The 71,549-nt window shown below is 43.1% G+C and overlaps 2 protein-coding genes across 7 annotated transcripts; one reads left to right on the top strand and one right to left on the bottom strand.

The window, feature by feature from the left end:
- Window positions 1-3,366: 3,366 nt before the first annotated feature.
- Window positions 3,367-10,911, top strand: TMEM243 (transmembrane protein 243). Its single transcript, XM_035336757.1, has 4 exons — window positions 3,367-3,636; window positions 7,698-7,748; window positions 8,593-8,697; window positions 10,397-10,911. Exons 1-4 carry the CDS (start codon window positions 3,559-3,561, stop codon window positions 10,517-10,519), a joined length of 357 nt encoding a protein of 118 aa, XP_035192648.1. The 5' UTR covers window positions 3,367-3,558; the 3' UTR covers window positions 10,520-10,911.
- On the bottom strand, window positions 10,904-39,626 carry DMTF1 (cyclin D binding myb like transcription factor 1). Of its 6 annotated transcripts, none has more exons than XR_004753807.1 (18): window positions 39,453-39,626; window positions 33,118-33,234; window positions 32,481-32,600; window positions 31,407-31,501; window positions 30,548-30,662; window positions 27,536-27,612; window positions 26,147-26,304; window positions 25,348-25,380; window positions 24,485-24,594; window positions 23,557-23,785; window positions 21,675-21,826; window positions 20,210-20,425; window positions 17,875-17,960; window positions 17,059-17,217; window positions 15,956-16,342; window positions 13,043-13,190; window positions 11,461-12,238; window positions 10,904-11,354 (listed from the first exon to the last, which is right to left on the bottom strand). XR_004753807.1 is itself a non-coding variant. In XM_035336718.1 (18 exons), the coding sequence occupies exons 3-18, from the start codon at window positions 33,224-33,226 to the stop codon at window positions 12,129-12,131; spliced, it is 2,304 nt and encodes a 767-aa protein (XP_035192609.1). In that variant the 5' UTR covers window positions 33,227-33,234; window positions 34,694-34,765; window positions 39,453-39,626; the 3' UTR covers window positions 10,904-12,128. The 6 variants fall into 6 exon arrangements, 5 of the variants coding, with proteins under 5 accessions (XP_035192609.1, XP_035192603.1, XP_035192621.1 ...); XM_035336718.1 differs by adding an exon at window positions 34,694-34,765 and having other exon boundaries at window positions 10,904-12,238; XM_035336712.1 differs by having other exon boundaries at window positions 10,904-12,238.
- Window positions 39,627-71,549: the final 31,923 nt, after the last annotated feature.

Genomic DNA, 71,549 nt, shown 5'->3' on the forward strand with positions numbered 1-71,549 from the left:
CTACAGCATCCTGGAGGTCAACCTAGTGGATATTATCTACTGGCATTTGGTAAGAAAAAATATTGTTCTAGAGATCTAAGGATGAAGTCCAGTCTTCTTACTCCTGATCAGTCTAAGAGATAACCTCCATACCAAAATCTTAGAGCTTCACATGCTGGAGGCCCTGATGATGGGTAAGGAAGGAAACAATAGAAAGGGAGTTTTTGATTATTTTTGTCCTAGAGGGACATAAATCAGTTTGGGTGAGGGGCCCAAACCTGAACACAGTATTTGAGGTGTGGTACTCAAGTGAAACCAACGGTGAACACCAGATAAATGGTTTTGTTGGTCTTATGAGAACCAGCTATTGTAGGGTGTGTTTGAGTGCCATTGGTTGGTGTCTTCATCTCATCTATTAATGCTTTACATGTTCAAGTAATAGTTTGTGTTTTCATCAGGTTATGGTTATATTTTGCATCTGTGCTTAATTTTGGTGAATAGTCAATAGCTGTTGAAGACAGTTGTGTCCATTTTGAGCCCTAACTCCAAGCATAAATGCAGTATGTGATGCAGGAGACTTCCATGCTCCCTCTTCTCCAGCCAGACCTGACACAAACCTTGGTATTTATCTGGGCGGAGATAGAGGGTGCTTGGGAATACATGCAGGTGCTGAAAAATCAGTGAGAACCCAACTGCGACATTTCCGTAGGTCAAGTACACCTGCATGTCGGTAGGAAACACCTCTCACCCCGTGGGATTTTTTTTTTTCTGAGTGGATCAAGATGACATGAAGAGTCTCTCCATGAATCCTGGAGACCCTCCGTCACCAAACAGCAAGCGTGGGAGCAAACGCCGGAGGGTTACAGGAGGTGTTTCCAACTTTCCATCCAACACTTCAGCTCGGGGCAAAGTCAAGCTCAGGACAAAGTGAAGGAGGAAGCTTGGTAATTTTCTGGCTTTGCTTGAATTCAGTATCATTCAGCTTTGAAGTTGCGGTGCTTTGGTCTTCAAGTGCATTGACCACGAGAGGCTGAGTGGCGATCAAGTGGCGCCAGGCCCCTGTGTACACAGCACGAGCCCCGGGGCCAAGCAGCGCTGGCACCACTTTCACCTCCGTGGCTGAAATGTTTCGCAAGAAAAGTGACTGCTTTCATGGCTCACTTGCCCAAGAGCTCCTCCAAGCAGTCGCCAGTGGTTAAAGGGAGACCTTGGATGGAGGGGTGAGCGGCTACAGGGCCCCCAACCAAACGGTATTTGTGGCTTTGTTGTTTTTTTTTTTCCTGGTCTTTTATTTAGTGGGGTTTGTCTTTCAAAGCCCCTGAGAGGTCTTGGAGATGACAGCAGGTAGTAGTGGGGAAGCAAGGTCAGGAGGAAACAAAAGAGCCAATTTCAATGAAAAAGTTAAATCTGTCCTGGGAGCCTCAATATTTACTGCATCTTAATTGCTTTATTTTCATCCTAAGATGCACTTGGAGAAATGTGGCCATGATGGTCTGGGGATATCCAAGAGGAGACTTGTCTTGTGAGACCAACTGATGTAGTTACAAAAAAATAAGTAATAAAAATAATCAGGCTTTCATGCACACAAACCCATCTTCAGCTGTGAAAAAGCAGCTACCAGCTACCAGCTAAGTGGAGGCCCGGAAAGTCTGCACCGGGTGTCACTTGGCAAGCACGGGCAAAACCTTGGCTAAGGGATAGAGCAAAAATATTCCCTTGTCACGAATCTCAGCTCCAGGAGTAATCACCGCATTTATCTACTTCATGTGCTTAACACAGGCAAATTGAGAGACCCTGCAAGCTCATTTTTGAGCTCTGCCAGCATTAGATGTCTGAAAAAAAAAAAAAAAAAAAAAAAAAAAAAAACAACAAACACAATAGCAATAATAAAAAATGAATCTGTTGAAGTCATGGTATCTGCTTCAATAATGAGATTTGCTAAAATAACGTGACTTTTTTAAAGAGCCAGCTCAGTGACCTTCACCTGCCTCCTACTGCTGAGCCGCACAAGTTTTCCTCTGCATCACAAGCCAGAAACTTTCAGGAAAAAAAAATAAATGGAATAAAAGTAGAAGAGAGTGAAATAGAATAGAATAGAGTGAAATAGAATCTAATTGAGTTGAGTTGAATCAAATCGAATTGAATCAGATAGAACAGAACAGAATAGAATAGGAGTAAAATAGAATAGCATAAAATTAATAAAGTAAAATAGAATAGAGTGAAATGAATGAAAATAAAACCACAGAATCCCAGAATGGCCAAGGCTGGAAGGGACCTCCAAAGATCACCCAGCCCAACCCCCGGCCAAGCAGGATCACCTAGAGCACACTGTGAAGGATGACATCCAGGCAGGTTTTGAATATCTCCAGAGAAGGAGACTCCACAACCTCTCTGGGCAGCCTGTCCCAGTGCTCCGTCACCCTCACAGTAGAGAAGCGCCCCCTCATATTGAGCCAGAACCTCCTGTGCCTCAGTTTGTGCCCGTTGTCTCTCCTCCTGTCGCTGGGCATCACTGAAAAGAGACCGGCCCCATCCTCTCGACACCCTCCCCTCAGATATTTACACACATTGATGAGGTCTCCCGTCAGGCTTCTCTTTTCCAGGCTAACCAGGCCCAGCTCTCTCAGCCTGTCCTCCTACAACAGGTGCTCCCATCCTCTGATCAGCTTCGTAGCCCTCCTCTGGACTCGCCCCTGGAGCTCCATGTCCCTCTGGTACTGGGGAGCCCAACTGGGCACAGTGCTCTCGGTAAAAATGAAACGAAATGGAATAAAATAACGGAATCAGAATATCCTGAGTTGGAAAGGACCCACGAGGATCATCGAGTCCAGCTCCTGGCACCACAGAGGTCTACCCAAAAGTTCAGACCTATGATTAAGAGCACAGTCCAAATGCTTCTTGGACTCCGACAGGCTTGGTGCCGTGACTGCGTCCCTGGGGGGCCTGTCCCAGTGCGCGACATTTTCATAAAATGAAATAATGAAATGAAAAGAAATAATGAAATGAAATGGAGTAGAATGAAATGGAATGAATGAATAAATAAACAAATGAAATGAAGTAAAATAAAAGGGAATAAAATAAAATAAAAATAAATAAATAAAATGAAATAAAATGGAATAAAATGAAATAATGAAATAATGAAATGAAAAACAATAGAATGAAATAAAATAAAATGAAATAAAGTGGAATTTAGAATTTTGGAATATTGGAACACAATAAAATAAAGAAAGAAATAATGAAATAAAATGAATTAAAATAGAATGAAATAAAATGAAATAAAATGGAATAAAATAAAATAAAACCAACCAAAGCACAACCAAAGCAGCGGCACAAGCTCCCCTCCCTCCCCCGCGGTGCCCCCCCCGTGTGCGCACAGCGGCCGGGCGGGGCCGGGCGGCGCAGCCCCCTGCAGAGGGGCCGTACCGTCCCGAGCCGCTCCGTCCCGAGCCGTCCCGAGCCTCTCCGCTCCGCTCCGTCCCGAGCCGTCCCGAGCCGAGCCGGGAGCCGCGGGCCCGCCGGTGGCGGTGGCGGCGCGGTGCGGAGCGGGGCGCAGCATGAGGCCGCGGCCCCCCCCGCACCATGGAGGGCTTCGCCGCCCGCACCTACGGCACCGGCGGGCCGGACAGCCGGCCGCTCTTCGGGGAGACCTCGGCCAGGGTAAGGGGGTGTGCTGGGGGGGGCCCCCCGAAAACGGAGGAGGGACCCCCCCGAGGTGGGAAGCAGCCCCCCCGGGGGGAAGGGCAGAGGGAGGGGTCCCCAGCGGTGTCCCCCCTTGCTCTATCCGGGGGTCTGCGAGAGCAGAAAGCCCCGGAGCAGCCTCCCCCCAGGTCCCCACCTGATGGAAAGAGGCTGCCCGAGACCTGGGAGAGAAATAAAGCAGGGGAACAAACAGAAAAATCCGCAAAATAAGAAAGAATCGACCCCCGCCCCCTCTCCCCCCCCTTCCGCCCGGGGCAACCGCCGAGGGGGCGCCAAGGGGGGAGAAAAAAAAAAAAAAAGAAAAAAGAAAAAACCAAAAAGAAAAACGACCCAACCCCCCCAAAAACAAACCTAAGGCATCCCAAAATCCTAAGAGAAAAATCACCCTTTGAATGACCAGTATTATAAATGAAAAAATAATTAAACCCCACAGCCCCCCTCCTAATTAGTCCCTGAAATCAAAAATACAAAAATGTCCTGCCCAATATCCCACCCCCCAAAAAATAAAGCAAAAACCACAGCTCCAAAATAATCTCCCAAAGCCCTCCTCCAAATAAGAGAAGCTCCCCAACTCCCCCCCTCCAAAAAAAAAACACCAAACTTCCAGATAACGCCCCCAAAGCACCCTCTGGTCCCCCAGCCCCGATGGGGAGCAGTGGGTTCAGGTGCAGGGAGCCCCAAGGTTTGGGGAAGGGGTTTGTCCCCCCCCTCCCTGGGGCTTTGACCCCGTTGAGCTGCATTTTACCGATTTTCGGGGTTTTTGCTGGGGGGCTCCCTTTGGTGCCCCCCTGCTGATCCGGGGTGCACTGTGGTGGGTGACGTGCGGCGGCACCGGCTCCGCAGGTGTCAATCCCCTGTAATCCCCCAAAGCCGCCCGGCTTTGGGGTGGGGGCCGGGAGCTGTGACGCGGGGGTGTTTATGGGGTCAGACTCCCTCCTAAACCCCGATAACCGGGGGTGCAGGTGGTTCCCGGATCGGGTTCGAGCCCTGTTAGGAGAGAGCAGCCAGCGATGTGCGTGTGTCCGGGGGAATGCAGGCTGAAATGATACGGGGTTGTTCCTGGGGGGTGCAAAATGGGACCCCTGCTGTGGGCTCGGGACCTGCAAGGGGCTGGATGGGGGGTGAGGGGACCTGTGTGGGGTGGTTGGTTCACAGCTGGGGGGATTTGGGGAAGCCACAAATGGGGTTTGGGGGAGCTGCCATAACCGGGCAGGTCCTGGGGTCTCGGTGGTGCCACCGGAGCCTGGCAGTGGGACTGGCCATGCAGGTGTTCTGCCAAACCCCCATATCTCCGTCCCCGGTCCAGCCTTTGATCCTGGACTTCTGTGGTTCCCCTTCTTTGATCCCTTTTCTCCCCTTTGATCCCCTTCTCTCTGTGGTTGCGGCTCTGCTTGCAACGGGTAGAGGAAAATAGGAAATACTGCACATCGGTTCATGTGCTCGGATGTGGATCCAGCACCCCATACCCATCCAATGGGGCCCCACTGATTTTTATTTTTTATTTTTTATTATTTTTATTTTTTGGGGGGGGGGGGAAACCTGTTGTAGGGGGCAGGCAGCGAGTGGTCTCTCGGTGGCAGAGGCACAAAGGCTCCCTGTGCTGCGCTGAATGGTTCCTTCGGGAATTCCCGGGGGTTGCTTAGGAACAAACGCTGGAGAGGTCCGGAGCTGGCAATGTTCTGTCTCAAAACCGGTGAACTTTGCCTCAAAATGGGAGCAGGTCTGGAGGAAGCGCACGGGCATGCTGCTGTTGGAGGCGGCGGGACATCAATCTGCTTTTTGGCACGGGCAGGGAGCGGCCTTGGCCATGGGATGGGGCTGGGGGCTTCTCAGCCAGCTGGTGGGGTGGGAAGGACCACAGAGATGTGCAGAAAGGGGTTTGGGACCTTTAGGCATCCCAATGGTGTCCAAATTAATGAAGCAGCTTCAGAAGGGAGACAAAGCCCTTCTCTCTGCCCTGCTTTTCTCCCCTAGCTGCCTCCTCGTCTCACCTTCTCGCTCTCCTGGTCCCCAAGCCAGTGGTTTGGGGCTGAAGCCAGCCTGTGGGGTCAGGATGGAGCACGGGAGGAGGACCGCAGCGAGGTGGTGTTACCCCGGTGTTATCCTGCCGAGAGACGTAAATTCAGCTGCAGTTACCATGGCTGCAGCCATAGTAGGAGGCAGAGCGACACGATGGCACCAGCGGTAAAGTGGCAAAGGGACAGAGCATCCCAGCTGTGGGATTTCTTGAGGAAGAAGTTAAAAGCAGAAGCTGCTTGGGTTCCTCCGTGACGGGAACGTTTAAATACAGCCGGGTGGATGCTCTCAGGGAGGCTGAGAGGCACAAAACAGAAGCGAGGAGCTAGTGAGGATGTCTCCGAGTCCTGCCGTGCTCAGTGGGGCCGTGAGCTTGGCCCCTGTTGAGTGTGGAGTTGCTGATGTAAGGCACAAAATGCGAGGTGTCACCCTCCGGGGACCCAAGCCCGTTCCCCCATCCTGCCCGAGGCCGCAGCCAGGAGCTTGTTCCCTGTAGTGATGAACCCTGGCGGGTCCTTGCCGAGGGGGTCCCTGCGGCACCTGTCATAATAAGGTGATGCTGAGCCTGGAAAAATAACTCCCTGGGCTGGCTGTGTGGTGGTGTGTGGTCCTGCTCGTAGGGCACCACGCATCGCGGCCCCTGTGTGAGCATCTCCCGGGCAGGACCACGCTCCAGGACACGGCCCGGAGGTGAAAGGCTCCGTCAGCCCCAATCCCCTTAACCGTCTCGGCCTCTGCTTGTGTATTTTTAACCTTTTTGCTGCGCTAAGCCGCCCGGAGCTGAAGTGTCAGCGGGGAACGCAGCCTCTCGCTGCTTTGCCGAGCCTGGGATTGCGGGATCAGGGGCTCTAATCTCCAGATCCTGAAATACCTCGCTCTGCCGGCGGCGTGTTTGGAAAAAATTTAGCACCCCCGGGTTTTACTGTGGGGAAAGCCTGACCCACGGGGACCTGCAAAAGTGCTGCAAAGCGGCTCCACCACCGGCATCCAGCCCCCGCTTGTCTGCTGCCTAATTTGTCCCCTGCCAAGTCTGGGGTTAATTCAGAGAAATGTAACCCTGAAATTTAATACCATTTCTGTACGGTATCTCCTGTCCCCAGGTGTGTCCCCACGGCCTCTCCGCAGTGGTTTTACACTCGTTAGGTTGGTTACATGGGATGGCCACTTGTTCCTGCTCCACAGGCAGCACCTCGGCTCCATCTCCTCTTTCTCTGCTGTGGCAAAGCTCTCTCCCCGTGGCAGAATGATCCAGCTGCCGACCTCCTGCCGCCTCTTTTGTCAGCAGGGAGCTGAGCCCAAGTGCAGACTCTGCCCCCTCTCTGTAAAATCAGCTTTGTGGGCTCAGCAGAGCAAGAGCAGAGCGAAACCATCATCCTCTCCTAGACCAGAGCTACCTCTGGGGCTAGGGACCCCTCTGGCTTCAGTTAGGTCAGGAACTCAGAACTAACTTCGTTCGGACTCGCTCAGGTGGAAGAGCCCAGCTGCAGAAGTCACAGTGTGCTCGCAGGGAGGTGGTGATGCTGCATTTCGTCCTGTTCATTGCTTCTGTTAACCTGGTCTGGATTCATTTATCAGAGCTCCTGTTTTGGACTCTGTGGTGGTTTTCTTGATGGTCTTCCGAGGTGTAGGAGCACAAATGGTCTGGTTTTACGTGGAGGAACAAACCCCTTGGAGGGCTCCATTCCCAGGCTAAGTTCAGCTCTCACCCAGTGCTTCCCCTCCCATGGACTGCTCCTACCTCCCTCCCACGTCCTGCTCCGCTGGGAGCTCACTGCCGTGTCTGTTGGTGATGGTGGGGACACTGGGGAGGGGGAGATGCTGCTCCTTGCCAGCAGCCCGCAGGTTCCCACCTAAGACAGCATCAGGCTGGTCCCCCTGAGGCACTGAGGCTAAACCAGGCTGTTTTTTGGTAACAGTGGTCCTCGGTGATTCAGTTCTCTAGGTGCCGTAGGTTACTGCATGTTTTTTCTCACGTGTGTGTAATTCTCCTCTCTCCTCCTCAGGACAGAATCATCAATCTAGTTGTCGGCGGCTTGACGTCCTTGCTGCTCGTAGTAAGTATCTCACGTCCCTGCCCATGTTTCGTGCCTCCTGTAGGCGGCGAGGTGGAACCCAGAGCTCCTGGTGGAAACCACAGTTCCTCCCAGCAGTGGAGAGCAGAACTTCACTGACTGAAGTAGTTTGGGGTCCAGGTGGTAACTTCGGGGCCTGTCTTTTGAAAGAGGGGCAGGGGAATGCCTTCCCTCAAGCCGTTTGATCTGCTGCCATGGTTTAAGATCTGGCTGTTACCTGTGCAACAAAAGCCCCGTGTGGGTGGGCAGGTTGTGTTTCCTGGCACACTGTGAGGCTGGCTGCGGTGCCTCCATTTGGCCAGGGCTGGCTGCGCTCCCAGAAAACCCATCCTTGAGTTTTCGAGTGAAAGTGTCCATCAGAGGCTCGGTCACAACACAGCTTGTTGAACTTGTGCCAGCGTGACATTGTAGGGCTGGTTATACTGAGCAACCCTAAGCGACGAGGACGGGAGCTTATATCCACGCTGTGCTAACGTACTGAGGGTGGACGAAGTGCTTAGCCCAGGAGATTTGCTTTGCTTCTCTTTACGTCCCTCTATTTACGTATAGATTTATAGAGGCTTTTCCAAAGAAGTTGCTTGCCACTTGCTCTCGAGCTCTGCCTTCCCCACGCTTTCCAAACGAGCCAAAGACCACTACAGATGAAAGATCAGCTCTGTGGTCTGAAGCTCCCACTGAAGTTGATGGTCAACTAGATTTCAAGGGTCAGATGAGAAACTGGCAGGCGGCTGTGGTGCTCCAGCAGTCACAGAGAGCCTCCCATCTCCACAGACCTGAAGGATGGAGAGAGCCAAACGTTCACCAAAACGTGTTTTCCCCCATACAGGTCACTCTCATCAGTGCTTTTGTCTTCCCGCAACTACCTCCAAAACCCGTGAACGTATTTTTCGCTTTCTGCATCTCCCTGTGTTGCATTTCTGTCGGCATACTTGTAAGTACCACCGTGCCGACCGTTGGTGCTTTTGAGTGCATGGCTGGATGAAACGTGGATAAAATCTGACTTACAGGGTGCCTTTTTTACACTCCCCTAGAGAAGCCTGCCAGCCCATTAAAATTCCAGCTCCAGGTCCCCCTGCACAACAACCTGACGTGTTTGCAGGTGGCTGTTTCCTCAGTGCTGGATTTCTCCTCTCAGAAAGGGAAGAGGAGCTGCAGTGAGCAGAGCAGGGGCAGGCACTTTCAGGCTTTACCTTTCCTCTCAAATTTTAAGCTCTTTGAATGGGTCAGAAACTTCAGTAGGCCTCATTTTTTTGTAGCTGTACGACTAGTTATCCTTTTACAATCAGCTTATTGTCGGGTTTAATTTAGTGTTTGCACAACAAGCTTACTGCTGCTAATTAGCAGCTGCTCGAGGAAGAGTGCAGGCACAATCTGTAATTAATATTGGGAAACTTTGGTGGTGGTTGTCTTTGTGAGACTTTAGGAGTGTCATTGCAACACCAGGAATCATTTATACTCCGTGCATTTGTGGTATTTACCTTCAACCACACGTTACTTGGCCCTTAATGACCAGCTGTATTTATTTGGCCTTGAGACCAGCTTGCGGTTGTTGTAGAGGAGTCTCACTGTGACTCATTTGGTTGGCAAATCCCTAACAGTTCGTACTGTGTAAGGCCACTGCAGGGGAAAGAGGGGAAGGACGCAGAAATACTTAACCATGTCAATGACAGAGAGGTGAGCAGTTTTGGCACTTCATGCAGCACACTAAGCCAACTGCTGCTGAGCAGCACGGCTGATGCACGGCTCGTGACCTTTGCGACAGCCACCTGCAGCCCCCTGCGGAGACGAGCTAGGCCTGGAGAGCAGAGTCGTGAGATGGGGAACGCAGACATGGGCTGCACTGCAGAGGTGCTGGAACAAAAGGCTCGAAGTGGTGGGGCCAGGCAGGCGCCTGCAGAAGTCACTGACCTTTGAGGTTCAGGGGATGAGACGTGGTGCTAGGGAGCTACAGCAGGCGGGTTTTCATCTGGGTTAACAGCTTGAGGCTGAGAGAGAAAGCAATCAAATAGTACCAGAGCAGAGGATTGGTTCTGAACAGCTGCAGCATCCTGAGTTGGTCCCAAGTGTTGGAAAAAGGAAGAGGCAGGTCACAGTACCAAGTGTATACTCTCTCTGCTGTAGCTTCTCCTACTCAGAGCTCCTTCTGCAGGAGGTTTCTGCACTGAGGCCCTGTCCCTCGCTGCTGGGTTAGCTGGGAAGCTGCTCTGCAATGCCTGGTCAGTGCCTGTCTCTGGTTCCATGGCTGGTTGTCACTGCAAGACAGATGGCGTAGGGTGAAATGCTGCATTTGTCCCATTTGTCCTCAAAGAGCTGGCTGTAGCCAGGTTTGAGTGTCAAAAAACCAAACACTTCAAGAAAGCTGACGACCCGTGTCTTCTTAGCCAACCTGGCGCTCTGATTTCACTGACAGCCTTGTCTGGGGTGAACCACCTTGCCAAATTCTTGTTGGTATATTGCACAAGTATGCTAAGAATACACAGATGATATTTCTTAACTGTTAGAGAGCTAGGTTGTTCAAAAAAATAATAAAACCAGAAATCCCAACTCTAGAAGTTGCCAGTTCAGTTACTGTAGAGTTTCCTAAGAAGTATCTGGCATTTTAAGTAATACAAACTCATTATTTCTTCTAGATCTACTGGTATCGACAAGGAGACCTGGAACCTAAATTCAGGAACCTGATTTACTATATATTATTTTCTATCGTCATGCTATGTATATGTGCCAACCTGTACTTCCATGAAGTGGGTAAATGACGGACATGGGGAATGCCCAGCACTGACACTACTGGACCGGACTGCTTTCAGCTCAGCTCTCAGCTCTACCTGAGCCATTGAAGTGAAGACAATCAGCCTGAGAGGAAAGAAGTGGGTTGTGCAAGGCTCAATCAGTACATGATTTTCATGTAAATGTATATGTAATGTCCCTCTTGTCGGGGAGAATTATTGCCATAAGATGTGACATTCTGCTTTTTTCTGAAGAGCTACTGTTGCACTTAATGAACATTCCAGTTGTACTGACGTTTCAGAATGGCACAAGCTTTTTCATTTTGGAAAAAAAACCTGCATTTTTTATTACTGTACAAATAAACTGCAGCATTGCAAGGGTCTGTAGCAGTATAAATAAATAGCATCTTACAGTTACATAAGACAAATACTCTTTATTTTGTTTAAACTGAATATACAATTATTTCTGTTCCCTAGGCAACCATTTGAAACTACAACTTGTTTTTCACATTAACAAAACCACAGACTGGAAAAGACCAACTCTTGATTATGAAGAGCTAATTACAGAAATAAATAAAATAATTTATACACGAGTCTTTAATTTCTATAGCTTCTTCTTTCAATCCCTAGCTAGCAGGCTGCTGCTCAGCCTAGTGTCTGTTTCAGTCCTTGAATGTAGGAATTAATCGGCTTCCTCTGCCTCCAGGCCCTATGCCCAAATTCCCACAGAGCTCTTTCTCCAAGACTTTGCCACCTCCTCACCACCCCCCATCCTGTAACTTGCTGCATAAATCACCTCCAGAGAGGTGGCTGGTAGTGTCATGTAAACAGCGAGAGACAAACGTTCCAGCCCGCTCACAACAGCCTTCAAAAGAGTTTAGGGAGAAGCTGGTGGGTTCCAGCAGCTTCCTTTTTCTACAGGCCTTCCCTTTTTATTCAGCTTGCTGTAGTGATGAAGGGAAAAAAAATACATTTTCCAAAAGTGATCTTTCTGAGCTCTACCCGTTGCCAGCAACGGACTGCTCAGGAACAAGCAGACCGGTAAGCATCTGTCTCGTGTCCTATGCCGTAGACGTACTGATAAACCAGATGAGATGGGAACGCAGACCATCGCTTTATGCTGCTGCCCACGCTCCCTGAAGTCTTTGATGGGATACATTTCTTCCCGAAATGTAACAGTCTTGCTCCATGTATTACAGAAGTCAGTAAGTGCAGAAATTCTCACCCATTCTTCATGAAACGTGTGCAAACTAGTTCTTGCTGTGGCACTAAGAGGCTACGGTCCACAATCCTTGACTTCTGTCCAGTTTTCAGGGTGTGCAGTTGAGCACACTAGTAAAAAGTCAAATCAGAACTGACCACGTGGATAATAGCGATGAGCATTGCAACAGGTCTTCTTTCAAACACTGAAATACCCTGGCTGAAACGTCGCACATCAGGCTTCGGCTGGCTGCTCTGTAACCCTTTACAAATGAGGTAAATAGCCTGAGCAGGAAAAGTGCACTGTAGTCATCTCAAACTGTAAGGTTCTGTTTAAAGACATGGACTGACTGCTTTCTTTGGAAACGTGGCACAGGGTTGCAACTAATTTCACAACGTGAACGTGGTCGATACAAAATGGACATGATTGCTGCTTCTCTCAGTGGCAGCTCACTAAGTCTTCAACATCCTTTGAATCTTCCGAGTCAGGACTGCCCAGTGAGGAGCCAATGATGTGCGACCCATCTCCATGATGCTGTAGGATAGGATCTGTCAGGGGACACAGTACATCAAAACTCATTATTTACCGTTCCATTATAACAAGATACAAAATACACAGGACAGAAGTGCAATCTGAGCTTTGAAACAATTTTAAGGAATGTTACTCCATTAAACTAGTTAGTTCTCAATTTTGAGTTTCAAGGGAAGCCACGACTAACACGGATGCAACCAGTGAGGCTCATGTTTGGATTCCCCAGGTATTTACTCTATCAGGCCCAAGGCTGATTCTCAGATAGCTCTGCTTGACATCCTTCCTCCAGAAAGGAGGATTTGTTAGGTGCAGCACTGGGAGAATACATCTATGCTGCTTCCAAGCCGAAGATGACTCTTGCAATGGGGAAGCGTGGCAAAGCTAGCAAGCCCCTCCAGGTGAGTGCTGTGCAAACACCTCGAAGTGCCCAGCCTCTCACCACGAGAGCTTATCGAGTGGTTAACTGCGTTTCTGATGCCTCTGGTTTTCTCCCAAATGAGAAACCAATTTCATTCCAGCACAGGTATGAAGAAACACACACTGAACAGAGTTACTCATTAGCCTATGTGTACTAATTCAAGGCTCAAGGGCAACGGAAACAGCTCAGTGAAGTCATGAAACAGCTGCTGTTTGGCTTTTCCCACGAGGCTGATTTTCTTCAACTTCTACTGAAGTAAGTGGGGTAATCAACGTGGTTAAAGTTTCACAGCAGTGATATGGAAAATAATTCAAGAGAAAGCAAGGATCATTGTTTAAAAGAACTCAAAAGTGCTATACTGATTTAGTGAACACTAGCTCCAGCATCAAATAAACATATGTACCTGTTAGGGTTGTTAGGGGCAACACCGATTCACTGTCTATATCATCTGATGTCTGGATAAAACCATGGGAAGAAGGAACAATAAGCACAGTTTCATCATCTATTGTAGGCTGGTCAACTTGTTCTTCTATCGTTGGAGAACCCAGGTCCTGCACAACACAGAAGGACAGGACATGGGAGTGCATTTTTGGTAGCATGAACAGAAAAAACTGCTTTAGCCAGCCATACTCCGTAATAAAAATCATCCAGGGAATCTACTTATCTCATTAAATTGAAATGTCAACATCTGAGCTAATTACTTCACACTAGATAGATTTCATCCTAGTGTGGGCATTTAAATCAGGTAAGAGGAATTCTACCCTGTGAGCAGCATAAAGACAGGAGAAAAGAAAATGAGAGATTGCATGGTGGTGATAAAAATGTTTCCATGTAAGTCAAATATTCTGCCTATAAGCAGGAATAATCTTTTCCACTACCTGCTGCCTAGATGCTCTGAGAGACTGAAGCAATACTTTTACAGTGTCTGCCAGCTCCACAAATGTGCTAACTTTACCTGAACTTAATAACTTGGTTTCACAACTCCTGCTTCTGTGACAAGTTTTTACAGCTAGAAGACCAATTTTAATTGCTGTGCCTTGTCCTGTAGATTGCTGGCAGTAGGGTAGCTCCAGACTTTCTTGGTCAAACCATCAAAAAATTGGCAACATACAAAAAAATGGCTTCCATGTTCAAGTTGTCAATACTCCTACTCTCTCCTAAATCCCACAGCTGCTGCCTATTCCCCGGCTCTTGTAGTGTGAGCACTGGTAAGGAATAAACCTGGCTTAGTCAGTGCCACAGCACGCTCAGGTGGGCTCCTGGTTCTGCATGTGCAGTGAAAAGACATCCTGGTTATCACTACCAGGATAACCGCAGATATTTGGATCCCAGTTCTTGTGTTTAACATGTGTAAGGTTCATTCAGGCTTCAGGAATTCCTAATGCAGAATGATAGCAAATGGAGTTAGTGGAGTGAAGGTACAGGGATTTATCCCTGTTTTCAGAGGGAGCAAGAAATGTTTGAGAAAGGTAACACCCCCCCCGTTCACAAAAAGCTTGAAGTTTTAGTTAGTTTTAAGAAAATCTGTTTCCCTACATAGTTTCCGCAATGTTTTTGCAAAAGCACCTTGCAGAAAACCCTTTCCTTGGTGCAGCTGAAGAGGAGTTGACTACCTGTGCTGCTGCTTAGCGATTTAAACTCACTCTAAATGTGTACCTGTTCATGCAAGGCACAGCACGCCTGACCTGCAAAAGCAGCTTTGTGCAGAGAACACAGCTGAACCTGCCCACAATCAGCAGCATGGCTTAGAACTGAGAAAAGGAGGTGTGAAAAAACTAAACACGCCATTGTGACAAAATGGGCACCTTTCCCAGTCAGAAATAACAAAACTCTGCAGCACAGCTGCTTACTTCCCACCACCCATACCCACACTGACAATATAATACTTGCAAGTGCATAAAAATAACACTGGCTTAGAGAAAGCAACATTTAGGCACGTCTTTCTAGATTAACTTTTCATTTAGAAACTCACAGACAGTCTCTATTTCCTGGAATTTAAGCACACACATCAAACTTGAATGTGACTAGAAGGAGAAAGCAAATTAGAATTACAAACTCAGTTTACTCTTCTGTACAGGAAGATCAGTACTTCTTGATACCCTGCTAGCCATAAATGATTCCTACGAAGTTCAATTAGGAACGCTGCTTTTTGCAGAAGTTTACCAATTCCAACTTGAGAAGCTGCATTTTTAAACTGAGAGTAGAAAGCTGATGCGTTGCCTCAACTGCTGAGAATTTTTATCACAACCATTTCAACTATGAGATAAAAAAGAAAATCCCCAGCTTTGGATGTATTCAGGAGCCAAACACTTGAGCAGTAGCACACTGTGATCCTCCTCTTAAGTAAGAGCATAATGGATAGGCAGCATCTGTTTTACTTTTGCAAAGAGGAAGCCTAACGAAGTCCAAACGTATAAACAATGGATTTTTCAACATAAAGCAGAATTACAGCAACAGTAAAGCATGCTGGTTTTGGAGAACAGGAGGTGGTAGTCAAATCTAATTCATCTCTTTCCACAGTCTAACCTAATCAAACTTCTAAATAAAGGCACTTTCCACCCACTACGTAGAGTTACATTCATTTTAATATCTCTGTTTGCCTTGCCTTATTCATTACGATAGTTTCGGCAAATGAAAAATGGGGAGGAATTTAGCATGAACACTCCAAATGCACAAAATCATTTGGATAAGTTTGTTTCTGCGTCTGAGGTGCTGAAGCTGAATAAAATTGAGGCCAGGAAGATAGATGACTGAAATGCTTCCAGTCCCATTTAACTGACACTTAACTGGGAGTACACTGTTTAATAGAAGTCCTCCAAGTGGAAACTGTGTGCAACTAGAAATCCATTATTAGATTCACAGAGCAACAGCTGAATATTCTATCTCACCTCTACTGCTCAGCAGACTATCTACCTGTAAAGTACATGCATCATACAGTTAACAGCCTGGCTGAAAATAACAGCATCAAATGGTAAGAAAGACAGCTGTTCTGTGCTACTAACACTACCACTTTCCACTGCCATCACTCAAAAGTACCCTGAGTAGAGAAGCAGCTCCAAAGCTGGGGAGGGATTCAGTGCCCAAGATGAAGTCAAACCTAAGCCTAAGTTGCAAATTAAATCATACTTCTTTCACATCCATAACATAATAGCAAAGCTCAAAGAGAGAGATCTGAAAAAAAAATGCTCTTGGAACTATGATATGCATTAAATCACTGTCATTCATATGAATAGCTTAGCATAAAGGTCAAAGATGCAATAAAATCATTCTCCGTACAGAGACAGGGAAAAGGATCAGGTATCATGCAGTTCCTTACTTCAGTGACGTAGGTGCTGGGTAAATCAGAGTGAGAATCCTCTTCTGGTTTCAGACTGGCATCCGAAATCTCCTCTTCAGTTCTTACCATAACCCCATCCATCAGCTCACTCCTATTCCTGCTGCTGAATTTCGAGGCATCACCTTCACTGTAGGCTGACTGTTCTTCATCGCTGAGCTTGGGCTGATGGATGTCGTCTGGGAAGCTGTTTGTTTCTAGGGTGTCAGGAGGCTCTGTCAGGTCAGCTGGCTGAATGTCTGAATCAACAGTAAGTTCTGCCTGAGTGACAGAGGAGGAGATGTCTTCAGCAGCAACAGTGCGGATTATGACACTTGGTGTGTGGCACTGCACTGTGACATTGTCACTTGTATTTAACAAGTGTTCTGGCTGTAAGCAGTATGTGCAAAAAAAAAGGGAGAAACAAACAACAACAAAAAAACAATTTAGAGACTTTTTTCCTCCAAGCATCTTCACATCTTTCAGCAAACAGAAGCAAAAGAATTCAAAGAAGCAATTACTAAGCATAACTTTGTTTATGTATATAGTGTGCCAACCCAGATAATCTGTTGACCTTGTTTTAAGTGTTCTGTAATTCACAAATGAAGTACATACATATGAAACAGAGGCAACTGTTCAGGTACTGTCCAGGACTGCCCTGGCTTTAGAAAATTATAGTGGTTTTTCCTCTTTCACATCACATTTGTTACTCAGACTTCAGTTTCCCTCCCCTTTCCCACCCCCTAACAAAGACTAGCACTGCACTGTAGGTTTTGTGAACATCAGTATTTGCTCGTGAGAGTAACAGGAAACATCAGGAAATTGGTATTTTGTTTTGCTGGGACAAGCCACTAGATGGAGACATCCTGTTCAGCCACAGTAAGAACTAACCATGCCAAGTTTTCAAGCAACTTGAAAACATTGTTTAGAAACCATATAGAAAAAAGAAATGCTCACATTTCAGCAGCATTTTAAGCGAAATAATGCTGTTATGACTTAATTGGTTTACAAATTCAACATGCAAATAGAGGTGGGCCCCTGCACTATTATATTCCCCTCCCCACCGCTGCCCAAACTTCAGTCATTTCACTGCTCAAAATACATACAGATAAGGCATGAACTATGATCTGCTCTGGGGAGGCTGGAGCAGCAGCAGCTGTGAGGGTCATGGTAGGACTAGTGGTCAGCGTTAAAGGCAGGCCTTGGCTTGAGCTTGTCTGCAGTAAGTAGGTGCCTGGTGTTCCAGTAGGCTGGAGGTGGAAAGACTGCAGAAGACAACACAAGTTTAATACCCACACACACTGCCTTCCTGGGCTGCACTCAGAGCATGCTTATTTACAGCAACTAGCCCAACTGTAATTCCCCTGGAAAAACAAACAAACAAACAAACAGAACCCCAGTGCCTACTGCTCTGATTCCTGTACTGCACTCAAGGAGGAGAAACAAACCTAGCTACAGCTTCAGGCTCCTGAGGCATCTACTAAGGCTAACAGTCACGCAGGACTGTATTATGCTGTGTAACAGGTACAACGGCAAGTATGAAATAAATGCGATTTACTCTTAACATTGAGATGAAAGACAAAATACGCTATGAATTGTAGTACAATGGAACTAAGAGAATCTTTATGTGCTGGGAACTGTCTGTTATTTCAGATTCCAATGGAACACAAGCACAAAAAAAACTTTACAGCACTCAAGCATTGAGACACAGATTTAAAGCATTTAACTGCAATTCACATTTTACTTCACAGCCCTAGCAAGTTACACTTTTGGAAATACACTTTGCTCTGAATGTCTCAGTTTTAGATCTGTTAAATTCTTCCTTTCATTTGATTTTTTTTAATGCCCAGTTCCACAGTCTAAGATGTAGCTGTGCTTAAGACGAAAACCACAGTGACAAATACCAGTTCTCTCTTACTTACTGGAAGAATCTCAAAGGTCTGTAGTGTTCCACTGTTTAATGTTATTGTCTCAGAGTCAACAGTGGCAGCAGGGGAATCTGTTGAGGCTGCAAAAGGAAGAAAAAAGAAAGGTTAAGTGTGTAAACCAAAGTGCTTCAGCCCTGCAGAGAGCACAGCACTGTAATTGCTACACAGCGGGGTTGTGTTAATTCCAGTAATATAAAAAAGAAAACCAACTGCCATCCAAATGACAAGTTATTCTAATTGGTACTTAAGACACAATACTATGGAAAGGCTCCAAAGGAGAAAAAGCAAACAGTAAAGTTACCTGACATCATCTAATTACTTAAGATGTATAATGAAATTTGTACGGGGTTCTGGTGCAGCAATATCCTTTGGATTATTATTATGATTTATTTTTTACATGGTGTCAGGTTTAATATTGCTATAATTCCCATGAATTACTTGTTCTCTCTTTTTTTTTTAAAAAAAAAACAACAAACAACTTTTCTGCCCTCCACAGTATGTCAACCACTGCTGAAACATCAGATGCTCCCTCCCCAAGGTATTTGCTTATCTTCTGTGTTATGGTTGAAGGGTATAAAAGCTGTAAGTATCCAATCATAGGTAATGATTTAGGTAATTATTTCCATTCATGTTAGAAGTAGCTACAAGAACCACTAAAGATAGTTTAGGTATCAGACATTTCAAGATCACCAGGTGCAAAAAGGTCAAACACAAGGCTTAAAAAACCATCAAAACATCAGAACCATAATGATGATTTTTACTTGTTTTTGAAAAAACTCAGAAGCTCCAGAAAGCAGGAGGCAAATTAATATTAGTAATGCCATAAATATTGGAAAGGCAAAAGACCTACATAAAGACAACAAAGCTACAAGCACTTGAAATTTGACCCTCTCAGAATCTGTGGCTTCAAAGCAGACTAATTTTGGTCTCTAAGAGGTCAGGAGCTCCAATTTTGATTAATGTAGTGGCATGTTCAAAGTTTCCTGCTGCAGATTTCCTGACATCCAGTAGCAGAGGGCTGTAAAATGCAGCCTGTCTGTTACCTAGCCAATTATGTTCATAAAGCTTACAGGAATTACCCCTTAGAAATGCTGAGCCTTCTCTCGTATGCAGCTGAAATTGGCTAATTGATAGGTTCAGCTCTCAAGGGACAGAGAAACAGGCAGAAAAGACACAACATTCACTTTGATTAGACAAACAAATTCTTCAGGAAAGCACGCTAACACAGGGAAGAGGCTTGCTAGGCAGATGCAAAGGCAAGTGAGATCACAAAACTCCCACTACAGGATTACAGAAAGGACTAAGGGTTACAGAATACCAGCTGGCTCATCAAAAACCAGTAGCTTTGACCAAGTTTGGCTGAAAGTATGAGACTACAGATGTGTTACTGCAGGTAAAAAGTTCTTGGGTTGGTGCTACATGGAATTCTAATTAAGAAATAAATTAGATAAAATGAAGATGGCACTTTAGTTCATTAAGACAGACTAATCTAATGAAATTATAAACGGAAAGTTAGTTACCAAATGCCTTTCCACTCACATGCTGAAGCCCTATTAGCTAACATTTTAATCAGCAAGACTGATTAAATATTCTTAATAAAATTCACAAATGACACACTTAAGAACAGAAGACAATGGGAAAGACAGGCTGCATATGGGGTGACTGGCCTGGAGTAACTTAATAAGATTAGCTACAAAACCAAACAATAAGCACCACAATCATGGTAGAGCTGGTAACAAATGTTTGCTAATGAGCAAAGCTCATCCTTAAGAGGATGGGAAGCAACAATTTAACAAAATTGGTTAGAGCAGATTGGTTAGAGCAGATCATCAGCTAAACTCATCTGTGTGACACAGCAACTAATGCTTTCCAGACTCTCTGTGCCTAGAAATAACTGCTCAATACAGAACAAGACTGGAAAAAAAAAAGCCTTCTTGCTTCAATGCCCCTCCATCAGAAGTTAGGCACAGAGGTGTCTGTGTTTTATGAAAAGAGATCTTGTACATTACATTTCTTGTTACAGACAAGAGTTACCAGAAGAAACTGGTAGATTACACATATATTCTGCATCTTCATTAAGAGACCAGTATGTTCTCAAGAGGCATATAGAGACATAACCCCTGGGTGCAGGTGCTCCAATTGCAGCTTCCAGGTCCTATTGTCACAGTAGTGCCTAACTTTGCCTAACAAAGTCAGAAACAGGAATGGAATCTAGGAATCCTTATCTGAAGTTGATCGAAGTAGAATTAACTCCTCCTTCACCTTTTTAACAAAAGAATGCTTTAGGTTTCATTAGAGGACATCCGAGTCATGCATTTCAGCTACTTACAGACATGCGTTATCTGGACTGGGATCTGCAAAGCTGTCATTGGGCTTGAAGTGTTGCCTGCATTCTCCTCTAAACGAGCCACTCGAATCTGCACGTGCTGAACCCCCGAACTGGAGTTAGTGTTCGGTAATCCACCTCCAGATTTGTTCTCTGAAAGCTGGTGCCCTGGATTGTTTTTTTGGTTCTCATGCAGTTGCTTAAGGCCCTTTATAAGTACTGAAAGAAAGAATATTCATGCTAAAGTATGTTGAAGAAGGGCATTTGAAATTGTGCATGTGAGATTTATCCAAGATGTGAAAAACAGCAAAATCATTCTGAATTCGGAACCTAAACAATTCAGAGGTATTTCAGCTAGACATTTAGCATATACATACAAGACATTTATATTTAACCACTGAAGTGAACCTGGCTTTCTCAAGGAACCTAAACATTTTAGGATGCTTGGAAAATAAAGAAAAGCTTGTAACATTTTGGATCTCTCCAAAATAAACACAGTATCCTCTATAAATTATAATTAAATGCCATACCACTGTGTAATGCTGCTATCAGAAATGCAACCTCCAACCTCACAAAAGATGGAATTAGATTTGAGAGGTTGACAGAAGTGTCAGTGGAAACGGACCGAGAAACAGAATTCATCTCTCAGCAGCTACATTGCAATTCTTCATCTGCACACACAGTGGCCCACTGCTCAAATAAAAGCACCCACCTACCTTCCCTACTATCACTTTGGTCCCTCTGAGGGAGCAGCTGAAATATAAATGGTAAGAAAAACAGTCCTGTTTTTCTAGTATTCAGTATAAGGGAACTGCTACACATCTAATTTCTGTGTCTCAGATTTTTTTTCTCCTCTCTCCAACACAGAGGAAAGGAGGACTGAATTAAAGTTCACATAGACTGAAATATTCTTTGGCTCAGGCACTAGTTTCTCTAACGAGGAATGAAAGCTACGAGTTATACATATTAAAGGGAGCTTTATAATCTCAATTCTTCCCCTCTTGCTCACCATACAGCTAGAAATAGATCTGCCTTCTGTTACAATTAACATAAAATACAATTTGTGTGAGGTGATTAAACATTTTAAAGGTAACAGATCTAACCTCAGGAGACACTGCTAGACTCTCCCACCCAAGGAGGCCCCTGCCCTCCAAACAAAGTTCATCGCCGTGAGATCTGCCAGCTGAGCTGCTTAGATATGTGCTCTTATTTCAGCCAAAGTGAGGGGAGTTGGCAAAATCTACTGTTTAGATGCATAAATCAGCTTGGCTCGTTTCAACCAAAACACTTAAGGGACTGGAGGTTGGTACAACTTAGCCAAGCAGATCCAAGGGGCCAGTAACTGCCAGCACAGGAGCAATGTGCTCTTTGGCCATCAATGCTGTAAGCAGACAACAAAATGCAGCCCTATTCCTCTGACATTTGTGAAAGGAGCTTTCAGAAGAGAAGTGTGCAACTAGTACGTTACCAGGGAATGAAACATCTTTGTGGTTTGCAATCTGTCTTTTAATCGTCCACCATTTACTCCGAAGCCACTGTGGTGAGCGGACACTACTCCATCCTTCAGCTAGTAAATCCCAATTGATGTCATTTTCATCAGATACTTCGAGTTCCGCTATCCTGACAAGACAGAGAGAAGATTTACCTGTTAGAAACTACCCTCCAGACTGGAAGGGGTGTTGCACATCTCTGGTCTCGTCACATGTAACAGAGGCAAAATGGCATGCTAGTGAACAGTCCGCCAGAGCTCATCAACTGACAGGCTTCCAAGGCTCCGTGCTGCCAGAGGTCAAGCAGAATCATCAACAACAGACGATGGACTAGACCTCTCAGATGATCCAGTCCATCTCCTTGCCATGCAAGGTTATTCTCCTTATTACACATATATTAGGGCTTTGGTAAGATTATTGTTAAGCATTCCAAACGATGGCACTTGCATCTTTTTTCTTTGGAAAAACCACTCCCCAAACACATCTCCAAGGCAGGAAATACTTCCTGAGATTTGCTCTGAGTTTTCAATTAATTAATTTCATGTTATAAGTACTTCTGTATATAATAACTGTATATAATAAAATATAATAAAAACTAAATTACTTCTGTATAAAATAACACTCATCTGTCCTTAACATGAATTTTTGCCTCCCCTCAGATGCTTAGCCAAAGTAGATGAAAATTAAGTTAGCTACAATATTAAACAGTTCCTCATAAATTAATCCCATCAGGCTCTCCAGGTAAGGGACAGTCTTCACATACTTCTGGCAGATGTTATGCACACATTGGATTCTATCAGAATTTGTCTGAATATTATAAATCTCTCTGAATTGCCTACAGCTCATCTGTACCTGGAGCACATGAAAGAGAGGTGTACAGTGAGGGGAAAGGATTTTTGTGAAAATTTAAGAAAAGGTCTCTTTATAAATGAACTAACAGTACTGAATACTCTTACTAGTTAAAGAAAAAAAAAAAAAAGAAGAGGATTAAAAAGCTACCAAAACCAACTCTGAAGGATGAGTTAAGGGTATCTGGACTAAGACTAAACAGATAACATTTGTACAGAAATGTTAAGAATGATAACCAGCACATACTAAAATGCAGAATCAAGGTACTCACTATGAACTCAACTCAAATGTCTTCAGGTAGTTAGTGAATAGTGCTCTGTAAATAATGCTTAGATTCCCTGTATGCCTTGAATTCTTATTCCCACCCCAGACTATCAACCCATAAAAATCCACTGCCTAAAAGCCTGAGTTAAAGGTATTTGAAATGGGAGGAGGACTGGAGAGAGCAAAAGGTTTCCACGGTTACTGAGCTTTTCACTACCAGGTTGCTAGCTCAAGTGTAGTCATCTGAAGTGCTGATCAGCACTGATCCAACCAGTGTTTGGCGGCCTACGTGAAATTATTTTGCAGTCTCGGTTTAGTTCTTTGTAGACGAGATGTCCACATCACAGAAACCACCACCACACTTGACCCTTGTTGGTCATCTCAGCAGAGAGGCCAGGGACTGAACAGGCAGGTAGACTGAACTACCCTCCAGTTAAGGGTTAAAGCGCATCGGTGGGGCAATGTGTGGGAAGCTTGCACGGTCGCTGCCTGTGCTGTACCTGTTCTGTGGAATAAAGAAGACTTCAGTCTCCAGGGCTTTCAATCTGACACCTTTCACGAGCACTAAAATTCACTAAAAAAACAAAAAAAAAACAAAAAATATGTTCAATAATAAATCTGTAAATGCATCAGAGACTTCTGGAGGGTTCTAGATTTTAGAGTTTAAGAAACCAGCAAAAGGGACCCCAATGGAATCCTGCTAGCATAACTTATTCTGAACCTTTAAAAGCAACTAAAACAACAAACCTTAAGATCAGATTTATTTCATCTTCCTTGGTCCACTCAGTTCCCCCGCTTTGTTTCCAGTTGAGATAGTTGAGCCATTTAGAGCGGCACTGCTTTTCAGAGCGCGTTCCGACCCGTTCTGCTACGGCAGCCCACGATACACCTTGTGTGACAATGTCACCTGGTTCTGTGCTGGTTAGCTCGTGAACTACTTCTGCTAGCCTTTTTTCTTCTTCCTCCGTCCACTTTCCTGAAAGAGAGGAAAGCCCTCCAAGTTAGTCAGCAGGAGATACTCTCTGTTCTGGTCTACAACGTGTCAACTGACTTTTATCTTTATTGCCTAACGCCTTATTCCAGACAAGTATTAACAGTCATACATTCTTCACTGACAATTTATAATATATGCATTCTTGATTAAAAGGTACATAATTCCAGTTTTCCATTCTGCTGTAAAGTTTTATTCTCTTCTCCTCTTGTGTATGAACAAAACCCTGCAGAACTGATCAAAAATACTCACCAAAGCGCACTAGTCCAAGCTACCTGAGTTACTTGAGTTGAAGTAAATTAACCACAGAACAGTTTAGTTTACAAGAACTACACAGGGTCTGACTAAGTTTTCCTTCCATTTGAATATATACACTACACATAAACAATACTTTACTCTCTTAGCTGACATCTACACTGCATGTCTATGAACACTCAACACAAGGAAAAGTACTTTTAAATCCACCTCAGTAAAATATGCTCCAGTGGCATAAACACCTGATAATGGACGGATAATGGACTACAAAACTGATTTGTAAGAGAAGCAGCAGGCACCTCTACCAAGCACATTCTAAAAACGTCACCAGATTTCACATTATAAAGTCACTCGTTCCAGAGTTACACATCTCTGAAAGCATCACTGACAAAGACAACACGTTTAATTAGACACTGGTGTTTGCCTTACCTGTGTTGCAAGTATCCTTCATCAGTCTACACCGATCTTTCACGGACGAAGCACTTCTCCCCAGTGCAGCTCCTATCGTGGCCCAATCGTTACCGTGCTTTATTCTCAGCCTGAATAGAAACATGCTCATTACCACAGTATCCTGGTATGAGATTACCAACATTATTCTCTGCAAAAATAGGATAAATGTGCAGTTCACAGGCTTAAAGAGAGAATGGAGAGGCACTTTGATACTGTCGTACAGTATCCTTGATGTATTTTTCTGCCATCACTGTAAATTTTTCTGTGTGTTTCTAGAAGCCTTCTTCTAGAATGCTGGAGCTAAGCCTCAGGACACTTGCTTATAAAACATTTAGCATCTCTCTTACAGGTGTGTTGTGAAGCTTAATTACTGTGTTAAACACAGTATGAATGTTTAGATAGACATACAAAGTAAATTCCATACAAGTTTCTCAAGGAGTTTTAGGTGGTACATAGACCGCTTGAGAAATCTAAGTAATGGCTGATGAAAACCCAGGCATCCTAAAATTTAAATGAGGCAAAACACTGCAGATCATATCCACCATTTTAACTTTAATTTTCCTCCCCCACACAATATAGGGTTGCTTAACATGCTGAGTCACAACGACTTACGGCACAACTGGAGCCACAAGAACCTTGTGAATGACACAAACCAGCTAAATTGATCCAAACAAAGTCATCACAGTGTAATACACTCTCTGTGACCACATTTTTCTGATAGAGTTGGAGCACTCAAATTTACTTGTGACTTTTCAGTTATTTCACACAACAAAATCCAATAAAACTACTCAAGCTACTAAATATAAAAAAGGTAGCATGACCTTTTTAGTAAAAATACTTACTCTTTAAGCTTTTCAATTTCCTCAGGTGTATACCTAGGCAACAGGTAAATAAAAATACATTATTTTAAGTAGAAATCACACAGCACAAATATTTTTACTAACCACACATTTAAATTTTAATTACCATAAGAGATTTAGACTTTCAATGCTAAGAAACAATCTGTCAGGATGCTTGGAAAGAACGTGAAGAACAAATGCCATTTTTCATGCTAGTGCATTTATAAGATTCCTCATTTGCCACTAAAAATCACCATTCTCACTGAACTTACTTCTAGAAACAATTAGAATTTCATGTATTAGTCTCTCAAATAAACAGCTATTTCTTTCCTTCCTCAGTTTACAGCCACCGTTAAGGCAGAATTCCATTAAAAAAAATCACCATTGAGATGATGCTTTCATTTTCAACTGTGTTTAAAAACTAAAACCTAAAGCCCTCTAGTAGCACTTCCAGATCACGCCATACCCACTGCCTTACAGATATGGGAAACTAAGGGCATAGGGATTAGGAGCAATTAGCTCAAGGTCACAGTTCTAGAAGGAAACTATACCTCAGCAGATCCATGTTTGTGTCAAAGTCTTCTAATTGCATCTGAATCCCCTCTGCAGCCTGCTTTTTAAGTTGTGGATACCATCAACTTAACTATTATCAAGGTTGATCAAGCAGAATTCAGCAGAGGTCACATAGGAAGAGCTGGGTCTGTTTGGCTAGTATCTTCTGGCTCGTGTATAACATGTCAAACATTAAATACATGGCCCTACTCATACCAATAAAACCATGCAGCATTAGAGATTTTCATACTTTCCAACATGGTTTCTGTCATCATACATGCGAAGAACTCTTCTATAAACAGCAAAGAGAGGCCGATTCAGACCCCAAGCTATTGTCCTGTAGAAATCTTTTCTTTCATCTTTTGACATTTCAAATATAATTTCAGTGGCATCTTTTATTCCACGGGCCTAGAGGAAAGTATTTAAAAAAAACCTTAGATAAAGGCTCCTAGAGATCAAGAAGCAGAACATTTATGAACTGAAGCTTAGCATGCTATTATGAAACTTTCTATGTATTCCAAATAAGACAGTCCAAAATTGAAAGTATTTATGAAATAGCTACTTTAAAAACAAATCTTTGAACATTAGGTGCTTGGTTTTTTTAAACACTGAAGTTCAAGTAGACATGGAAGATCTTTCATCCACATAAAATCTGTCCAGCGTTATTTTATTATCAAAAGTTGAAGTGTCATTTAGAACATTACAGAAAAGACAATTTGATGGCATTAGCCTGGGGTCATACAAGTGGAAGTTGTTGAACGGTTTTGTATCCATTTATTACCTAATTTTTAATATTCTTCATCTGAAAGCATTTTTTCCAATTAAACTACTCTTCTTGTTCCGATGGAAACTTAAAGCAGATTTTTATACAAAAACACCGGAGTTAAGTATAAAGGCAAAGCTTTAGTTTGATTTCAGCTTAAACTAATACTCCAAAAGACAAGAAACAAGATAAATGGCCAAGTATGAATCAAATGATTTAGCAGGAACTCAAGGAAGTCATCTAGATAGCTTAACAACGCTCACCTAGATTTAGAAAATACTATTATCTTTGAATGATTTTATGGTAGAAAAATACAAGTGTGGGCAGACACATATTTTTGCAACTAATACTGAGGGATTTGTATACCAACAAAGACTGAATTCAGGGCTTTTTTTGATCCACAAATGAAGGATGGTGAACCTGTAATATCCAGGCTATATATTCTCAGCTGCAAGCACTCAGCTCAAATATTCTCAGCTGTAAGCCACCACAAATATGACTTATGGGCAATTATCACTGTCAGCATTTTAACTGCATGCCTACTTCTACACTGAACTCTGACACCGATATATTAATGGCAAGAAAGCAGATACATGCATCCCATTAGCATAGTAAAAGCAAATACAGATATGGCATTGAAGGAATCGGGAAGTTGTATTCAACACTTTGTAAAGAAAATTAGATTTACAATGTCACATTTGGTAGTCTTAAATCCTGTGTACTATTATCTTATGTATTTCAAACAGGTAATGACCATTTTACTATGTACTGATCAGAATTGCGTGTAACACATTCTGGGAAGTGCTGAAGAAAGTTGATTTCTAGCAGGAACAGCATTACTACACCAACTGGCAGGTAGCATACTCTAACACATACCTTTAAATAACGTTCAATGTTACTCATCAAAATGTCAATTTCTTCTTTTGACCACATTCCCTGCTTCCATTTATGGCCTTAAAACAGAAATGAAACTAAAGTGAAAGTCAGCAAAACAATGTATCAGAAATAACATGCTTCATTATTGCAATTAAAGAAGAAAATGGAGTAGTAAGTTTAGCTACTTAACATCTGTTTAATTTTAGTTAGTTTATTTCAGAACTGCTAAAGGATCCTCAGTAATTGTCAACTGCCAAAAAATGTTTAAATAAAGCACGTCACACCCCTCTTTTAAACTATCAATTTTTAAAACACAGAACACAGACTTCTATATGTGCTGTCAAGTCATGTTTTCAGGATCTCTCTGATCAACCACAACTAGAAAATTTCTCTTTAAACTGACAGCTGAAATTTCCATGCACTCAAATGATTCCAGAAGCTGGGACTTAATATGTGATTCACAATACTACTCAAGAAATTAAAAGCATTGTGGGGTTCTCTTATATGCTGTATTGCTTCCCAAGATGTGCGCAGTGCTGCCCACTGGAGTGCTGTCCGTAGAGGTTAAGTGTCTTTTCACAAACTGCATCCTCTTTTTTGCACTGGGAATAGTATCCAGTGGTCACAGACAGAAGAAAGACTCAAGGTGTTTTATTTCCCAAAATAGAAGTGGCAAAGGAATAGAAATAAACCTTTTTTTTTCCTCTATCTATGCCCTTAGTACCTTCAATGCCAGCTAAGCTTTAAAAGTAGAAAATAATTGACATTATACAGAGAAAAATAAATCAAATCTTGGGTTTCTCAATAAAACATTAAAACACTCCTCCCTTGAATTTATGTATAGATTCTAATTTTTTCCCCTCAAGCTTTTAACATACTTAATAGCAACGATCACTTTTAATTAAGATTAGGCTGGTGACCCAGTTTACGTACTGGTGAGTGCTGGCTACTTGCCCATCTCAGCTCAGAAAAATCAGGGTACTTCCTTCTCAGCCTGCTAATTACCAGAGCTGAGAGACAGATCGCACCAGAGAGACTGTTCACTTAAATCCAATTATAATGAAAAGTACAGACGTTATTACTAATTATGTTCTAACTGATCAGAGAAAACTCTTCCCATGTACCTGATGGTTTCAATATCTTCTTCCACAGCTACAGAGGCAGAACAATAGCCTACAGCTACAGCTGAGATTCACACCTCTATCAAAGCACCTGAATTGACCTCTAAAGGGGCACTGCTACTCTTCACATGGAATTCCAGCTATTTTAGGAAAGGAAGTGTATTTTTCACTTCACGTTATTGCATATTCAGAGCCAGGATTATTATGCTCACAGGTCTTGGAGAAAAACGTATTCTTATTAGGTGGAAATTGCTACAAAATGAGAAGCTCAGGCAACACCTGGCAGACTCCTAGGTACTGTAAAAGGGGATGCACAGTGGGATTCCTTCACAGCTTATTTCTGTGACAGAGCATGGAGACCACTCTAAAGGCTCAGCTAGTACAGTTTTGCAAATGTTTTTCTAAGCATATTTTATTGGAAATGTCTTCCCAAAATTACTTCTCTTAATTGCAATCGCTAGATTTAGTGCCCTCATTCACCATTCACAACTGTAAATGGCACTTGATATGCCTATGAAACAGCTACAGAAGGAACAAATGCAGTAACTTTCTAACTGTATAACAGGACACTCATCACACATAAGGTCACACCAAGTCCCATGCAGTCACTTCTCTGCCAAATCGCTAGTACTTGCTCCTTTAGTCACAGGTGAGAATGTGCTGCTCTCAAAGTCCTTCACCACTCGCTACTGAAAAGATGTCAATCTCTGCACTTCCTCTCACCCTCTCTACACAAAAAAAATGTAACACGTTTTCTACCTGGCTGCCTCAGTACTGTGATCTAAAGGGGTATCTTTGCTATCCGACCTCTCCCACAATCCCTGCACAAAACACTGAAAAATTAGAGAAGCTCTACACATCTAATAAATACCAAGGATGGTGAAAACTGTTACAAGCAACTGCACACTTGAGACCAGTTAACGTAATGGACACAGACAGCACTGCTCATCTCCCTTCCTCTGAATTTTCCATATACAACACCCAGATTCTACATGTCTTGCCCAGATTTTTTTTCACTGGCTCAGCAGCCCTCTGGAGTAGAAATCACGGGGTAAGAGATCATTTGATTCAGTAACAGAAAACATTTTTTCCCCTCAAGTTTTCTAATAAAAAAAAAGATCTTGCTTTGGACTGTCCAAAAGAGTTTTTTTTCCTGTGAAGAATTAAGGTCAGGACAATAAAAATAGCAGAGAGACTGAGTAAACTGGAGAGACATGTCTTCATCTGAATATAAAAGTTGTTTCCCGGCCTTTAGAAAGGCATGTCCTCCTGGGGGGAAGAGGCAGAACCCAGAAAAAAAAATCTCTGAAGTTCAGCAACTGCTAAACTACACGATCATTTTGAAAGGGAAGCATGCCAGTGGGGTGGCAGTCTCAGAAGTAGGAAGGGTTGCTTCAGTAGGTCTTGGTCTGCATAATTCCCACTCCATTCCAGAAGTTGTTTAATAACTGAGCAGTCAGACCAATAACCCTTACACAGATGAAGATGTGTTGATCTGAGCACAAACTCATTTTTTCACATTGTACCTCTCCTGTGACTGGAGCTTCCTAACTTCCAAACAGGCCAAAGTACAAATGGAGCAAACATACAACTGTCTGCCCTACCTGTGCTGTGACACTTTACCTACAGCAGTTCTCTATCATGCCCACTACTCAAGCGTGGCCCTTCTTCCTCACGAAGAGTATTTGGGTTGCAGCTTTCTTCTTGCATACAAAGTGCAAGAGGGATGGTGAAGACTTAATGCATTAGATCTCTCTGCAGTTTTAGAATCAGTCTTCTCAAATATCTTCACTAAAAAAGCCAGAGATTACTTCATGCAAACGTTCCTAAGAGGCATTTGGAACAGCTTACCTTCCTACAATGTGGGAGAATTTTATTTTAAATATCCTACCTTTATTTGTTAGGGAATCCTTATCCTCTTTGGTTGTGAACCAGGCTTGACTAACAGCTGACACTTCTTCATTGCCCATTGGGGAGATTTCATCCAGCTGTTCATTCTGAAGAATCTTGAAAAGACAAGTATGGAATCACCCAGTCATATCTTCGGTTCTTTCTATCACCTTACATCTAACATGGAAGCATAACTTAAAGGAAACCATCACACCTAGTTTATCTTGCTGACTGCTCAAGAAGTGCCACTTTTAGATCTACAATTAAAAGTACATTAATCTGTCTTGAAACTCATGAGAAAGATATAGCATCTTAACACACAGATGCTGTGGGAATTAATTAAGTAATAGTCTTCATCCTGTTTAAATTCTACTGAATAGGAGGAATCTCACTGGCTTTGATGGAAAGAGGACTGTGTCCAGTATCTCCAATACAGAACTTTTAAACGTGGTACACCCACAATGAGAACAGAATGCAACTATGAGGACTGTGTGACAAGATTTAGGCCTGTTTTAAAGATTAATTTATAATAGAATAGCAGCAGAAATAATAGATAAACCTGTCCTACTTCTATGCTGACTCCCACAGAGCAAATAATTAGCGTTGGAGGGTTACACCTATCACTGTTTACTGTATCGCTCCTTGGGCAGGAAAGTTAGATTCAAATAATCACTTTTATAAATAAAATGATTAAACTGCATTTTTATGGAACACTTATAAACGAGATCTGTGCTCAAATACACCATTTTCATACTAAAAATAACCTTATTCATTTAATAAGCCTTTTCTGCTCTGTTTCTCTTTTCAATTTACATAACAATGTACATAAAAATTAGGTCAATTGTGAAGTTTTACTGTACCTGAATCTGAGTAACAGTTCCTTCGTTAATCTCATCTTCAGCTACCTCAGTGGTAGCAGTCATGGTCACCTCAAAGCTCTGATCATTTTCTGAAACTTCAGAAGGGACAAGTTAGTTGTATACCTTATTCTTGTAACATTTTTTTTTATGAATGCTGTAGATGTTTTTACAAATTTCTACCTTTGCTCTGAAAATTTTAAAGGGGCCTTATTTAGTATTTTTTGTTGGCATAGTAAAAGCATCAAGATGATTAAAACTGTTCCTCTTCATAAAATTTAAATATGATTTTGAAACCTTCAGTTTTACTTGTGACTATAGCCAAGAGCTAATATGAAACATGTAAATAAAAGATGTCTGATTTGGTGCAAACATCTGGTACTGTATCAGTGCTTTCTTTCCAGTGCTATCTTCAGGATTTTCCATTTACTAAAGGACTTTCAAATCTTTTGGCTGCATTCTTTTCCCCTAGTTTTCCTTCAACTTCAACTTCACAATGCCTTTACATTTAATGAGTTTTTATAAGGATCCACCAAATAAACAGACACTTGAGGTATAAATTGGTATTTTAGCTTGCTACATCTGTTTTTGCTTCCATTTGGAAGATTGTAGTGAACTACATAATATTCAGTAAACCTCTTAGGACTCAAATTCAGCATGCAGCCTACCCTTTGTACATCTACATTCAGGTTACCATATGTTTTGCAACAGGCATGACTTTTCTCAATATTACAAAGCACAGAAATGCTAACTATACTGTCTGACAACTAATAATCTTGCAAACTCTTTGACGGAAAATAGCATTTACTTTGTTGTTCATTCATTTATCCTTGCACTTAATCCAATACACCTGTACCTGCAGTCCTCTATCTATAAGACAGTTTTATTTTGCCAGTACTGTGTAGATACAAGTTGCTGCAAAAACATCCTAGACTCTAAGAGGAAAAGATGGTATGTAAGTGTATTAATAACATTTGTAAATAAAACACACAAAACATTCTGGTATAATCCAAATAATTTTAATTCTTACTAATAGAAACACTTGCTTCAAGAGCACACAAACTTAGAACGACTTACTTGGAACTGCAACAACAGAAATGCACGGAGTGGAGTCATCAAGGCTTTGATCATCCTCTGATAAGCAAAGCCGCTTGTGGGGAGGCTCAGTGCTGTCTTCAGAGTCTACTTCATCAGTTTCTAACAACAAAACAAAGCAGGTCACTTTCTGTTTACAAAGTGGAGCTCCTGAGAAAAACCTGGCAGACAAAGACCAAAACAGAAGTAGAAGCAAATGGGATAGATCGGTTCAGAGCTTTAGTGCTGCCTAGGACCTGAGCATAAATTATAGGCAGTAACAGGTCATATACATTTTCTGTGAGGTTTTCTTTGTGAATTCCATCTACAGCCCATTATCCTTCCTAAATTATCTCTCTGCTGCATAAAGAAAACCTTAAGTCTACAGAAATTTGGGTATGTGCTCGGTTCTAAGATCGCATCTGCACTGAAATAAAGCAGACCAGCTATAAACTTGTCATGCACACATACATACTTTTGGGATTTACAACTCCTGTGACACTTTATCCTGACTTAAACTGAAACAGAAAGCATCTTCAGCAGGGTAAACAGATTGGAAATAGCTTGTATAATTTGGAGGTGGGTAAGTAAGAGTCAGATCAATGAAAAATAAGAAAAATTACGTAATACAATTCCATACCATTTTGAGGGCAATGAAGTATAAGGTTTCCTTCAGTGTCCTGAGTCAGAGTCACGGAGTTCACGGTTTCTACTGTCACTGTGTCAGACTCTTCTTCAACTGTGCTCATACTCAAACCTGAAAGAGCAATACATAGATTACCTTTCTTCAGACTGCCACGTAGTCCATAATGCTGCCTTATTTTCCTCAAATAACCCTTTTATACTCAACAGACAACGACAAATCTCAATCTGTTCTTTCACATGAACAACTCCAGAGTTAGAGATTTACCTGCCCCTGCTTTTTCTGCATACTTATACATCACACAGAGTAACACTGGATAGTTTCAAAGCTACTTGTCTAGTTAAAAATATGTAATACCTAACTTTGCTATTCAGAAACATTTAAAATCTTTTTTTTTTATAATAAATATTTACAAATGAAACAAATACAAAGCTACGACATTACTTTTTCAGCATTTCTAAATTCTCCACAACTTACATTATTTGTCTCTCTCTTACTTGTTCCATTTCTCATTGAATAATTTTACTATTATGTAACCTTGTACAGCCAGTCAGGAGCGAGAAATATTTCTGGAGTCATACTATTCATAGCTGAGCTATTTATAGATTGCTAAGCTGCAAAGTTTTCTTCTCCTTCCACTCATATAAATAACTTGTGAATACTGGTGGTTTTGCTTTACCAGTGAAACAACATAAGCAACAGAAAAGTTGTGTGTATCACCATTATAAAAAAAAATTACTCAGCTAATAAGTTGCCTAGTAATACAGACTGAAGCAAGCAAACCAGGGCAATACTAAATGCTTCTGATAATCTCACTTCCACCATAAAAATACCATGCAGCAACCCAAAGCCTGTAAGAATTTCAATGTGAATTAGTACTGCTACTGATTCTGAAAAAATAAATAACAGTTCTAATCTCTCAAATAGAAAGAAATGTATTTTTTTCTTCCCCCTCCAGAAGCTAAATGAAGTAACTTCTAAAATATCCGTGAGTTTTGCAATGATTTCATCAGTTTGGAGCACCTTGGGATTGGTGAGTGCCTTTGGCAGAGCTTTACAGAAATTAACTATCACCTATTTCTCCTTGAAATCCTTTCAATCCTTTTCACAGGTTTTCTCATATGTTACCAACAAAAATAATTACATTTAATTTTCATGTCAAAGATAAATGTTATCAAGAATTTTAACTTACGTTGCTAGCAATCACCGACTACAGCTTCTACCAATCATAATTACATTACAGAGGTTCCACGTTATCAGCATATCCATACGCATCTGGAATTTACAACGTGGATTTTATGTCACTCATGTAGTTAACGATACTGCTTCAGCAGGAAAGCTTGATGAAAATTTGGCGTATCTTTAAGCTTGTGCAGTGACTGGTGCTAGAATGAAGCGCTATTACCCTTCTGAGCAGGTGAAAAATTTCAGATATTGTTGATGCCTGAAGTCAGAAGGTTCTCAGATTTACTTTCGTGTACCATCAGCAACAGCTCCTTGCCACACGCAGGAGTAGGAAGCAATAACCTCGCTGGGATTCATCTGCTTCTAAGTTTTAAAGCTTTTGCCCTACCCTTACTAGAAGTGATGCTTGCTGCACAGCCAGGGTACTGATTTATAAGAACCAAACGAGGTATCCTTCACTCTAAAAGGTGAAGAAAGAAATCCTAAGTTGTATAGCTTGTTAAGTGGACCGTAACTTTTCAACCCATCTCTGAGTTGTTCATTGATCCGTTCAGTAGGAAAAAATTGGACAGTTTTGGAGGGTAAAAAGAAATCGATTCTCTTTTTCGTGTTCATATGTATTTTCTGGATAACTTTTACTGGGGAGATTGCTGTAGTAAAAATTCCCAGCAAAGTTACTTCAAATGCTACAGAGTACTCTTTAATTATGTATGTGAACAGATAACACTAACAGGCTTTTTTTTTCCTATAATAAGTTGAAGGAATTTATTTTTCTTCTCACCACTATGAAGACTTTGATTTTTTTAAAAAACACAGTCTCCTATCTTTATGTCAATCATGTACTTCAGCTAAAGTTATTTTCACACATCTAGAAGCAGAAGGAACTATGGCACCATGCACAGCAAAAGATTCAGAAGAGCATTCCTTCCTTTTAATTAACAAACACTGCAAGTTGAATACCTAGGCACCAAAGTTGGTGCTATCAACTTTGTGTATATCAAAGTATTCTTTCTTCAGTTATTGAGGACTTGCTGAGAATCAGAATATGCTTAAGGATTAGGTTTCCAAGTCAAAACCACAGAGAAATTAGGGTTGTCCACTTTGCATCCTCTCCCTAACTGGATTGCCACGTAAGAGACACAGCACAGAAGGTGCTGAAATCTCCAAACCTGAGATCTCCATTCAAGTTGGGGAGGCAGATAGACCACAATCAGTAGCTGCTACACTGCCACTTCTGTTCAAACGGAACTTATCGGGGCTCTAGATGGGCAGCGGCTGAGGCACCACATCTAACAGCAGCACCAACTCTTCTGATCTTCATGTTAAGCATCTACACTTGGCTGCCTGAGATCCCAGGTAATCCTCAAAAAGCACCCAAAGCTGTGCACAGCACATTGTCCAAGAAATAGCGGTTTTCTAAGAAAGAAGCACTCCTCAGGGTAACTCCTGGCCTGAGGATGGTTTTTATAACCTTCTGCCAACCTCCCAAGAATAGTTTATCCCAACAGTAGGTGCAAGCTCTCCAAAAACGACTCGTGTTGTGTCAGAAAGTTGAGATTTAGCACATCTCAAGTTATCTGGCTAAAGGTAATAACCATAACCAAGCTGTGATGAAACAGGAGAGCCAAATCCTTCATTGGAGTTGAAGAATTCCCATCAACTTCACTGGAACAAGTGGAATCACAACTGAAAACTGACTTCAAGGAACGTGAAGAGTAAAGTCAAAGCCAAATGGGTATTTTGGACGTTATTTTTTATTAAACTGCACAAATAAAAAAACTCATTCTTTCAAGTTACATTTCCGCCAGGACACAATCGCTACCCTATGAAGACATGAATTGGTAACTGAAAGGTGAGGACAAAAACATCATGGGTCACTGCGGTGGTTCCTCCTGTGTGAATATAAAGTAGTCTGCAAATCTCCAGACCTTACAAAAATCACTACTTTACAGCCAATTAACAACAGAACGAGCATGTATGCTGGAGATCCATCACATGCAACGTACGATGGGACCACTCAAAGCTTATAGGGAGTGCAGTGGAGAAAGTACGCTGCTGCTGCAGGTGCCAACGCCCTCTGATGCAGGCTTCTTTGATGCTGGCTGCAGGGACACTGTACTCGCCCCACGTCCTGATTTATCTCGGGATGACAGCTGAAGCCATTCTATACAATACCCTAACACCGCACAGATCTTTTAGGATGTGCCATACGAATCCCATTTAACAGAATTTGAAACTTTTAATAACTTCACTAGGTGAACACTTTCTTTTGAAAATGCAGCGCTATTTCAAACAAAAAAGCTTGCTCGCATTTTAAATGCACGACCCAAGATATTTTTTAATGCCACATTCCAACACGCTCCTTACAGATAAAAATCTGCCACTTATTTCATGTTCTGAAGGAGGGTGTTAGTCTGTAGGGAAGGGAACAGTCTTGGATGCACACACACACACTGTGTGGATGCATATTATGAAATACAGCAAGACAGAATAATCTCCAATTTCTAAGCTAACAGCAAAAAAAGGAATGTTTTAATACAAAACTCCTGTAATTCTTAATCATCTTCATCAGCCAGATGGGCTGAATTGTTCCGTGGGCTGTAAAAATTAAGCACTTCTAAGAAATAATATTTTCCCCTTACAGACACAATTCTGTCATTGTGCCTAGTTATCAGCTCAATCTTATGCCTAGCCTTCTGTGGACTGTTGTAAATCTTTTAAAATTTCTCAATGTAACTGTAGTAAAGGTTGTGTTCTCTACACTGGGCAAAAGGCATATTTCACTAAACTTGTGAAGCAAAAAAACTAAGTCTGCTAAGGGACTAACAGAGGTTTTAACAGGCACGCTCGCACTGGATGCACTGGGATTTCAATGCATTCATTCGCGAGTAAGGCAACTGAAAAAGTCATTCCAGGTTTAACAAAACCTGACTGTTTAGCGTATTCCATACGATGGCTTTTCTGATGTCAACACTGCTATATACAATGAGGAGTTTTTGCTATTCGACTAATGCCAATTCCCTGATTTGACAAAAAAAAAAATCCCTTTTTTTTCCCCATGCCCAACAGGTTGCACTCGAATCTGCAAACACATCACAGAGGAATTGACTTCAACAGCTGCAGCAGCTCAGGTAAGGAGACCAAACTGGGAAGGTATCAAACAGAAGCTGAAGACCTGAGTTCAACATACACAGATTTATTAAACTGTATCAGCATGAGATTGCAGTCCCATAAAAACAATCACATTCAACTCATCTGTGGTATTTAGAGAAGCTGACCATCACGAGAAGAAATATATGGTAGACAGTGGGACAAACTGTTCTCATTTACATTGATGCACAGTTGGCAGAACTCCAGGAGTCCCAGCCTATCCATTGATATTTACATAAAAAGCACTGAGTACTCTCTAAATGTCACATACGTACACACAGCAAAGTTACGGCTGTTTCAAAAAAAACAAACAACTTTTTTTTTTTCTCTTCTCAGCAATAGAAAATGGCTCAGGCACAAGTACATTAACATGGATAAGAATCTTTATAAGACTGATATGAACTCAAATACATTTTTTCTTTCATGTTAATCCAGTTTCATACGTAGCATTAAGCAGTAACATCTTCACCTTTGTAAGCAGGCAGAAAATTAGCATCCAAAATATGATCGTTATCCTAATTGTAGAAAGCATAGGACTGATAAACAAAACCACAACTCTGTTGCTTTCTGATGGACAGATGAGCACAGAATTAACTCTCATAAATAATGGACTATAAGAAACTGTAAGGTACAGCACAGAAACATGGCAAGTGTTTGGGAGGTGTCTGTCTCTTCTACATTCACCTTTTACAATTTTGAAAGGTGAAGACAAAAATCAGTATTTTTAGAGATGTTATATTTAAGAAGTTCTAATTAATGTTCAGTCTTTTGGGTAAGTCATCCAATGTCATGTAGAAAAAAACATCAAGTGCTCAGAAAGCAAGTATTAAGTTGTTGCCCCTTCTGGACTGATGGAAACCTCCCTGTAAAGACTGTATCTTCTGCTTTTGCAAAGGGATTTTAACCATGCTGTCAAGAAACCAACTTCAACCTACTGCCAGAGCAGTGCTGGCAAACGGAAAGGATTTTCTAGATTACTTCAACACATTTTACAATGGCCAGGTGGGTCTGAACAATGCTAATTCTTCGTGAATGGGGGCGTACAAACACAATCTGTGAGCCAAGGAGTAGAAATACGATACGCTTCACCATGCCCAAGTGCACAACCAAGAATAAAGAAACCTCAAAAAGGGGGGAAAAAAGAAGAAAAAGCACAAGCTTCTCCCAAGCCTTCACTGTGGTAAAAACGGAGTGTTAACTATAATGTCGTGAAGCCTGGTACTGCTCTTAGATGAAACCCCTTGTCTTGCAGTTACACACGGCAGAACCCAGTGAAAAATAAAGCCCCAAGGAAGCTCAAATCACAACCCGGCCTCAATAAATAATAATGAAAAAAAAAAAAAAAAAAAAAAAAAAAACAGATGGAAGCTGCAACTTTTGGACACCACAGCCCCGGAGAGGGGAAATCAGGGGATGTAAACGCATTCACGCAGGTGACCTTTTATTACAGATCTCAAAGTAAGGGAGGAAAGGAGTTTAAAATTAAAGTAATAAGAACAAAAAAGTCAACACCACACAAAAACACGGGTCGCCCTCGCCAAGCGAGTCGCCTTTGGGTAGTTTTTCCATCTTTTCCCCAATTTCGTCCCTCCCCACTCCCTAAATTCCTTTCAGAGAAGGGAAGAAAGGAGAAAACTAGGAGAACAAGGGATCCAGGAACTAGAAAAAGGGAGAAAAATCGTCAGGGAAGCAGCTGATCCGACTCCGCGCCTCAGCTCCCCGCTGCCCCCCGGCCGCCAGCGCCGCCATTTGGTCGCGGGGCGCCGCCGCCATTTTGCCGCCCTCACAGCGAGCGGCGGCAGCGCCGGCCGAGCCCGCCGCCAGCCCGGCCCGGCCCTAACCCAGCCCAGCTCGGTTACTGCTGAGAAGGGGAGCGGCCATGACCGCCTCCCCCCTCCCGGTCCCCTCAGCTCGGCTCGGTTCGGCTCGGCTCAGGCCGGCCCGGCCCCGCCCGGCCGCTGCCGGCCCTGTCAGCCCGCAGGCCCCCGCGCACTTACTTCCTGTTTTGGGTCCGGGCACTTGAGAAACCAGGATGGAGGCTCCGAAGTACCAGGATGGAGGCGCCGAGCGGCGGCGAGGGAGGAGGAGGAGGAGGCGGAGGAGGAGGAGGCAGCGGTGGGGCGAGGCGCAGCCAGCCCGCCGGAAGGGCCCGCCGCCCGACCTGCCGCCGCTTCCGTCAGAGCGAGGCGCGACAAAGCGCACCGTGTGGGGCTAGCGGAGGTGGCAGCGCCAAAAAGCGCACGGAGCCGTTCCTAGCCCCAGGCCAGGCTCCTGTCACAGAATCACAGAATCATTAATGTTGGAAAAGCCCTCCGAGATCATCTGGTCCGACCAATGTCACCCACTAAACCACGTCCCTAAGCACCACGTCCAACCTTTCCTTGACCACCCCCAAGGACGGTGACTCCACCACCTCCCTGGGCATCCCATCCCAACGCCTGACTGCTCTTTTTGAGAGGAAATGTCTCCTCATTTCCAACCTGAACCTCCAGTCCTCTAGTTCCCTTTAGTCCTATCATTAGTTACTGTGAGAAGAGGCCGACCCCCAGCTCCCCACACCTTCCTTTCAGGCAGTTGCAGAGAGCAATAAGGTGTCCTCTGAGCCTCCTCTTCTCCAGACCCGCAGTTCCCTCAGCTGCTCCTCACAGGACTTGTGCTCCAGGCCCTTCACCAGCTTCGTAGCCCTGCTCTGGACACACTCCAGGGCCTCGATGTCCTTCTGGTAGTGAGGGGCCCAAAAGAAATTCATGGGGTGGTGCAGGAGAGGCTGCCCAGGTTGGCCCCGAGTGCTGACAGGAGGAAGCCTTCTGTCCTCCCTCCCTGTTAGAAGCCCCTCTTTCCATTCATGTTGCATTTGTGGCTTTATCTTTCATTTCCCTCCTGCCTAATTATCTGAAAAATTGCATATTATAAAAACAAACAAACACAACAACAACAAACACTAGAAAACTACACACAACCCCCATGCAACCCTAAAACTGGAAATAAACAGGCATCTGGCAGTGTGTGGCTTGTGCTTGCCACCTCATGGGTCAGGTGCATGCAGGTGGCCTGGCCCTGGGTGAAAAGGCACCTTCTGGCTCTCCTCAGAGACCAGGCTGGTAAAGCAAGGTGCAATGGATGTATCCCAGCATTAAAGGGGTGAAAGGTGTCCCCCAGCTTCATTATTCCATGAAATCAGCTCATTGCATTTGTACCACAAAATGTTTTTTTTAGTTGCATTGTCTTATATAGAAGACCTTCAATGGTGTCCTCCCCCAAACCTTCTCAGAAGCTTTAAAAAGTGCCCATGTCATTGACAAACATATACACCTATGCACACCAATGGGCTGCAGAGATCCCAAGGTGGTTTGTCTTTTTTTTTTTTATTTTATTTTTATTTTTTAATCATAACATCCATTTTAATTTGCTAATAATACTTTTACAGGAGTTTGAGCAATAGTTTTCAATGCCAGATTGAATATTGTAGAAATGTTTTGGTGCATATGGTTGACTGATTTTGGTTGCTCAAGAAGAGGCATGGTTTCAGCTGTGGTGAGAAAACGTGTCAGTGCAATGCTGTGGGGACCAAAATGATGAGGAGGCATCACTGGGAAATCCCGCCCAGATTTAGCCAAGGTGGGAGCCTTTGAAAATCACAGCTTACATGCTGTCAGGAGAGTTGTAGGTAGGATTCAGTTTCCATAAATATCTGACACCATTTAATACCTCAAAATCCCAAAACCATGAAGATGCCCTCAGGGAACGAGTGAACATGACCCAGGGACCTGTGTGCTTCTGAACCAGCAACAGGAGGGAAGCCAGGCAGGAGAGAGACTCCATCTAGTCTAGGATGTCTCAAAAGGGACTAGATGTCCATGGTTCAGCAACTGCATCTTTTCCATAAAGTTACAGGTCAGTGTTTGCACTGAATATGCATTGCTCTTCTGTAGAAGGGAACACAACAAAGCTTGGGTCCCCCGTCTCTTATTCTACATTAAAACATAGCCATGGAGAAAAGCTGGGAATTTGTGTCTGTAAAACATAGTTTTGTACTTCGTACATGAAAACAGAGGGGTGAAAACTCAATTCTAATAGGAACTTGAGACTGGGTAGGGAAGAGAGGAGACATTGCACATAATTTTAGGGACATGGTTTAGTGGGTGACAGTGGTAGGGGAATGGTTGGACCAGATGATCTTGGAGGTCTTTTCCAACCTTAATAATTCTGTGACATTATGGTGGTGAAAGACGAAGAAGAAATGCATGGCTGGGACAAGGAGAAGGTAGGTGGAATAAGGAGCTGAAAACAGGAGCTTTTTAGCATCTGTTTTGCTCAAAGCACACTTAACCTGGGGATCTAAAATTCCACACACAGGTGTTGACTTCCAGGTAAAAAATATTTTAAATGCCCAGTGTCGCTAGGTACTCCTCAGCAAAAGCAAATGTAGAATATGTTTTTCTAGGGTTGCATATAGCTGTTTGATTCACCAGCCTGTGATTTCCTGCAGATCCATGAATTTTTCTTATTTCACACCTTCTGATTTCTGCAGGAAATGAAGCAGGGACACTACACTTGCCTACTTGCCTTTTTTTTTCCTTTCTTTTCTTTTTTTTTTTTTTTTTTTCCTTTCTTGCTTTAAAAAATAGCAACATATCAGCAAATTGACCTGTACCAAGATGGATAATCATTTTAATAATCAAGAGGCTGAGTTCAGATTATACAGAAAGCAGTGATGCTGACATCTCTTATATCTCAGTCTCCATCACATGAAAAGTTCTAGAAAGACCTCGTGGTATGCAGCAAACACAGAGGACTTTTTCCATGTTGGGCTTATTTTTCTCATATGTTATCTCCTATATAAAATATAAAGTCTTTATCCTTATTCTCTTTTTTATCTTATTTATCTGGACATATCTTGTAGAAGACAGTATTACAAATGCAAAATCTATACCTGCTTTTATGCAGTGCTGTTTTGGGATGCATCGTAGTGAGATATGATGATGATGAACCTACGCTGTAGGGTCACAGAGCAGCACTTTGTAGACTGGGAACAATACAGCCACACTCAGAAACATTTACTTTATATCGAGTTCAATCCAGACATATGTGGAAAAAGCAATGACTGCAGTTCTCTGGCATTTCATGAACAGGATAAAGTCTCTAACAGACTGTTCTGTGGAGCTAGTGGGATTCATAGATCCTGATTTGTCTTTTTGTCTTTTGTTAAGGAAAAAAATATATGTACTTAATCTGATGAAAGAATCAAACATAGTTTACTATGGACCTAACAATTCCTCTTTTTTTTTTTTTTTTTTTTTTTTTTTTTTTTTTTTTTTTTTTTTCCTTTTACTCATTCATGTTGTTTCTTCCTTAGGGCCTATTTTCCCTAGCCACCAGGTGTCTCCACTGCCGTGTGCTCTGGACCCACCAGTTGCATCCCACAGATGGAACTTTCCTCCTTTTGCTACGATGAAGATAAAGCTAAATTAACATTGCCCTGCAGGTACGGTACTCTCGTTCCTCACTAAGGGAAAGGCATTAGGGGAAATGGGAGACTGTGGCCATGCTATGTTATTATTATGATGATGGCTAGGGCATGAATACTTTGCTTAATATCTTCTGTCTTATGGCTTAGGGAGACAGGCATCCCAGCTGATGTGCAAGCTAAGGAATCAGGGGGATCAAAGACTGCTGGAGCAGTTGCAGGTGGGTAGCAGAGGTGAGCTGATACAGGGATCTCCCTGATGCCAAGTCAGAGCAATCAGCAGTGGTGATGGAGATAGTTTGTACAGCACTTTATTTCTGTCTTTCTCATGTTAACTGTCTGGGATCAGCATGCCTAAATCCTATGTAAATTGATTTAAAGATTGAAGTATGATGTATGAGAGTGGGCAATCCAGTCTGCTTATGCTTGTGATTAAGCTAACCCTTTAGGCACCCCTGTCTGGGAAATTCTTTAATCTCCTACCTTCAGTTTCCCAGGGATACTTGAAGTGTTTTTGTTCTGAGATGTATGACCACATCCTGTTCTGAGCTCCACTGAGATCCACTTTCAGACAGACATGCTGCTCCTTCTCTTTGGTTTTGAGCGTGTTCACATCCCAGTAGGTAGGCCCTCTGCTGCAGTGGTCAGGTATAGGGCAGTCCCCTGGAGCTTCAGAGGACTTAAAAGTTATGGGAAAAACAGTCTCAAATTAAGGGAAATTTCTACTTAATTTAATTTATTGCTAGTTATGACCAACTTCTGATCCCTGATCTGGAGATCAAAAAAAGAACATAATCAAAGAAGCACTTTAGGTAAACACAGTTCCTCGTTCTTCTTCAGGCTCAACTTCCCTTAGGTCCCCTGTGGGTTATGTTCAGGTTCCTTTGTTAAGGTGACAATGCAGGAGGCTTCAGTCAGGTGCGTAATAGTTTATTTCTGCTGCTCTTTCCTTCTTAATGATTCTCCTCTGTTCCAGTGTGGGTCACAGGTGTCCCTGCACGGTGTCCCTGCCCCGGTGTGTTGCCCATGACCTCAGTCCCTTGGGAGTGCCTCTCTTTGCCATGGAGCATCTCCCTTCAACATCATGTCCTCAGCCACTTCTTTCCTGTCACCTGTTCCTTTACCTGCATCTTCTCCTTTTCCTGCTGCTGCTCTTTCTTAAATCTTCCTGGGCAGGGGCTCCCCACACTCGTGGTGTTTTGGCACACAATGGCTCTTTATGGTGGTGTCAGAGCCAGCTGGAGCAGAGGTGACTAGGCAAGCCATGGCCCCCTTCTACACTGGACACCTGCAGACTGTGGCTGCCCAAACCCCGCCAGCTGTGCCTTCCACTTCTGAAGCAAGAGGGCTTTTCACTCCTTGTGCTGCAGAGAAGGATGGAGATCCAAGGGTTTTGACTTCTGGAAGATCACATAGGACGTTAAATGATTAAATGCTGGATGAACTATTAATTTCAGTGGACTGGATCTCACCGTGGAGTTTTTCAGTTGCACACCTGTGTGCTGGTGGCAGAAGGAGCTTCAGTACTCACAGGGTGATGGTCCTTGTGCTCCGCATTGGTACACAAGATGTGCTCTGTTTAATGCAGTCTGTTGTATTGCGCCCATTTCAGACCCTGGACATGATTACCATTCTTGGCCGTGGTTTTCTGGAAAGATGCTGACACAAATCATACCTTTTACCCCAGCTTGTTGCAATCCACAGCTTCAGAGGAGCCTCACTTGGCTGGATGTGTTTTGTGTTTGCCATGTCTGCTTAGTACAAGACATTCCCTCTGTCACTTTGGGCTTGTAGAGCTGAACCACTTATTTAACCCACCAAGCATGCACTACTGTAACCCTGTTCCCGCTGGCAGTGATGGGCAGCAGGGCTGCCATGCAGTGGTTTGGGATTCACATCTAACAATGCGTCTCCGTGTCAGTCATAACAAATTTTGCTCCAGGTAAAACAAGTCCACAGAGAAGAGCAAGACTATCTCCTGCAAATTACCCCCTGTCCAAGCCTTTATATTTGCTTTTTTTCCTGTCCTTCCCTGAGGAACTGCACTTGCTGCCACAGACATGGAGATGTAACCCTCTAGGTCAGGGAATTTATGAGTGGAGGTAGCAGTTGGCACAAGCTGGGGGGAACAAGCTCAGAGGGAAAGAGCTCTCCTCACTGCACCATCCTGCAGTCTGCCTCCTGTTTGCTTATGAGATTATTCTTATTTACATAGATTTCTGTCTGTATGTATATATATATAATTACATGTGGGAATAGCGAATATATTCATTGCTTATTTATAGAAAAATATCTTTATACAGATAAACAATCTAGTATTTCTAAAACACTTGCTCATTTGTGCACTTACAGCTTGGTAGGTGCTGGCTGTGGAGGATTGCTCAGGCTCTGAAGAGATGCCGTGAAAGAGAGAGATGCCAGCGAAAGAATAACAGAGCACAATGTGAACCTGCATGGCTTCCCCACACAGAGTGAATGTCTCCTAAGAAAAATAATTACCTCGGTGCCTGGCCTAGGAAGAATCCCATAGAAAGCTGTGAGTCATCTGGAGATTTCAGACCTTGTCTGTGGCAGCAATCTGAAATGTTTCCTCACTGGAATGGACTGATCTTCCTTGAAGGTCTCTTGTGATATATTTTGAACACCTGCTGTGTCATTTACCCTCTGTCATAGTCCTGGAAAATATTAGAGAATGTGAAAGTATTCAGGAGCCTCCATACACAGTCTGGAGCTGGGAAGGAGGGTAGTTTTTTTCCTTCCTTCCTTCCTTCCTTCCTTCCTTCCTTCCTTCCTTCCTTCCTTCCTTCCTTCCTTCCTTTCTTTCTTTCTTTCTTTCTTTCTTTCTTTCTTTCTTTCTTTCTTTCTTTCTTTCTTTCTTTCTTTCTTTCTTTTTCTTTCTTTCTTTCTTTCTCTCTCTCTCTCTCTTTCTTTCTCTCTTTCTCTCTTTCTTTCCTTCTTTCCTTCTCTCTCTTTCTTTCTCTTTCTTTCTTTCTTTCCTTCTTTCCTTCTTTCCTTCTCTCTCTTTCTTTCTTTCTTTCTTTCTTTCTTTCTTTCTTTCTTTCTTTCTTTCTTTCTTTCTTTCTTTCTTTCTTTCTTTCTTTCTTTCTTTTTCTTTCTTTCTTTCTTCCTCTCTCTCTCTCTCTCTCTCTCTGTCTCTCTCTTTTTTTTTTTTTTTCCAAACCCTTTACTAAGGCAAGTAAATTAGGGTCACAGTTGGCCTTGGTTGCATGGGCAAGCACCCTTACCACCTGGGCTGTCACGCAGAGGTGCCCAGCTCCCCCCACAGACTGGGGCCATAGCAGTGGTAACCCCTCCTAACCTAACAAGCCTAGCAAGGTTTGTGTGAGTATTGATACAGCTGAATGTGAAGACGAAAAAGGAATTGAGCCTCAGGGAAAGTGTGAAGAGGGCAAGCTGCCATCAAGGTCTACATGGGTCTGGGCTGCCAGAGACATCGGAATTGTGCATCCTGCCTGCTAGTGAGTACAGCAGGAAGGGGACTGTGCTATCCCATAAAGGGTTTGGTGGCTGGAGGGGTTTATCTGTGAGAACAGTGAGGAGGAGCCTGTTTCTGTAGCATGGACACAACGGACAGCAGAAGAGGAGAAGGAACGAGGCTTCCCAGAATCGCTGGCAGAAGAGAAGGCAGAGAAAAGGATAGAGCAGATGGGAGGAGCAGATGGATCCCAGTTGGGAAGCGACTTACTGTGTGCCACTGAAATCAGAGGCGCTGGTTGCAGGGGGAGGCAGGGCTTGGCATGAGGAGAGGGTGGCAAAATTTAGGTTTTGCCGTAGGAGGGACAGACAAAAGTTGACATGCCCTTTCTGCACGGTGTCTTACAGAAACAGGGTGTGAGGGCAATGGAGGAGCAAAACTGCAGCTGTGTGGGGACAATATGGGGACAAGAGCTGGTTCCTTGGCCAATGCGACCTGAAAAATTCCTGTAGCTGGAGCTGTATGATCACAATCCTGAACTCTGAGGAGCTGTGGGGAGGATGTATTGCACTGTGGAGAAGCGTGTCCTGTTTTGGAGCTGAAGTCTGATTTAGCTTCCATGTAGTCTCAGCATTTCGGCAGTGTTTGCCAAAAGCTGGTTACCATGAAAGCAATGACAAAGCTCCCATGCATTTGAACGGGACAAGGTGCTTTTTCTAGGCAAAATGTACCATGTAATTTTTACCATGTAATTCTACTCTCTGCTGGCAGATGGTGCTGTGATATGTCCTGGACCTGTGAACCGATCTTTCAGCTCACAGAAGGAATACAAGCAAGCGGCATCTACTTTGTATTTTCATTCTGCTTTGTTCCTAAATTTATTTTATTCACTACCAAATGAATTTATTTGCCTATTTGTTGTTCTGCTTCCAACTTCGAGTATATAAGCGGGCCAGCCAGTTTTATTTTTGTCACTTTGGATTATCACAGAGCTGGCAGGCAGAACTCAACTTCAAACCCAAATCTTTCCATTGGTAGGAAAGTTATTAATGGCATTATTCCCCCTGATGCAGGATTTTATTGTGTTTAAAAAAACAGCATTTGGGGCCCAAGCTGATCTTGCAGCCTCCCTTTAACAGTAGTTAGGAGTTTCTGTTGGTGGACATACCAGATACACAGCATAAGCAACCTCTCAGGGTCACTTCTGTCCCAGTTTTTGTTTCCTTTTATCTCACTTCTTGGCGCACTGGTGATGGTTTGTCTTGCAAAGTACAATGCGATTAAAGGTTTCTCTCAGTGGTTTCTTTCTGAGAAAAAAAAAACGACAATAATTATAATAATGCCCTAAACTTTTTCTACTAAAAAAAAAAATATCCGTGGGGAATTAATAAAGGGTGGAATCAGTCTCTTTAATCTCTAAATTTAAAGGTCTTAAAAGTTGCTGAAAAATCAGTGCTAGAACTCACCTGCTCTCCAGAACCATACTCAAGAAAGTTCTTAAACATTTTACACGTCTCCTTGCTTTGCTTGAGAGGTCCCCTGGATCCCTGCACCCATATTCTTGGAGAGTGGCTGAAAACACTGGAGCTGAAGACTAGAAATGGCAAGAAAAAGAAAGATGCTGTTCTAACAGCCAGTGCACTTGGAGGCAAGCAAGGCCTTCTGTCACTAGTTTCAGGTTTATCTGGTAAGGGTTCAATGTAAAAGCCCTACACGCCCCAGGGTGCTGGGTGTGAGACCCCTGAATTTTCCTACGCAGATAATCATTGGGCTTCGTACACCGGGCTCATCATCTGGTTCCATGTCAGAATGCAACATGACTGAACTGATCAGGGTTGAGAAAAACATCAGGAATATTTTTGTTGGTCTTCCGCCTTGTCCTGAATCTTTTCAGTGAGCCGTTTTTTTGGCACCAGGTAAGCTCTTACAAAGCTACAGGAGAGACTGCAGTACATGGGAACAGAACTGGCTGTGGGAGGGGTACCTCAGGAACGTCTTTGGATGTTTTTGCCACTGAGGAGAACATACCTGTGAACCCATTCCCCATGCTGAGGGGGAGCCTGGACATAGTTCTGCCAACTCCCAGGAGAGGGATTATGCCAAGAGCTCTCATACAAAGAGAAATGAGCACCATGTTCTTTCCTTTTAATACGAAACCAGTCAATTTGGGATGTATTCTAAGGTGATGGCCAGGTGGATGGGTCCTCTTGGGATGTAGACACGTAACACTCCCCCTGGGCGCTTTACAGTCGAGAAGAAACAGAAGCTAACTTCTCCAAAACTCCTCCAGAAATCTCCAGAGGTACTTTTCTCCCTCCTCAGACATTTCAAGAAATGTCTGCATTTACATCAGAAGGACCAAGGCTTCTGAAGTATAAGCATATCTGGGCCTCAGGTAGTAATTTTCAAACACTTCATAAATAACACCAAAAACATCAGTGCAACACTGCGTGACTCCAAGTTCTTCAAATACAGTTCTCTTACTGACTGCAAGACCAGCTGAAGTCACAAACAACTGAAGGGTCTCGGTGCAAGGCTGTCCCCAGTGCTAGTGCCCAGTTTCAGTGGTGATTTGACGTGCCTGTGTTACTCTTCTTGGTCTCTCTGACGTGTTCAGAGCAAGGCTCAGACACACTGAGTGCTGTAGGACAGGTGTCTGTGCCCATATGCTGATGCACTGATATTAGGGATGTTGTACATGGGTCCGAGAAGTTCATCTCCTGGAAAATTCATTGCAGGGTCAGGTTTGAAACTTGAGCCATAATCAAGCTGTCTTTTCCTACCAAGATGTGAAAAAAAAAAAAAAAAAAGGTAAGAATAATCTTCAGAAGCAATCAGAGCAATAAATCAAATTTGGTAATTTACAGGGCAGCGGCCAGGATAACACTATCCATATCCTAACGTGTCAGAGTGATGTTTCTAGACCTTAAGCAGGTCTGCATTTCCATGGGATTTAGAAGAAATATATTTCACATTCTAATCTGATTTCCTAGGCTAGAGAAGAAGTGACTAAATGAGCTGATAATACTACCTGGCAGCTGTCAAATGACTTTTTGCTGTCGAGAGAGAAAACGGAAGAACATATGTTCTGAACTCTTGCTACTTAAGTTAGAGGATGAAAGAAATAGAAGGGGTTTAAACTGGAAATGAGATCATGCATCAGGCCTTTTGGACAGCATGTAATCTGGCTAATGGCATCAAGTAGCTATATGAATAACTTCATTAAAATGAACTTGTTTCAAATGAGCTAAATAAATCAGACTAATTTGTCAAAGAGCTGGGATGAAATAATCAGGTTAATTTAAAGCCGTGTGCTGCGGGGATGATTCCTGAACATCTCGTGGTGAAACTGCCATCGGTAGATCTGACAGAGAGAACTAGTGAACTTTGGCAGCTTCTGTGAAACTCAGAAGGATAAATCAGGTTCTTCAAGCTACAGATGGACTTGCTGCTCCCTGTTCCCAACAACCTTTACCTTTTTGGGTTGATGTAAACCCACTATGCTCCAGTGAAGTCAGCTGAGCTGTGCAAATTTAGACTAGCTAAAGATGTGGGTCCTGGGATAGTGAATGAGTGGGAAAGTTGTCCCATCTTGCTGTGGGCTATCCGTCCATCTGTCCGTACACCCTTATCATATGACCACTTTTCCTCTTTGTTGCATTTTGGATGCTTTTTTATTTATTATTTTTTTCCTATAATCTGGAGGAAAAGAATGAGGATGTGGATTTCACAAAAATGAGTTTACGATTAGCATTTACAGACAGCTGCCCTCCAAACTAAGGAGTGGGAAATTGATCCTTCACTTTTATACTGCCAAGATCAGACTTTGGGGTATGGTACGTTGTGCTCTTATGCAGTGAACCTGCCCTGAAGTGTCTGCAGCTGGCAGCTATGGATTTACCAAATATGAAACTGGACCGTGAATAAAGCTCTCAGTAATAAAAAGCCTTTCAGCTTTTTAATACGTCTCGGTCCTGCCCTTTGGTTGTGCTCCTGCAGTGATCCCTCAGCTCAGGTAAAGGGCTGTGCAAATGACTTGAGGCTACCAGAGGAATTCCTTGTCCCTGGGGCTCTGGTTTATCCAGCTTGGTTGCTGATAGCAACCTCTGGGCTGCTTTAGCCCTGGGAGGGGAGAACAGCTCTGTGGATCTGCTCACCGAAGGCATGGTGGGTGTGCCAACACACTCCCTGCTTTTATCTCTGTCAGCTAGGTGACACGGCCTGAGGACTGTCCTCATCACAGGTTGTCCTCTGGTTCCCAGCCCCATCTGTGCCTGCAGAGGGGTACACAGCTGCTTGCCTTTATCCTCCAGGTTTTTCCCTTGGCTGAGGTTCTCTCTCCCACCTCCAAGCCCGAGTTACAGGGCAGCTGTCCCCTCTGCCAGACATTTCCAAGCACAATGTCTCACCTCAGGCTGACACATCTGCAGCATTCATGCGAGTCCCATTGGCACCAAATAGCAGCCAGATGTGTGGGGCCAGAGGTTCGCCCTGCGGTGAATTTGATGCGGTGTGGGACGACGTGCTAATCCATTAACAAATGTCAGTGTGCTGTCTGCGGTGGAAATAGGATCGTGCCCAAGCAGAAGACTTTGCCTCAAGTATGAAACTGGTTTGTGTTACTACGAGTTTCTTCGTTACAATAATTTTGATAGTGGCAGTTTCTCTCTCTAGGACTGAAACACATTATCCTCCAAATTTAGTGAGCCTGCTAGGGATTTGAATGCACCTGAAAGATCTCGTCATTATGTGTTTAGTTTTTTTCATGCCAGGTCATACCCTCCCTATTTACATAGCTCTAGAGGTGGATTTCTCCCACCTGGCAGACCCTCGTCAGAATCTGTCCAGTGATTTTTAACAGATTTTCAGTCAAAACTGATGGCGTTGGCCAGTAGAACCACTCTTACTAGCGAACTGAGCAGGATTTACACTTCACATATCGTACACAACCCCTTAACTCTCTCATAAAAGCATTCAAACCATCTCAAGCAAACCAGAATTAAGATAAAGCACAAAATACTACTCTCACAAACATATGGTTGCTTTCTTTTATTGTAGCGGCGAGTGCTATACTGCAGCCTGCAGCCTGGTTCCTGATATAATTTATCTTCTCATTTGCTCACTTGTTTTTGAGATGAATTTGTTCTCAAATTAAATCTGCACTCTAAAGAAAGATGTTGTGGGTCAATGGGAAGAATATCTGCTATGGATGGAGTATGGCTTGCCAGCCTGAGCGCTCTGCCCAAAGGCAAGCCTGTGGCTGCTGGCAGGGCACCTTTCAGTGCAACTCACCATCTACAAGGATGCAGGGGAAGGAGGTGCAGAGGTGATTTGGTGATAACAAGGGATTTGGAAGGGATATTTCAGCTAGCAGCCCCTGTATTTCCAGCTCCTTTCATTAAATCCAAAATATTTCTGCAATCTGGAAACAGCCTTTTCAAACACTGATACCAAGGCAAAGCTACCAGCAGACAATGAGTCATTATATCAATAAACAAGCGGTTTTAGCCATCATTCTAATGAGCAGTGAAAGGACATCTGGGCTGCCTCTAACAGGTGATTTTGAGTTATCTGAGTAAGAAATTCTTTTTTGTCTCTGCAGCTGGTGAGGCATGTTAGCAGGGATCAGAAAAATCTATGCTCAAGAAAGGAAGGCATCTCTGCAGTAGGAGTAACAAGAAGAAAAAGGAATAAAAAATAGCATTTTTTTCCCTCAAATGAACGGTAAGCCAATTAAAACGTTCTGTCATCAATCAGATAGTTTGGAAAGAAAGCTGAAAGTAGTCGATGTTAAGATGGCAGGCAGTCTTGAGACCCACTTTCATATTCTTACCTCTACCACAATGTGACCATCCATGTGAAGGATGCACGTGCACTCAGCATCTGCTGGGCCTTCACTTTTTTCAGCACAGTCCTGCTGGGAAATTGAAAATGCCAACTCTCAGGATTCACAGCATGTAAATACGTAAGTGTATTCTTAACTTCAAGCGTGACAGATTATGTGAATTTATGTCAGGAATATACACTTTGGGAGTTGGTGCTATACTTTTTTATTTTTTTAGATAATATTTGAGTATTTAGGACCCTTTTCAGACCCATTGAAATCCAGGGAGTATTTTGCAGAATTTAAAGAGGCTGAATTTCAGGTCCTTCCACAATTACGTCAAATCCCTTTCAGACTTTTCTTTGCAAATCACTGAGGAATATCATTCGTTATGTCTTGGACAGCTATGGCAAACAGCCCTGTGATTAGGAAGCCTAGCAACTCCTAATTCTTTAAGGAAAAAAAAAGTCAGTTCTGGTTACACATATGAAAACGCCTAGAAAAAAAAACACAAACAGAATGTGTGGCTGAAAAGATGTCAGATGTCACATCAGCCTTTTCAGATATTTTAAAGCATCTCAGCCCTCTCAAATAGACAGCTTTCAATAATTCACGTATCGCTGCATTAGATGTCACGTAGTTGTGAGGAGTAAATGGAAAATATGGAAACAAAGCCAATAGAAGTACATTGCAATGTACAGTAAGGACTCAAGTTTTTTATTCAATAAAAGAACAAATAAATATTGCTGATATATATGCAGAGAAGTGGCTGATATTGGTAGCTTAGTTTATTTTTTTTTTCTAGCTTTTTGGCCTTTTTATGCTGTGCCTTTAATCGCAGAGCTGCCTGCAGCCTGCTGTAGCAGCATCTGTGAGCCAGGCCAGTCTGATTTCCAGGTCTGATGCATACCAGGTCTTGCCTTTTTCCTCTGTCTTTTCTAATGATGATTCAGCCATAGAAGCCCTTCTAATTGGCGTTAGGGAGGATCCAGCCTGTTCTATCTTGCTTTTTCAGGCTGATGGAATTGCTTTAGCTTTAGGACACTGTTCATATGCAGTGAGAAAGTCGGACTCCAACATTAAAAATTAGCTTTCAGGTGTGTATTTCCAAAGTCCTCCCCACTCAGTTCTGACTATCTCCTAAACTGGAAGCTGCTCATAGCTGAGGTCAAGGCTGAGAGGCAGGAAAGGCCACTTGGGGAGACTTCATCTACATCCAGCCTTCACCCAGACTTGCTAGCCTCCAGACTGGGGAGTTTGGATGTGACTCCTGCCTAGGTTCAGCAGGACAAGTTGTGTGCCTGAGTGCTGCGTGAAATCATGAAGTCCCCAGCTCTGTGACCTTCAGGGAGCCTGCCAGCTAAATTCAGTCTTTTCTGTGCAGCTATTCTCTATCCTCGCAGTGTGTAATAGCTCCATTATGTGCTTGAAGAGCTGGGAGAGACGTGAAAATAGCACTGAAGAAGTGACAAAAGCATGATGTGCTTTCCCAGAAATTTTCTATAGAACTTCATCACATTGCTTATTCTCAAAAAAAAAGTGACATAGAGAATGAACTTCTTGGTAAATTAACAGCAACAACAACAAAAGGTCTGTTTTGTGCTCTGGCCATGAGGAAAAGGTGAGTCCAGATTAACATATTTATCACAAAGAGAAAAAAATAATGAAAAAAAATAAATTCAAAATGATAGTAACAGCCATCAGCAAATATGATAGATGGATTTCCTCAGAACTTTCTCTGGTTTCCATTTTCTCATGGCAAATAATTATTACCTTTCAATTTGAACAGCTTTATTCGAATGCATTGCATCCCACGGCTGGATGGAAGAAATCCCTGACTGCTGTTGACATATGGAAAGAGGTGAGGTGTAGGGGTAGGGTCACTCATCCTGGTCAAAAATAAGGGCTACTCAGATTTCAATCCACCCTTTTCCAAAAATGAGGCTTTTCTCAAAATAAAATGAAATAAAATGTGATAAAGCCATTATTGGCAACATTTTAGTGGGGATTTGATCACACACAAAAGAAGTTTTGAAACAAAAATTTCTGGTTTTCTTTTTAGTAAAATAACCATAAACATATGAAATATCATTAAAAATATTATTATCAGTACTCAAAGTCTTTCCCTGATAAGGAAAATTCTGTGCTTTTTAAAATAGATTTGACTCTGGAGCATCACCTCTAACACAGCGGTTCTCATGGTGTGGCATGTCCCAGTTTGGGCTGCTATACAGCTTTTCATGGTTTCACGACAGGTTTTTATAGCGCAGTTCAGTTCCACCTAAAGGCAAATTTTAAACTCTGGTCCAAGCACAGTTATAGGCTAATGTATTTTACCACCTCTTTATCTCTCCCCTATTGTGATATTGGTAAGTTTTCCACTTCTGAGATAAGAATGACATTATCTGTTGTCCCAAAATGCTGTGAAGTTTGATTAACATTGATGTAATAGCCCCAAAATAACTCATTGGCAAACATCTGTATTAATTTGTTCATTGAATTTGAAATTCTTTCCTTAATTTTGTCATCTAGCATGGCTACTTAGACAGCCATTGCCAGATTGATATCATTTTCCTGGCTGAACATCATGTGGATTACTGTGTTTTGACCATTTGTCCATCACAATTTGGGAAATACAAACCTTATCAGAGCAGGGGAAGCTGGATTTGCAGCTCCAGCTGTGCTTGCCTCGCGGTTTCAGAAGCAGCAGTTCCCAGTGGCACAGACAGAGCAGAAATAACAGCTGCAGGAGGAGGTGTGCTCCAGGCTTGATCCCGACCCGGACCTCTGCCTACCTCCCGAGAGTCCCAGGCTCCTGGCATGATTCTCATTTTCTCCCATTAGATATTTTCCACTTTTTTTCTGAGCAATTAAATAATCTGGTCAGCCAGAGATTTCTCTGCCTTGGAAGCAGCCTGTTTCAAGGTGGTTCAGACACAAGGATACATCCCCCAGCCCAAACGAGCCCATTTATACAAGGTTCTTGGCTAGCCCGAGGGTTTTTTTCCTCCACCTTTGCACAAATGAGCTTGCAGCATGGTGCAGAAAGCAGGCTGACAACAAACTCCAAATATCACATGATGGAAATAAATATTTCTGGGCTGTTGGGGTTCAGGATACTACGCTGGCAAACAAAGAAATAAATAATGAGATTGGATAACTGCTGAATGATTGATAACTGGAGACTGGATAACTGCTTAATCTCCTCCCCAAACATCACTGGTGGGATACCAGTGCAAGTTCTATTTATTTGCAGGGGCTCAGCACGTGTTAGTGATTAAGGATGAAATACTATTTCTTATTTACAGCTGTTTGCATGGATCCAAAGTATCACAGCCAAGACCAGAACACCCTTGTGTGGCCCAGAGCACAAAGAATGAATAAAAATGCTTTTTGCACCCAAGAGTTTATAATCTGTTTATCAAAGAAAATGCAGTGGGTGGATGTGAATAAATAGACTGGGGAATGATACAAATCAGGGAGCTTGATCAGTGTGATCAACAGTGATTTGGGTCTATTTTCTGCATTTTCATGGCCAGCTTGTTTGCAGGCACCACTCCTGCATGGGTAAGGATCTGAGGATTTTTATTTTATTTATTTATTTATTTATTTTTGGACAAAGCCTTTATTTTATTTGTTGTATTAAACCAAACCAGGTTGCTAAAAATTAAGATTTGACCTTTGCTCTCGCTGCGTTAGCGTCCATGGTTCCAGCCTGTTGTTTTTGAGCACTACCTGAAATTCATCGTTGCCGAGCCAGCTGCTGTTTGCTTTGGCTCTTGTTTGCCCTTTTTCTGTTACACCTGCAGTGGAGGTTTTATGGCCTTCCTCTTCCCCCTGTGGCTGGAGAGTCTGGCAGGGAGAAAAACTCTCTCACATAATGTAGATGTAGGCAGACACCCACCACAACATGCAGCGGGCTGAAAACAACCCTTGTTGGCACGCTTCTTGTTCAAGCCATTCTGGAGGGGCAAATGGTGCTCTAAGCATCATTTTCTGCTCAGTGGCAGTTTATGGATTGGACTTGGAGACTCCACGTTCCTGTTGGGAGCAGTACTGTTGTGTATCCATGCCTACTTTCACCATAGGTGTCACAAAATCAGAAGAGAAGGGTCCGCTGTTGCCTGTAACTCCCCTCATGCATAACACAAACCCTCACCTTCCACCCAGCAATTTCTGGAGAATTCTGTTTCAGCTGTAGCAGACCTTTTGGAATAACATCCGGCTGTGATTTAAAGATTTCTGGAAACACACAGTCCACACAACCCTCCATGTGCTGTTCCATGACTCACCTTTCCTGTCACCTTTCCGTGCCTTATCTTATTTTTAATGTGAGATTATTTAGCATCAGCTCCAGCTGGATGCCACTTTTTTTCAGGTGGGAAGAACCACACTGAGTCCAAAATATTTATGTTATACAGGCTGTTAAGGAAACACCCTTTAACTTTTTTTGAATAAATGGAGGAAAAGGGGCATCTTTTTTTCTTGCTGCAAGATGCACTCTTCAGACTAATTTATATTAATTACAAGTCTATTTTTTTCCATTTGCAGATGTGATAGGGATCTTATGTGCCTGCATTTTGTTTCCACCATTTCACAGCCTCATAAATGTCTGCCTGTGGCTGAGCTGACAGCCTCACACTGTAAATATTCTATGGAAATACAGAAACCATCACATGTACGTTTATTACAGCTGTGAAGAATGGGAAATTGGAGACATCCAGCACTGCAGCTCCCATGCCTTGAACAAAATGGTTATCATTTTGATTAAGGAATTAATTTCCTAAAGAGCTGGGCTGCCTGCCTCCAAAGCGTGCATTTCCTAGAATCTATCAAGTCAGTACTTCTCTCAAGTGAACACAGTTAATATCTACATAGCTTGATGCACTAATGTAGCCTTTCACAAATGCATTAAATAGTCAAGAAAAAAGAAGTGGGAAACAAATGGCCGTGAAACCTCTCTATCGCTCTGTGTTGTGTGTATCCTGCTGATTTCTGCCCTGACAAACTCATGCAGTTGCCTCTTTGCTTTGCAAGTCACAGACAGTCCTGGCCTGACCCACTCCTACTTGCTGGCTGAGGTTTCCTTTTTCAGGGCACATATCCAGCAGGGGTTGTGTATCTACTAAGTGCTTTCTCGTGAAGCCAAGACAAGGATGGTCATGAAGTGCTGCAAGCCACCTTCATGGTAAAGCATCACCTTCCCTCAACTTCTACATTTTCAGGCATTAAAAATGCTCTCCTACATGGTAATAGCTCTGAATGCTGATGAGATTTAGGGACATGACACCCACTTCTCACCAATACTTGCTCTGGTAGCTGGTATTGTGCCTTATGCTGCCAACCATCGAGGCACACACAACGTGGGGACAGAACAGTTCAGACCTTCAGAGATCACCTCATCCAACTGCCTGACCACCTCAGGGCTCACCTAAAATTAAGGCATATAATTGAGGGCATTGTCCAGATGCCTCTTGACCACTGATAGGCACGGGGCATCAGCCACCTTGCTAGGAAGCCTGTGCCAGTGTGTGACCACCATCCTCACAGCTGGAGCTGCTCTCCAGCCTCTTGTCACCTAGTGTGTCCCTGTGTCCAGCATTATTCCATCCCAGGTGCAGAACCCCACATTTACCTTGGTTGAACCTCATGCCATTGCTGATTGCCCAGTGCTCCAAACTATCTAAATCCCTCTGCAAGGCCTCTTGTCCCTCCAGGGGGTCAACACCTCCCAGTTTAGTGTCATCAGCAAACTTGTAAAGGATGCACTCCATTTCTGCATCCAGGAGTGGCTATATCTATATCTATATCTATATCTATATCTATATCTATATCTATATCTATATCTATATCTAATAGCTGTATTGTCAGTCTATTGCTAGGAGACAAAATAGCTTGATTCTCCAGCAAACCCTGAAGTGAGTGCTCACTTATAGTCCAGGTGTTTATGACCCATTTAGAGTATTATCAATTTAGGAGGAAAGAAGGAGAGGGGAGGGAAAAATGGGGGGAGCAAAAGGCTGGTTTGTGTTCAGATCTGACCTCTGAGTAGGAAGCATCTGGATCCTGCAGGAGCCCCGGCATACCTGAAGGAACAATATTGGATAAGTGGAAGAAAACTCACTCTCTTCTTGCGTTTAACTTTTGTGGGTGTTTTAATGCTATTGTGATGTGTTAAGAGGTTAAAATGGTAATACAATCTCTATTTCTGCCTTTAGAAAATCTCAGAGAGCCTGAGTTGACATGACAAGACCTACTTCAGCTTCGTGAAAATTTAAAATCAGCCCTGCAAAAAAACAAAACAAAAAACAAAAAACACGCAGGCACACAGTTGCATTCTTTTAATTTTAAACAAGGACGCCTCCAATGCAATCAATGCGATTACACTTAATTAAGACTCTGCAGGAGCAAGACAGGTAGGATTCTTCAGGACTTGTAAGGGAGGCTCATTTTCAGCATTGTGCAGCTCTGCTAACCTCAAGGGGATGACAGAGAGCTGGCCTGGAGGAAGCTAGCTGTGGGTTGTCCATGGAGCCAGCACTGATGTGCTTCAGGCTGCATCTACACAGGACCAAATCGCCCAGCTGCCGTCATCAGTGCTACAAGGAAGGGAGCTGGGCTTTAAGAGCAGATGCTCCCTCTACACAAATTAGCCTTCACACCCAACATGAATTTCATGCCTGGTGTGCTGCTGTTGCCAGCCTGGTGTTCAGCGTTTTGCTTTATTCTCAGAGGAGTAGATAGCTCAGGCTTTAATTTGCCAAATGGAGAAAAGCTCAGGCAGTCAGGAGCATCAGAATGACACACACAGAGGCCAAAGAGGACACTTCTGCACTGCCTGCTTCCTGACATGGCTCGCATTGATTTTTCTGGGCATCCAAAATGAAAGATAAAAAGAAACGAGGAAGTGAAGAGGGAGTTCCCCTGTCACCTTTCCTCTCTTTCCTGTCAGAGCATTCACCTCTGGCTTTGTTAGCAACACGCTGTGCAGCCTTTGAGTATCACTCCTTTACAGTTGTAGATTCCTCTCAGTGTTTTGTGAAAAGGAATTGGTTATTTCAGCGCAAACCTTGCCAGAAATTTAGCATCTTACAGATTATAATTGGAAACCATCCCCATGATTTTTTTTTTTTTTTAAAAAGGGTGATGTGAATGATTTATTAGGCAGGTCCTGAACTGATTCTTCAGCTGGCACAAATGAGAAGCATGAGTTTGTCTTCATGAGGCTACAATCATTTCCAGACTGAAATAACCTCCATGTTTTCCATTTGGTCCCTGATGCCTTTAGGGGAAGGTGTTCATTGTATCAGAAACCCCAGAAGTATATGTCACAGGAATTAAATATGACATTCTTACAAATTTCATCATGATTGCATCTGATCAGCTTATTTGTCTTCGTGATTGTACAAGGTTTTTAAGCCCAGGAGCTACACTCACCTGGCGTAATCATTGTTTCTGAACAAACCAACTTCAGACTGGGCAACAAAGAGTGCCCAGTGTGAAAATTCAGGGCGACAGGCACAAAGAATCAGAGCAAACCTCAGCTGGTCTGACACGCGATATTTTGCTACATGAGCATCAGCTGCCCTAGCAGCCAGATGGTTCAGAAAACCCTTTTTATGGCCTTTGCTAGAGTATGAGCATCACATTCATGGCTATGACCAAAAATGTCTATATTTGGAGTGGAAATGGTGCTGGAGTGGATATGAGGTCTGAAGGCAGGAGCTAGGGGTCATTTCCATTGTAATGTAACGGAGAGGCCATTCCTTCCTTGGCATGCACAGGGGCTCGTTAGGCAAAAGGGCAGGATTTGTAATATGTTCGACGATTTAAAATGTACGCGTATCCACATGCTTTTAAAATAACATCGCCTGAATTATCTAAAGTCATCTGATTTCAATTATTACTTAATAAAGGTTAACAAATCCTATGCAAAACCACATGACATTGGTTTTTGCTGTAGCTCATCTAGGAAATGAATTTACTGTAGCTTTTCCTTAACCTGCTCTGGCTGGGTAAAGGAAATAAATTGTATTAACTGCTCTTTTCCTTTAAAATGTTTATTTACCCCAGAGTTGAGTAGGGCACAATCGTTTGTTTTTAACTCTTTATTTTCCAGGCAACTTCAGGAAAATATATGAAAACTGAATGTTAAAGTTTTGGGAACCCAGAATTTTGGTAATTCAGGATGGCCCTTTTGAGGCCCTTTTGAATTTCAAATGATAAAGACGTATAATAAAAATGTATAGGGCTTACCAAAGGGGAAAAACAAAACAAAACAAAACAAAACAAAAACTGTTTTTGACAATAATAGAGGAGAATTCATTACTTTTATGGACATGGACAGAGATTTTGCAGGTTTCTGTGTTACACTACAGTTTCAATATATTTTTATATATACTGGGAAATGTGAACACATACAAATTGCCATTTTTAATGCATACTCTCAACACAGCACACATGTTCTGTGCCATTAGTTTTGAGATAAACAAGATGACAAGGAAATGTGTACCATGATTTGCTCTGGAATACCTTTTGGTGTTTTGCAATTTTTGTTAGCTTTTCCACCCATTGTTCTGTTGTTTTGGGGTACAGGTAATGGATTTTGACAAGTTTTTTATCTCTTACTTCCTTAGGTGTCATGGGAAACAGCAAACATTTCTGCAATAATGGAGGTCCTAAGTCAAATTTGCCAATATTGAGAGCATAACAGGAGAAAGTTAAATGCAGTGGCTGCTCCAGGAATTCCCAATTCCCTCAGGGCATCAAACTGCTGTTCCTGGCCCCTTCACCATCCAAGGTGACAACTGTCATCAGCCATTGTTGTTTGCTCAAATGACACAAAACCCTTCAAAACTGCCCTTTTCACAAAACCCTTCAAAGCTTGCTGTAACCTCTCTGACCACCAGAGATGACCGTGAAGAACAGGCAGGCCATAGAAGATTTAAATCCAAGAAAATAGCTGTTTTTCTTATGAAAGTGCTAGAGAGGTCAAGAAAATCCTCTTGTTTTAGAAAACTGGACCACATTCCTGCCCACATTGTACAGAGACTTCCCATCTTGAAGATCAAGAGAAGTTTAGACACCCCTGATTAGGCCCATTTCAGAAGGGCACCGTTGGGCCACAGCATCAGCCCAAGACAGCAGCATGTGCCGGTGACACTCAGGAAGGTGGACGTCACCCAAACCAAGTTCCAGCTGATTCCTCACCTAAGGACGATGACTTCTTTAAGATGTCTCCTCTTCCCTGCCCTTGCCACAGTCTGGTTTCAGCCCTGCCGGTGCGACCACCTATCTGGGCCTACCTTGGCTCCTAGTTGCAGCTCTCAGCCTTTTAGTTTCTGGAGCTGCTCCCCTCCTAATTCAGCTCCTTCATGGAGGTTGCCTCACCCTCCTGCCCTGCTCAGCTTTCAGAGTTAACCCCAAGCATGTCCAGTATCCTGACCAGCCTCATGCAACCCCAGATTTTGTTCTCCATTCCCCTGGCTGAATCCTACAAGGGCTGAAGAGATTCCTGCAGAGTCACAGCAGTGCTTCTGCAGTCAGGCATGGCCATTTCTTCTGAACTGCATGAAATTGGCTCTGAGGCTCCTAATCTTTTTTGTCGTTCTTCTGTTGTTTTAACTTTCTACTCGGTCTTCATTTTGTAGGGTATTCATTTTGCAGTCGTACTATGCTGGGATATTAATTTTCCATTTGCAGTCTATAAGAAGAGATTCTTAAATGCTCCTTAAGTAGATGGCTCAGAGTAAAAGCCATTTCACTGGATCTGACCCAAATCTGATGTTTATGACTGAGTACACTCTGAGTACACTTCAGGGTTTTCTTCTGTGCTAGTAACAAGCTCATCAAATTTGTGGGGAAGTCTCTTTTTTATTGCTCTCAGAGAAAGAAATATTGTTTTTTTTTTCCTTCTCAATTGCTATGAGAAGGAACTGAGAAACAATTTTGGAGCTGACAACTTTTTGCAAGGCTGATCTGGAATACTAATTCAAAACACTTAAAGTCACATTAAACATCTGATCAAAGTGCTTAGGGTTCCATTATCATGGATTTCTTAAATGGAAACAGATGGTATTTTACTGTGTGAAAGCACCGAGAGTGCTTGCATTTCTGTTTTTATCTAGGAGAAATACTATTCATATGAATTCTTATGTAATTCCTAAAAAGAAAAAAATAATCTAGCTTGATTAACAGAGCTCTTCCTACTGTGGTAAGTCATCCATCTCTGTATCACTCTTTACTGCACCTTCCAAAACAGAACTTGGATACACCTGATTCCCCGTGATTAAAACACCAGCACTCAAACAGATTTCATGCAATTTCTGTCTTTAGGTCCAGCAATGTTCCTCTTTCTATAAAATCGGAGCAGGAAATCTTGGCTGTTCTCAAGCATCACCACAGACAGCAATTATCTAGGAAGCAAATCCCAGGTATGTGGGCCATGATGAAGTCCTCTCTGTAATGGTCACCTGAAATTAACCCCCAGATTATGTATACACTCAACTCTCCTATAAAAATTACAGTGGGGCTTCACCCAAAAACTCTGCCCATGCCATCAGCTGGCTGAGAAGAGGCCTACAATCAATGCTTCTGTATTTTTCTCCTGAAAATCACTCCCTTTTTATCAAAGAATCACAGGAGCTCTCCACACTGCTTCTATTTCTGCTTTATATATTCTTTGCCACTGTGGTGGAATTGCAACTCAATAACTTTGTAAGTCTGCAGGTTTGCCTCTCCTTTACTTTCCAAAGGAACATATGCTCCAGGGTTACAATGCAGACTGAGAAAGCAATTTATGCCATTCTCTGCCCAAATCTGCTCTCTGAGGCAATCCAGGGCAGCTCCCTGCCTCTGCAGATCTGCGAGGTGACTCTTGAACCAGTGAGATTAAAGACAAAAATTCTTTGGGTGACAAAAGTGGAATCTCCGGGGGAGATTTTATGAATCGAGCAGGCAGGAGTGACTCTGTAAGCCAGGATTTGCCTCGCCTGCTCTAAATCTAAATGAAAACTGAACCTTTTTCTTTTTTGCTGCATGCAATAATAAGGACTTCAGGAGTGTCAGGCTATTACGCTGTCAGATGTAAAGTGAATCCTGGCTCTCGACATTCTCTGTTTCTATGAATTTTGCATGGAGGTTAAGAAAGATAATGATCTTCATAAAAGCAGCTCCCAGGATCACTGCATGAGGCTGAGTGTCGGTGCCTGGAATGTGGATGAGGATCCTGTGCTCTGGAGATCGCTCCCAGACCTGTCTTTCTAAGATTAGCAGGGGTTCAGCTTTTGGTTATGCTGCATAATGGCATCATGTTGGTGGGACACGTTAGTTTCATATAATTGTACATGATGGCTGTGAATTTCTGTTCAAAATTGATAGTTTCCTGGCCAAAAAAAATGAAAGCGCTGTTAAAAAATATAAAACATTTAAAATTCAGTTTTATTGAGGGGAAAGAGGCAGCATTTGCAGTTTGGACTGCTTGGCGGACCCTGACTTGGAGAAACAGCTTTGGGTTTGGACTTGGTGAGAACAACTGTCTTGATATGGGCTCAGTCATCTGAAGGCTTTGCAGGAGTTTGTAGGGTTAGTGCCTCGTAAAACAAGTGGAAATAGCAATGTCAGTGATTTTCAGTTACCTTCTGAAGTTAACACTAGTTTGGGATTCACCTGAGCAAGCTTGCATCCACAGCACAGAGTCCTGCATTTCAGCTAGCTGCCAGATTCTTCTAGCCAGTGGAGACCAATAGGTATCTATTGGACATCATTCATCCCATTTTTTAGTGCAGATGTCTGAAATAAGCCACATGAATCCAAATGTGCAGCATTAGTCGCTGAAACATTTGATATTCAGGCTGCTCCACCTTAAAAATCATTGAGAGCTTTTGCCTATTTTTAGAAAATCAGTGTAATGGGACAAAATCCTTAGATAACTCGATGTGTCACAATCATCCCACCATCTTGTTCAATCAAAGCTGGGGCTGGTACAAAACACTCATGTTCTTAGCTCTCATAGTAAATATCTGTTATAAACTCAATGTTATAACTGCGTGGAGACCCCAAAATCTCTCCCCCTGAAGCCTTGTTGAATATTACAGCAGCTTTGGTTAACACTTGCTGATGAGAGTCCCTTCTCCATAAACTCAGCTGCCAGATTTGCAGCAGATCCTCCGGTGCCAGCTTTTGGGGACTCCTGACACTGCTTTGGGATGCTTGGCACAGCGAGCTGGCTTTGTTTTAATAGTGCTCTTCCTTGGGTGACGCTCTGCCAAGAATTTTTGCAGATCTCTCTGAAATGATCAAGGAGAATTTAAGGTAAGAATGAAAAGAGCGTCATTTGCTAAAGCACAAAATAAGAGATCTGTTATTAGATTTAGAGTTATCTACCTTCTGGTAGGGATGGGATGCCTGAGCGCTCGGTGGTGAATATATTACAGGAGGAAAAGTTCCCGTCTGGCTGGCCTGATCCAGGCTGACAGTCCATTAGCACAAAACCCCAAGCTTGTGGGGTTGCAAATTGTGGCATCAGACTTCAGAGTGGCTGTTAACGCTCTTTGTGCTATGTTAAACCTTGAGAATCTGGAGGATTTTTGAACCTGTTGTGCTTCCACTGCCCCCAGCTACCTGGCTTTTGGTTGATACTTTATTGACATCCCACTCACCAGTGTCTGATGGAGCTTGCTGGAGACATGCAAAGGGGTACCCACAGAGAGCAGCCTTTTGGGAAGCTGGGTCTTCATCTGTAGATATCCATGTAGTTAGTGAGGAGAGCTTAAAAGAGCCCAGCTGTAACTGAGGAAGGATCAATGATGCAGTTCGTCATACACAAGTGCCAACAAAATCTTTTATCTTGTCTTTCTGTTGAGCTCAGTGCCATGGGGTTGGTTTTCCCTGTTTTCTTTCCAGTGGGGGTGGAATGTTTTCCTGAGATTTCCTGGGGAGAAGACAGGGAAAACACTTGGCAGTCTAAGCCAGCTGCACTGGCTAGATAAGAAAATGTTGCATTTGGAAAGAAATCACCCTTTCCTCATTTGCTATTTCTGACTTTGTGGTTTGGCTCCACAAATTCTTGTCTCCTGTGCTTGCATCATGCTCAGCAAGGCAAAGACTCATCGTCACCAGCCTCAGGCACTGATGGGTTCCCTGTACAGCAGCAGCCTGTGCCTTCAACCGGCCAGCTCAGGGCCTGTGATGTGGATATGACGTCCTTGGTGACACAGCAGGACGAGGGCTGAGTCACCTCTGTCATCCCTGGTGCTTAAAACATCTTTGCCTGCCAGATCGTCTGGAGCATTTGGGGGTCAGATGGGTCACCTCTACTTATCGGGCCACTTGTGTCAGAAAAGCAGAGGGTAATTTTTATGGAACTGATGTTAAAAGCATGCATACCCAAAGATGTCCCTCAAATCAAGCTGATGATATTTCTGTGTGTTAAAAAAATAATAATAATAAAAAAGCACAAAATATGTATAGGTATATGCTATATAGTATATATATGTTAATTGAATATAAATAAAAATAAATATATAAATATAAATATATATAATAAAAATAAGTATATATAAATAAATAAATATATTTAATTAATACTGACATTTAGCAGGAATTTGCTAGGAAATAAGAGCCAGTAACTTGCAGGATTTGTCCCTGCCTGTTGCGAAGTGATAGAGAAGTGTCCAGCCGCTGCAAAAACACCTCGTTATTACTGTGTGTGAGTTGAGCACAACCTCCCATCAGCTTTTGAAAATGCTTGTAGTGTTTTCATTACCTTGATAAATATCAAGGGTCACTCTGAGCCTTAAAACAGAGACTGCTTTGACAAAGCTTTTAACTTCAGGCTGACATTTGGCAAAACACCTCAACGGCAAAGCACGTTTTTAGAGATTAATTCAAACACACTATTCACTCCGCAAGGTTAATTTCAGATTCACTCAGTCTGGTCTCTTGCAGGTCTGTGGGTTTCTGATGACGCTAACTAATGTTTGTATTTTTTAAAGCCAGAGGTACCGGAGATTCCCCTTGCTCTCACCTTCACTATTTCCCAGTAATATCTAGGGGTGAGTTAATACATGGCCTCACAAGGGGTTTAAAAAACCTTTCAAGCCCTCATTGAGTAATGAAATGAGAGTAACACAGAGGCACAACTCTGACCTCTTTTCTGGTTGGGATGGCCATGTGCTGGCTGACTTAGAATCATAGAATCAGAGAATCATTAAGGCAGGAAAAGCCCTCCAAGTTCACCTGGTCCAACCACCCCCCTCCCACCAATGTCACCCACTAAACCATGTCCCTAAGCACCATGTCCAACCTTTCCTTAAACACCCCCAGGGATGGTGACTCCATCACCTCCCTGGGAAACCCGTCCCGATGCCTGACTGCTCTTTCTGAGGAGAAATGTCTCCTCATTTCCAACCTGAGGCACCTGGTCCTCCTCAAAGACCTGAAGGCCTGGCTGAGTCCGTGGAACTTCTGGCAGGCTCAGGCTCCTGGTGTCAGAGACCTGCTCGTGTCTCTCCTTAGGCAGGTCTAGGAATGAGCACCCAAGTACCAAGTGCAAGCCCTCCACATGCTCCAGCATGAGCATCTGTGGTCCTGTAGGGACTTGGATCAAGGAGACACAGACTCCAGCTGCACTGGCTAGATGCTGTGCTTTTTTGACCAAAATCAGGTGGCAGAAAAATGCCTAAGTCCTGCCTAAGTCCTTCTCTTCCTAGCATCTCAAAGGCTGAGTCATAGCCGGGGGGGGGTTAGTAATGAATCTCTACAAAAAATAAGGTTTTAAGGTGAACCAGAGTGCCACACAGACTTTTCATTCAAAATATTTGGTTTCACGTGAATCTCTATGCAAAGACTACATTGGGAAAGACTTTGGGGACAGTATATCTTTGGGTAAGGTAGTAAGTTCAGCAGCAGTTTAAGGAAAGGGGAAATCTGACACCAAGAAAAATAGTAAAGAGAAAGCAAATCTGTAAGAGAACAATTAAGAGATTAAAATTACAAGTATTCTACTTAGCCTAATGCCACTTTAGAACTAATATGTTAATGACAGAGGCTATTTATAGTGCAAGAAATCACTTCACCCCTTGAATTGCAAATTTCCATGTGTGTATTTTGACGACTGTGGTGTGTTACTAAATTTAAAGGAGCTGACAGAGCAATCAGTATTTTGTGGGTCAAACCAAGCTGAGACTTTGTGTCTCAGGGAGGTGGGAAGGCAAACAGATGGAGTCAAAGGTATATTCGGTGTTCAAATACTGCCACGTTCCCTGTGAGTGAAACAGCTTCATACTCCTAAAGAGGTCGTAATATGCTTTAAGATGTAGGATTCAGAGCATCTGGTCAAGACAGTTTGTCAACAAACCATGTGCAGAGCATCTGGGATTCACTCAGGCATCTCCTGGAGGTGGGGACAGGGCTGTGGTGGTAGGTACACATCTGCTCCCTCCCGCAGGAAGCCCAGTGATGGTGTCTTTATTTTTGAACATGCAGGCATCCGCCTGCAGCAGCTGAATGAATGGCTGCAGGGATTGTTTTAAGAAATTCAACATAACTGGACCCAATGCACTGCGTAAATACACCATGACTCATACAAACTGCACAAAAACCTGCACGGCAGCTGTAGCAGTGGTAGGACGAAATAAATTCCCCAACGCTCAATTCATGTGACAGGCAGACGTGCTCATCTAATTGCAATAACTGACAGACAGAAGAAGAGGTCATTACCAAGGTTTTGCCTTAGTGCACACGTTTGATGGCATTTATCACTGCTGCTGATAGAGACTAAACCCTTCCAGACACTGACAGAGCTGCTATCAGTGCTGTGCATTTTCAGATCTACCTGCTCTAGCTGCCACACCACCTAACATAATGCTCTGCTTTAGCATACGAGGATCCTTACCCACAGAAGGATGCTTTGCAGCACTGGGAGCCAGGTGTTAATGATGGAGCTTGCGCGGCTCCTTCCAGCTGAAGCCTCCCAAATATAATTGGGACATCAGGTCAACTTGTACGTCTGCATGATGAGATAGATCAGGCTGCTCAGTCATGACACCCCTTTGGAGTCACCTTAAAGAGACCAATTTTGGCAGCGAGCTGGTGTAGGGTCAGCGCAATTTCACACCCCCATGCGTGAGATCAGAATTGGGCTGTCCACATCATAAATCACATCGCTGCCTTCTACTGAAATGACTTCGTTACAATCTTTGACATTTAGTTGGGTACTTTTTATTTGGAAAAAAAATGTTCTTTGAAAGTTTACAAAAGCTCTCCTGGGAGCAGAAAATCAATACCGATGTTAATACCAAGTTACAGTTGTTTGCTGCCATTGTGTGTGTCAACACTACTGGCAGTGTCAGTGCAATTAATTTGGCTGCCAACCGCAGCGGCAATGCAGTAATAAAATATGTCATATCTACAGAAGTTCCTGTTTATCGAGCAGGTGGAACTTTCAAAGCATTTTAATGTTGGCTCAGTATGGCTCCCAACGATGGGCATTGCTTTCTGTGAAGCTTTCGAAGAGCAAGGAACTGTCATCATTGATTCAGGAGCACAAAGACCTTTGAGAAGATCCTTGAAAAATCACCTTTTTGATCACAAAAACCTTCATCAAGATCAAGCTAGTTAATGGAAAAGATGGGCCCCTATTCCTTCTTTTTTCACACTACGTGAAAGCTTCATGACATTTAATTTAATTTTATTTTTTTTCTGGAGATGAGAGGTGCCTCTGGTGGGGTGGGTGGGAGATGGAGTTTTCTCTACCCCATCATGGGATGGTGGGCCCTGATGCTTCTGTGAGGATGTGAGGGACAAATGCTGGCTTTAGACGGTGGGGAGCATGGGGCTGGGTTACAGAACTGCATGAAGGCTGCTCTGCCTTCAACTCTTTCCCAGAACCAAGGCGATGCACCTGCAGAGCCCTTACTACCCTGAAATGAAGATGATCAGTCTCAATATTCCCAGCATCACCACAGAAAGGGCTGCAGGACTAGCCCAAATAACCCTTCTTTACTGCAAAAAAAGTTATTTATTCAGTGTAATTTACCCTAACTTACTTCTCACACCAAGTGACCACAGCCAGAGCACACAGATTGTAGCTTTTTAACAGTTTGCACCTCTATAAACAGAGCCACATTACTTTTCAGGTGGCTCACCCAGCCCCCAGGCTGCGTGTCCTCGCTGGGCACCACCATGCCGAGCCGGGTCCCCAAGGGTCACCTAACGAGGCTCGGCTCTGCACGCAAAGTCAAGGGAGCCATCATTACTCAAAACACTCCTGCGACCTGTGAGCAGATAAATAGCTCTGCTGGGAAAAGGCAGCCGTGGATGGGTGGCTGAGAAACTCTAATGGCAACAGCAAACGGGGTCGGAAGCTGATCCTGCTGTCTATCAGCAGTTATCTTGGCAATATTTACCAGCGCTGTTCCTCCGTACTCAAAGCAAACACGCTTGGTGATTTTAATGCAGTGGTTGCTGCTTTTTATTCTAAGTGCACCAGGGGAAAAAAAATCACCTGGCCTGTATGTTTTAAAACTGAAAATGCGTATTTTCCCCTTAGTCTGGAAAGCAAAGAAGGAGCTGTCAAATCATATTGATATCTCAAAAGCAGAGGAGTTCCACTCTTATTGCTGAGTTTCTTGTGATTCAGATTCAAGCAAGGCAGCTTAGCTCTCTAACCTCTCTCTCCAGGTCCATAGATTCAAACAGCATCAAGTGCTTTGGATCTTTCATGCCTAACCTTTGCATACCCAGTATTAAATTGTACGTATTAAAGGAATTCTTTTAATGCCAAGCTGTGGGTAAGATTTACAGGAAAATTCAACTTAAGTCGCAATGAGGAAGGATGAACAACTAGAGGGCTCTCAGAGGTTTAAAGGGGATCCAGAAGATGAAGTTTGCTGGAAAAGTAAAAGACAGATGCTCTAAGCATCTCTAGGGAGAAGAGGTGAAAATGCAGCGTTTGGAAACAAGGATATTAAAAAAGGAGGGGAAGGGATAAATGCTGAGCATTACATACGGGAGTGAGAATTGCAAGAAGGCAGTATAAGCTGATCCTGACTTTTCTTTAGCCCCAAAGCCAGTCTTTTGCCAGGATTTTGCAGGTGTGGGTTTACATAAGGATGCTATGGCTCCGTGATGAAGCCTGCACAGCCCAGTTCACGTAGCCCAGTAGGCACGCTGTGCCCTCCTAGGTCCATCTCGCCGTGCTGCTCTCTGGTTCGGATGCAAGCAGGGCTGGGGGTGTGATGTATAGGCTGGCCAGACATGTACCACGTGTCAGACACCCAATGCTGGAGGACATGAACCTCATCCAAAGAGCACCCTAGGCAGAAGAAAATTATCTATGGTGGGATTCATCTGATGATGTGTAGGTGTTCATGTCTGAGCTAGCTAGACAGATAACAGAGAGAAAAGACATTTCTAGGGTGACATTCAGCTCCTCCCAAATACGTGATTAAATCATGTCAGAAGAGTGTTGCTGTCGCTTGCAGCTCTGGACACTTCAGGGTAACATTTAAAGCAGGTTTTAAAACTTTAAAACATGTTTGAAATTTCTCATCAGACTTGGGAATGAGCCATGGCAGGGGTTCTGTATCTCATGGGAGGCCACCTGAGGACAGGTAAGGAGTTTTCAGAAACAGAAAAAAGTGAAAAAGGGTTAACAGTTTCCTTTCCCCTACCATGTAATCCCACACAAGGCAATGTCAGCCTACAGGCCTGACTAATCCTGAGTGCAGTTACTAATTGCTGTCAGCCAAACGGGAGCTGGCAGCCCCCAAGGTTTCCCTTTCACTGGGTGTCATTAACAGCAGCGACATATGGCTGCGCCTCTGCCACGGCCCGCTGGCTGCTGGGGGAGCCCATGGCCTGAGCTCTGCAAACACCAAAGTCCATGATTAACTTGAACATTGCACCGGTGGCAGGAAGAGACATTTGCAAACCTGGGTTCTCAATGCTTAAAAGCTGTCATTTTTTTTTTTTTTTTTTTTTTTTTCCTAAGCGCAGTACAAAGGTGCACTTCTAAGAGCATCTTTAACACTAGACTCATGGAGAGGCACATAAAGCACAAGGAGCTCTGGAGATGGAGCTTGAAACAAAGCTCACAGTGGCTGCACTATAAATTATTACTACATAGCTTTCTTCCTTTTTTTTTTTTATTTTCTTTTCTTTTTTCTTTTTTCCTTTTATACTTAGAAGTAGAAGGGCAGGGCAGTTGTTTGTAACCCAGATTGCGTGATTCTTCGGAATTGCTTTTGTATCCTCTCACTTGAATCAAAATATTAGGTCAAGATTCCAGATACAGGAAGAGAGCTGGCAGAGTCACTTAATGCTCTATGCTTTTAGTAGACATAAAAATCCTTTAGCTCTGCTAC

The sequence above is a fragment of the Oxyura jamaicensis genome, chromosome 1 (genome assembly GCF_011077185.1).
Source record: "Oxyura jamaicensis isolate SHBP4307 breed ruddy duck chromosome 1, BPBGC_Ojam_1.0, whole genome shotgun sequence".
In the NCBI taxonomy this organism is placed as follows: Eukaryota; Metazoa; Chordata; class Aves; order Anseriformes; family Anatidae; genus Oxyura; species Oxyura jamaicensis.

Coding starts and splice junctions, on each gene's coding strand:
- TMEM243 (XM_035336757.1), top strand. CDS start 3,559: ATGGAGGGCTTCGCCGCCCGCACCTACGGCACCGGCGGGCCGGACAGC. Junction 7,749..8,592: donor TGACGTCCTTGCTGCTCGTA/GTAAGTATCTCA, acceptor TCCCCCATACAG/GTCACTCTCATCAGTGCTTT. Junction 8,698..10,396: donor GCATTTCTGTCGGCATACTT/GTAAGTACCACC, acceptor TATTTCTTCTAG/ATCTACTGGTATCGACAAGG.
- DMTF1 (XM_035336712.1), bottom strand. CDS start 33,226: ATGAGCACAGTTGAAGAAGAGTCTGACACAGTGACAGTAGAAACCGTG. Junction 20,426..21,674: donor CAAAGATGTTTCATTCCCTG/GTAACGTACTAG, acceptor TCTTTCTTTCAG/TACTTATAAAGGGCCTTAAG. Junction 17,218..17,874: donor AGACCTTTGAGATTCTTCCA/GTAAGTAAGAGA, acceptor TGTCTTCTGCAG/TCTTTCCACCTCCAGCCTAC.